The sequence below is a fragment of the Schistocerca piceifrons genome, chromosome 4, assembly GCF_021461385.2.
Source record: "Schistocerca piceifrons isolate TAMUIC-IGC-003096 chromosome 4, iqSchPice1.1, whole genome shotgun sequence".
NCBI lineage: Eukaryota > Metazoa > Arthropoda > Insecta > Orthoptera > Acrididae > Schistocerca > Schistocerca piceifrons.
The window spans coordinates 274,487,335-274,559,423 of NC_060141.1; the positions used below are offsets into that span (position 1 = coordinate 274,487,335).

At 42.1% G+C, this 72,089-nt stretch overlaps 1 pseudogene; it reads right to left on the minus strand.

Annotated features, from left to right (window-relative positions):
• Window positions 1-25,426: 25,426 nt before the first annotated feature.
• LOC124795794 lies at window positions 25,427-54,842 on the minus strand (annotated as a pseudogene).
• Window positions 54,843-72,089: the final 17,247 nt, after the last annotated feature.

Below are 72,089 nucleotides of genomic sequence, written 5' to 3' on the forward strand. Positions count from 1 at the left end.
TTCCTCTGCCTCTTCCTCTCTGTATCACGTTGACGCGAAACCCTTCGCCGTCATTTCTCTCGTCATTATTACGATTATTCCTGTTACCAATATTTTGATAATTGGCACGACTTTCGCGCCAGTGGTCTTCGTCTTCGACCCTTTCGAGAAACGCTTGGAAGCTGCGATGATTGCTTCCCACGTATCTCTTCGAATCTTCTGGAAGCTTTTTATATAACCCCCATATTATTTCAGAATCGGATCTTCTTCCTCTTACATGCGTCAACTTCCGGTACCAATATTCGCAGAAATCTTTTAAAGAATTCCTGCCCCTGTTATCATGAAGTTTGGCCATGATAAACTCGCGCCACAAATTATCCTGTGTTTGTTCGGACCAATATTCTTCCGTAAACTTTTGCTTAAATTCTTCGAACGTCATTCGTTCGGTATTCAAATTAATTCCCCAGCGCTTAGCGTCACCTGCTAAGGCGCTAATTACTACGTTTATCTTTTCCTGATCAGACAAGTGTTCAGGAAATATTCTCTCGCAATTTTTGATGAAATCTAACGGATGCCATCCGTTATGTTTCTTGGCGGGATCGAAGCGTTCCTCACCTTCCAATAGCTTCGTAAGTGGTGTGCCATTACAGACAACACCAGGCCTATCTTTACTTTTACCCTCAAGATCGAAAATTTTGCCTTGAATTTTCGATGTATTTTGTTCACACTTTAGTACACATCCGGTCACCTTTTCGCCTAATTCTCTTTCAGTGTCTGAAACTGCCTTTTTCAACTGTGATATTCCGTGTTGACATTCGTCTACGATCTCAGTTTTAAGACCGAAAACTTTTTCGTCTACTTTCGTTTTAACCAGAGGCTCTACTTTCTCTTGGATGTTGAGAATTTCAACATCAAACCTACTGTTAATATTGTCAATTTCCCCCTGCATAGTATCCATATTTTTGTTAATTGTGTCAGTTTCAAATTTCATAGTATTTACCACAGAACTTAAATTACCCACTTTTTGTTCTACCTGTTCTATTCGTTTACTAATTTTAATTCCTTGTTCTTCGACCTGTGCTTTAATCTGATTACTTTGTGTTTTAAGCTGCTCGTCAACGTGTGTTTTAAGCTGACTAACCTGTGTTTTAAGCTGATCATTCTTTGTTTTGAGCTGCTCTGCAATGTGTGTTTTAAGTTGATCATTCTGTGTTTTCAACTGACTAACCTGATTACTGACTTGTTTTTGAAGCTGATCACTCTGTCCTACAATTTAGTTGGTTAATTGTTCAAATAAATCGTTCATGCTTAAAATTTACATACTGTTTTGTTCTACGGAATCAGTGTGTTCCGATCCTACCTCAAAAGTTTCTTTCGGTTCTTTCTTTATCTGTGGAGAATCAAGCATGTCAGTGGATTCGTTCACGTACCCACTATCGTCTACAAAGTCATCCCCTACTTCTTGTTTTATCTCTTGCTGTGTTCGAGGCAATCTCGGCATTTCAATCTGTTCATTAACATGTTCGTGATATTGTATATACACCAATTGCCTTTGCTAACGCCATCTGTTATCTGGCCGCGTAAACTCCTGCTACTGCCATGCGCCTCTTCCATTACGCTCGGCACATCTACTCTGTCTACTCTCTCGTCCATACTGAATGCAAATTGCACTACACTATCGTATTTGACGTTCACTGCTATTTATTTTACTAAATAATATTGCAATTCGTGCCACTGAACATCCATTGCTCGGTATTCACATTAATTTGTGACCGATAACAATTGGATGTCCTGTCACCTGGGAGCCACTTGTAACGTCTACGCTCGGGCGTACGTTAACTTATTAAAGCCTGTACTATGGTAAGTTGACGGGCTTCACCTTATAAGAAAGGATTTTAGTAAATATGTTGACCGCGTGTACCTGAATGGAGGCAAAATCAGACTTACACCCACTCAGTAACAACAATGATACGTCAAGCTAGTCTAAAGTGCAACTACACTTTAGGACGGGCAAGAAAAATACACAGCAGATGCTACCAATTGTTAATAATACGGTCGCCAGCCTAATTAGGCATTACGTGAGTTTTTTCCTTGTACAAGTGGATGTACGTACAAGCATAACAACACGTAGTAATACTGCATTATATGGTAAATTTTAGAACCAGAAAAATCTACTGAACTAATATTTTCCCTTTCTGTACTAATTTGGACAAGCTATAAATACACAACATTACACTATAATGATTACTACAAACTGCGTTTTGTCTATTGATCCGCCTGAAATCGGGCATAGGTTACCCTAGAAATAGCACTTTTGAAACACACATACAATGTCAATCTTAAGAGGGGTAAAACACTGATAAATTTAGGTTTTATATTGACTTTAACTTTGCTGGTCAAATCAGTTCAGTACACTTCAGAATTTAAATGAATAGAAAAGAAAAGGAGGTTTGGGGGGGGGGGGGGGCTGAAACTGTAATTGTCACTGTATTGAAATTCTTTGACTATTGAACTCGTTAAGCACTCAAGGTTTCCAATATATGAATTACTACTCTCTTTGTCTTATTTCTTGCTAATTTAACTACCATTATTTTTGTCTCAAATTAATTATACTTCATTACTAAACCAATTTCAACATTATCTTCCAACTTTGTCAGACCTATGTTCTTTACTTGTATATTCATTAACAATAAAGTTCCTTAAACATAATTCTAGCATAGATAGGTCTGCAGGCAATTCTTATTAACATAAACTTTAAATCTTCATTTCGGGACACTCAGATTGCACAACATGTGGAAAGGACCCTGTCTAGGTTAGTGATGAGGATAATTAAATGATAGGACAATTCTGGTAAAAGTTAAGTTGTTATTGAACAGTTAGGAACAAAATTAACACTGGTCCACACGAATACAGTATTAAAAGTTTCAACCTGTTCGTGTCGATGCGGCGGGTGGCGGGCGGCGAGATGGCGAGGCGGACAGCACACATACAATCACAGCTATGGCTCTTGATGTATCGGCACTTTGCTTCTTCTTGACGTCGCAACCCTTTTCCATTTAGTGCCTATGGAGTATAGCCATGCTGTATAGTCGTCGGAAACGGCACATCCGAGGCTCAATGAAATCACGTTTTCCAGGAGAGCCTCCTCGATCCAGAGCGTGTTTCTCAGACCGATGCCCAACTCCGACTACTCTGCTGAGCCCGTTATGCCGTGCAGTGCCCGTGTGCATTTTCCCGCGCTCGCCTGCCATCCACCTTTTACCGCTCCCCTACAGACAGGGTATTCACCAAAGGTTTTGCATTCCACATATCCTAATACATTGCCTACGTATGGACCAGGCGCACAATTACAACTTTAAACATGTTACAATAGATTCAACATGGGTTACACTTCAATTCTGTTATAGCATTGCTTGAAATTTGACATAAATATTAATATTCACATCGAAAGTTGCTTACAGTTTCTTTAACATAATGACACGAAAAGAAAAAGAAATGAAATCAAAACATTGCTTACACTAATTTATCGAAAATCAGAAGAAAAAAATTATTATACGTACAGTTGTTGTTACACACGGTGATGTAGGTATCTCAAAAACATGGTTTGGAAGCATTGAGCAGCTTATTAATAAGACGTAAATGGCTGTCTATGTGTTTTCTGTTTGGTATAAAGTACAAAAGGATGTCTGATCCGATGATGAAGTGTCCAACGACTGCGCACCAGTTGTCACTGATGCTTGAAGTTACCGGGCCCGGTTTGTTTACCGATTAATTATCAACTGATATTTCGTAAGGTCAAGCACTCACTGTTTGTGAAAGTAACTTCATCATTAAAGGAAACATTCTGCAGAAAGTTTCTGTCATACTTAGTTCCATGTTCCACAGATCATTAGAACGATTCTTTTATCGAAATGATGTGGAAAGAGTCGATTTATTTGTTTTTCGTTTAACCTGATTCGTTTACGTTCCGTTGGGCCAGCAGCATAATACACATCAGTATAGAACATAATGAAAATAAACGGTCCAAAATTAGCTGCAAGAGGAAAAAATATTTTTAATATTTTACACGACAGGTCTGTTACTGCTTATCGCCATTATCAACGAATTCTAGTTGGAAGTGACGTCCATATTGCATCTATAGTAATTTTTCTGTCATTTCTTGGTAAGTATGACAATTTTTGTTGTTAAAAAACGTAATATATGCATTTTTTCAGATGTTTGGTCAGTTCGACTTCGACAGTTCGTTACTATGATGCTGTACTTCGTAAACATAAAGCATCGTAGTAAAGAAGTGTCAAACTTGAACTGTCAAAATATCTGACGGAACGTGTATTTTACTTTCTGTAACAACAAAAAATACTGTGCTTACCAAGAATGGCAGAAAGAAATAACTACAAGTGCAATATGGTCGTCACTTCCAACTAAACGTCACTTGATAATTACAATATGCCGAAAAAGGCCCTTCGCGTAAAATATATGTTACATTATTGCAGTTAGTTTTGGGATATTCATTTTCATTAACCTGATCTGATTCGGGCCACCAGGTCCTCTTTCACATCGCACCAGTGTTTCACACATACAGTACTTTTCTGCGTCTTACTTACCTCAGAAATAACAATTTTAATATGACAAATGGTATTAAAATGATCTGAGGTCTACAGAGATATTGTGAATAAATAATACTAACTACGAACTAATACAGTTATTAGTGGCAGTATTTCTACTACTACTACTGCTGCTGCTGCTGCCGCTAGTAATGGTAATGATAATAATGGTAATAAAGATAATAATAATAACGACAATAATAAAATACGTTTTCATCTACATCTATACTTTGCAAGCCACCCTGCGGTTTGTGGCGGAGGGTACTTTCTGTACCTATGTTACTTGCCCCTTTTCTTGTTCTGCCACTTTCGGTTCGCGGGAAGAGCAATTTCTGGTAAGCTTCGGTGTGGGCACGAATCTCCCTAATTTTTCTTTACGGTCTTTTCGCGAGATGCTCTTACCAGGAAGCAATATATTGGCTGATTCTTCTAGGAATGTACACTCTAGAAACTTTAATAGCAGACCGTACAATAATGCGGAACGCCTCTCTTGCAACGTCTGCCAGTGGAGTTGGCTGAGCATCTCCGTAAAGCTTTCGGGCTTACTAAATGAACCTGTAACAAAACATGCCGCTCTTCTTTGGATCGCCCTTATTTCCTCTACCAATCCCGTTTGGTATGGGTCCCATGCTGGGGAGCAATATTCAAACATTGGTCGAACGAGTGTTTTGCAAGGAATTCCCTTCGTTGGTAGACTACGGTTCCTGAGAATTCTTCCAATGAACCTGTCTGGGATCCGCTTTACGCGAGATTATTTTCATCTTGTCGTTCCACTTCAGGTCGCACCGCAGGCATACTCCTACAGTTTTCATGGAAGTAACCCTTCTACTTGCTCGTTCTGCATTTTTGTAATCAAACAATAAAGGGTCCTTTTGGCTATGTATACATTTGTTTTTGTTGATTGTCAGCCTCTACTCCCTGCACAAAGCGTCGATTCTCTTCAGGTCTTCCTACATTTCGCCACAACTTTTTATCTGATAGAGCAGCATCATCCGTGAGAAGCCTTATGCTTCTTACAATCGTATTCATTGAATGCTTCACACGTAGCCCTCCTTACGGTAATTTTGGTTTCGTTTAATTTTTATTTATCTGTGAGGCTTTGCCTACGTTTGAATTTGCAGTGAAGCCCTTTGCTTTCGTAGCATCTTCCTAACACGGTTGTCGAACCACTCTGGGTCTTTTCCGTGTCTCACTATTTTGCTCGGAGATACTTGTCTAAGGCGTATTGTACGTTGGCTTTGAGCTCTGTCGATTGGTGCTTAACATTCTCACTGCTGCAGATGAAATTTTCGTGGCAGTTTTTCAGTTAATCTGAAATCTGTCTGTTGTCGCTCTTGCTAAACAGAAAGATCTTTCTGCCATTCTTCGTATTCATGGAACTTCCAGGATTACCTACTAGGTCATTTACAAATATTGTGAAAAGTAATGGTCCTATAACACTCGTCTGTGGTAGTACACTAGAGGAACACGTTGAAAATTTGCGAACTCTTTTTCGAATGTTGTCAGAAGCAGGACTCAAGTGTCGTCTCGAAAAGTATTACTTTTTTCAAAGTGACTTACACTACCTAGGACTTGTGATAAACAGTCAGGGTGTGCACCCCTCTAGTCTCATTTTCTTGCAATCCGTGACCTTCCTGTTCCTTGCAATATGTATTAACTACAGTCAGTACTAGGCAAGATGACATACTACATTCGTTTCATACCAATGCCGCTCTGATCGCATCTCCATTGGATCGCTTGCGTCGCAAATCTGTACCTTTCGTGTGGACTAATGACTGTCAAGACGCCTTTCTGAAACTCAAAAATGCTTTTCTTAGTGACAGATGTTTAGTTCGTTTTGACCCTGCCAAGCTGGTAGTTTTGCAAGTCGACGCTTCTTCCTACGGAATCGGCGCTGCGCTTTCGCACAGAATTCGTGCAAAAGATAGACCCATTGCTTTTGCTTGAAAGTTGTTAACTCGAAGATGTTAGCTTAGACCCATTGCAAATATTCTCAAACAGAAAAAGAATCTCTCCCTATTGTGTATAGCGTGACCAAATTCCATCCCTATTTGTATGTTCGGATGCTCCATTAAATGACAGATCAAAAGCCTTTGCAGTTCTTGTTTCATCCGTCAAAGCTTGTTCCTACACGCACTGCTCAAAACTTGCAGAGTTGGGCTTCGTTGCTTTCAACAGTACGAAATTGTGTACAGACCTACGGCAAAGCACGGCAATGCAGACGCCCTCTCTCGCCTTTCGATTTGCTTAGACTCTGATTTTAATTTGCGGTATCTTGTTGCTACATCGATGCGCAGGACTCTGAATTGCTGGAATCTTTTCCCTTGCACTACAGAAAAATTGCACAGGCCAAGGAAGCAGATCCAGATCTTAAGATCTTGCGTTACATTCGCACGTCTTGGTCTCGTTCATTGAACAGTGTCCAGAACGCATTTGTGCGCAGGACATGGACGCGCATATTGAACAGATGACGTCACAGCGTCGCGCATGTGCGGAAATCTAATCCGCTCCGCCAGAGACATTTTAAGCAAGGCTTAGGACTCAGTCCCCACGGCAACGAGTACACATTGACTTTGAAGGACCTTTTTGGAACACTCGTTGGATCATAGTGGTAGACTCCTTTAGAAGTTTTCCATTTGCGGTGCCTATGGCTTCTGCCACATCACGTAGCACCATTCAAGCGTTGTTCTCCATATTTTGCATAGAAGGTAAATTTGTAGTAAGATGTTAAGGGACCAAACTGTTTAAGTTATCGGTCCCTAAGCTTACAAACTACTGAAACTAACTTACGCTATGGACCACACACACACCCATGCCCGAGGGAGGACTTGAATCTCCGACGGGGGGGGCCGCGCTGACCATGACAAGACGCCCTAGACCGCGTGGCTACCCCGCGCGGCTTGCATAGAAGGTTTGCCGGTAGTACTTGTGTCAGACAACGGACCTCAGTTCACTTCACGTGATTTTTAACAGTTTTGTGAAAGAAATGGGATTCATCATTTAACAAGTGCTCCATTTCACACGCAGTCCAACGAAGAAGCAGAACGCTTCGTACTCACGTTTAAGCAACAGAAGGCCAAGCTTTGCACCACCTACAAACGGGAACAGGCATTGCAACTCTTTCTTGCCTCCTATAGCTCCAGCCCGCGAGACGGACTATCACCGACGGAACTTGTGCATAACCGTCACCATCAGACGCTCCTACACTTGCTACACCCATCGCAGCATACGGCGCCGCCAGTGGCCCGCATGCATCGCTTTGCGCAGCGTGATCTTGTTCTCTTCAGGGTTTATGGTAACCGTGGGCTCTGGGAAAGAGGCATGATCCAGGAATGCATTGCCTCTTTTGTGTACTTGATTGCAGGTCCCGATGATTTGGAGCACCACCACCAAAACCAAATTCGTGCATGTCATTTGCCCCGTGATTCTTCCCCCGGATTCACAGCCTCATTGGCTCGTGCGGTCTTCGCAGCCGCCCGCTGGTGTCACCAGGGCATCCTATGAGGAGCGGATGGACAATGCGCCCTCGCCCCAGCCGGCCCCACACGACGACCTCACGGGCCTTGCGGTCTTTCAATAAATAAAATGATGAAATGATGTGATGGTGGCCCTCGAATACGTACACTCCGACTCAGAGTTGCAATATCAAAAGTTTTGGCTGGTTTTGTTGTCTAGGGGCTGAGATACGTAGTTGCCGCACTACAGGCCAAGTACTGCTAAGTCTACAGTTGTTGTTGTGGTCTTCAGTCCTGAGACTGGTTTGATGCAGCTCTCCATGCTACTCTATCCTGCGCAAGCTTCTTCATCTCCCAGTACCTACTGCAACCTACATCCTTCTGAATCTGTTTAGTGTATTCATCTCTTGGTCTCCCTCTACGATTTTTACCCTCCACGCTGCCCTCCAATACTAAATTGGTGATCCCTTGATGCCTCAGAATATGTCCAACCAACCGATCCCTTCTTTTAGTCAAGTTGTGCCACAAACTTCTCTTCTCCCCAATCCTATTCAATACCTCCTCATTAGTTATACGATCTACCCATCTAATCTTCAGCATTCTTCTGTAGCACCACATTTCGAAAGCTTCTATTCTCTTCTCGTCCAAACTATTTATCGTCCATGTTTCAAATGGTTCAAATGGCTCTGAGCACTATGGGACTTAACATCTGTGGTCATCAGTCCCCTAGAACTTAGAACTACTTAAACCCAACTAAACTAAGGACATCACACACATCCATGCCCGAGGCAGGATTCGAACCTGCGACCGTAGCGGTCGCGCGGTTCCAGATTGAAGCGCCTAGAACCGCTCGGCCACTCCGGCCGTCCACGTTTCACTTCCATACATGGCTACACTCCATACAAATACTTTCTACAGTATAGGATAAGAATACACCCATGAATCGAATGGTCGAATGTTTCTATCACTCGGCAATTGCGAATTATGAAACTAACATATAGACTTATAAAAGAAAGATTGCAGTTAAATAAAATCTGCAGGTACTATCTTAACGACTTTAAATGATGAGTACGATAGTAGAAGTACTTTTGAGAATGCGGTATATTTCTGCAAAACACTAATTGGTGTCGATGGTCCAGCAGTTAAATAAAATATAAGTTGAATAATGGGGAAACAATAGATTCCTACTGCACGTAACTAGTTATGAACGACAACATAGCTCGCGAGATATTCACTTCCAAACGCACACTACGTCTTCACTGTAGAAACCATAGAAATCTCACAAGTTCCCAAGTCGGCACTCCGAAGTATTTCTACCTCTCGCGACCACGCGCAAAACGCTCCCCTCTCCAAGTCCTTCCACCGACCCCGCATCCGTCGCCGTCGCATCCAGCACTCCCCCTGTCCCGTCCGTACTGTCTTCAAGCCAACGCCCACTCACAACACAATGAAACATACGAAATACTGGATTTACATTTAAATAACTTGTAATAAAATAAATATTCCTACCGCTGGACCATAAACACGCTCTAACGCACATTATTAGATACATAAACAAACTAAATAAACATATATCGAGGGAATAGAACAAAAGGTAGGCCAGTAGCCTAATGACTCTGTGCTTTCTACAACACGGTAAATAAACATATATCAAAGGAATAGAACAAAAGGTAGGCCAGTAGCCTAATGACTCTGTGCTTTCTACAGCACGGTAAATATTTAACTAATTTCTTCATGAATAGTATATATAGGATATAAACTAGGACATAGACGAATAAATATATTTATAAGCATGCTGCTAACGTTTGTTCGTGTCACTGTGGACTACTTATGGCCAAACGTGATTAGTAGTAATCGGCCACTTTTACCTGCAATAACTCATGTACTAGTCAAGTTACATGCCTGTAATTCATACCAGTTTGGGTTTACACTAATAGCTTTCTAAAAAAATGTGGATCGACGAAATCAGACGAACCGTTTAGATTTTGTAAATTCGTTGCTGGATGTTTCGTGCATAATTAAGTCAGATACTAAACTTTAATAAAGATACTGAAAATCTGATTACACCATCAAAATCGTGGTGCAAATAATGGTAATGTACATGTTTCTTTTTGAGGTGTCATGATTCATCTGGCTAGTATTAATTTCTATACGAACTGTGAAATGTCTGCCATTAAGGTTTCACAAAGTCCGCCATCTTTGGCACTCCAGAAATCTCCTTCATCGACACACAGCGCCGTCCTCGTCACAGTGTCAACATGGAATTCAGAGCCACGCGCCCCCTGGATCCCTCTTGCTTCGTCCAACGTCCGGCACCACGTCTTCGGCCTGCCGAGAGGCCCGCGCCCGCCGAGCGTCCTGTGCAGTCGCCCCAACTCCGAACATATAATTTTTCCAGGGCACCACAACTCGCCAGTTACCTCCCAAGCGCGCGGTCTTCGCAGCCGCCCGCTGGTGCCACCAGGGCACCCTATGAGGAGCGGATGGACAGTGCGCCCTCACCCCAGCTGTCCCCACACGTTGACCCCATGGGCGTGGACCCGCCACCGTCGTCGCCATCGCCCGTCATCGCCGCAGGACACGCCCTCAGGCCAGGCTGTGTGCCTTGGCAGCCGATTTCCGGAGGATGTTCCTGTTGCTTCGCAATCCAGATGGCAGGCTACAGTCGGGAGTACGCCGTCCTCCACAGTCACGGCTCCCAGCTCAACTCTATGTCCAGCGTCCTACGTCCCTCCCCGTGTCATTTGTAGCCTCCCTACGCGACAACGGTGCGGCATGTCTGGTGGGAGGAATGTGCTCGCGTAAGCTGTCGCCAGAACACAGGTCGGCGAAGAGGTTGCGAGAAGGACGATAGTAGGCGCTGGAGCAAGCGCGCCTATCAGGAGAGAGGCCAAAAGAGAGACTCCAAGTAATGCGCCGCCAACGACCTCTCGACCGCAAGGATTTACATAGCCGCCGTGGACCGGAAGCTCAGTCAGTCACTGACAGTTAGTCAGTCAGTCAGTGCTGCAGTCGCAGTCAATACCTAGCGACTGGAGTAGTGTTCCTAGCGGGACTTTTACTTCACCAGCAGTGAGGCTAACCTGGACTATTATGGGAGAGTTTTTACCACAACACACGGACTAGCTCAAACATAAGTAGCTTTCTGTTCTGGTTAATGAAGAACCTTGTTAACACATGTGTCCTGTTGTGTTATAGAAAGAGGATACCGGCCACCAAGCAACATCCTGTCCCTAGCTTCACCTAGTACAAGACTCTACAGTGACAATGACGACACAAAACAGTCATCAAGGATAAACGAGTGGGCCTTCGGCTCCGTATGCCCATATCAATGATGTTTCGTTGAATGGTTCACACGCTGACACTTGTTGATGGCCAAGCATTGAAATCTGGAGCAATTTACGGAAAGGTTTACGTCGCTGGCGGTCATGGAATGCGCCGTAACGGCTACATGAATGCCATCCTCAGACCGATAGTGCAACCAAATCGGCAGCATATTGGAGAGGCATTCGTCTTCAAGGACAACAGATCGCGCCCCCATCGTGCACATCTTGTGAATGACTTCATTCAGGATAACGACATCGCTCGACTAGAGTGGCCAGCATGTTCTCCAGACATGAACCCTATTGAACATGCCCGGGATAGATTGAAAAGGGCTGTTAATGGACGACGTCACCCACCAACCACTCTGAGGGTTCTACGTCGAATCGCCGTTGAGGAGTGGGACAATCTGGACTAACAGTGCCTTGATGAGTTTGTGGATAGTATGCCACGACGAATACAGGCATGCATCAATGCAAAAGGACGTGCTACTGGGTATTAGAGGTGCCAGTGTCTACAACAATCTGGACCACCACCTCTGAAGGTCTCGCTGTATGGTGGTACAACATGCAATATGTGGTTTTCATGAGCAATAAAGAGTACGGAAATGATGTTTATGTTGATCTCTATTCCAGTTTTCTGTACAGGTTCCGGAACTCTCGGAACCGAGGTGATGCAAACCTTTTTTTGATGTGTGTAGTTTCAATAGTCAGATGTTTTGAAAAGCCAAACTTAACTTCGAATACAACCTCACTATCGAAAAAGTCTGTGTTAGTAATTCACCCAAATCACTACCGCCTGCCTGTCCAGGTCATGTTTCTTTAAAGACATTCAGTTTTTCTTAAATGTTTTCATTTATCAGCCAAAAAGAATTTCGTGTATATTTCAATGTATGACGGCCAGTATTGCACACCACTAAACCTGTAGTTAGTATATCTTATTCTTCTTCGTGAGAGACCAGAATGTAACGCAATCCACCGTTGCTGCTTTAGAGGTAACATAATTTTCTTTATTTGTTATGTGCACAGTGACCAAAGTTAGTTTCGAGCAGGGCCACAAGATTCAGTACCTAAGGGGCTGATTGTATTTTGCAATGATCGTATTTCTTTATTCGTATTGTTGGTTGCGTTGCCCAATCAGTGCGAATGAAGTTTTGTTAACAGTAACGCAGCGTAAGCATACCATCTGCAATTGCAACACACAGCACGATAACTCTAGTTTTGTATGCATTCCCGGTTCAGGCGTTTCAGAAAATTATAAAGAGCGTTACACTTTCATAAAAGAACGTTAAAATAATAAAAAAAAAGAAACTGGAAACAAAATTCAGTGTCATTTACATGATACTGAATCCGATATTAATAGATGTTGTTCTTAGAATAGGATAAGTGCCAAAGGTTGGAACGTGTTTAATTTTAATTTTTGAACTTAAGCACGTCTGCTCTAAGCTTTGACCATTGCCTTCTTACATTGTAACTTTACGATTTCCTAAAATTTCACTCTGATGAAGACATCCTTATACGTGTCGAAACCTACGTCAATGTACCAAACAATTATTTGCAAATGGTTGACTGTGTGAGTCCTATGTTGAAAGGTTAGTAGAAGAAGTCACCAAATGAAAAGCGCAATCTTCTATCTGAACACTAGCTCACTAAACACAAGCGCGCAGCAAGCAGACAGACAATAATCTGAGTGTACCGACTAGCTGCTCTGCAACGTTCCAACTATTCGACTGTAGCGCTGCAATTGGCGTAAATATACACTGCAAAAACTGTGATATACACAAGAATGAAACAACATAAGCAAGTTATGTTGCATTTTAGACGGTACTGATGGCGATATTAATAAACAAGGTCAGAAAATGAGAAGCTTAAGCTGCTATGTGAGTGCTTGTCCAATGAAGTCAAGTGCACAGCACACAGACACACAATGAACAACAGTGATCGAGGCAGGTATAAAAAGAATTTGTTTCACGCTGTGATGCTTGTCTCTTAGTACTGCCCTCGGTAGTTAAGTGAAGGCCGTTGGCCACTGAGTTGTCCAAAAATTCTTGACTCTGTGGCTCTAGGAATACTGATTTCTCTAACGATTTCCGAAACGGAACGTCCTGTCGTCCACCTCCAACTACCATTCCACGTTCAAACTCTGTTAATTTCCATCGTGCGGCTGTAATCACATCTGATACTTTTTCTTATGAATCACCTGTGCTCATGTGACAGCTCCGTTAATGCTCTGCCCTTTTATATCTCGTGTACCGCCACCTGTATATGTGCATATTGCTACCTCATGACTTTCGTCACCTCACTGTGTACCACTAAGTATGTTACTTATTAAGCTGGAACAACAAAAATGAACTGGCTGCTGGGTATCACCTTCACGTTACTCCTGCTGCAGAATGAACTGATACGGACGGCATTTCTGTGGTTGTGGTATCCGCAGCACACATACACTCCTGGAAATGGAAAAAAGAACACATTGACACCGGTGTGTCAGACCAACCATACTTGCTCCGGACACTGCGAGAGGGCTGTACAAGCAATGATCACACGCACGGCACAGCGGACACACCAGGAACCGCGGTGTTGGCCGTCGAATGGCGCTAGCTGCGCAGCATTTGTGCACCGCCGCCGTCAGTGTCAGCCAGTTTGCCGTGGCATACGGAGCTCCATCGCAGTCTTTAACACTGGTAGCATGCCGCGACAGCGTGGACGTGAACCGTATGTGCAGTTGACGGACTTTGAGCGAGGGCGTATAGTGGGCATGCGGGAGGCCGGGTGGACGTACCGCCGAATTGCTCAACACGTGGGGCGTGAGGTCTCCACAGTACATCGATGTTGTCGCCAGTGGTCGGCGGAAGGTGCACGTGCCCGTCGACCTGGGACCGGACCGCAGCGACGCACGGATGCACGCCAAGACCGTAGGATCCTACGCAGTGCCGTAGGGGACCGCACCGCCACTTCCCAGCAAATTAGGGACACTGTTGCTCCTGGGGTATCGGCGAGGACCATTCGCAACCGTCTCCATGAAGCTGGGCTACGGTCCCGCACACCGTTAGGCCGTCTTCCGCTCACACCCCATCATCGTGCAGCCCGCCTCCAGTGGTGTCGCGACAGGCGTGAATGGAGGGACGAATGGAGACGTGTCGTCTTCAGCGATGAGAGTCGCTTCTGCCTTGGTGCCAATGATGGTCGTATGCGTGTTTGCCGCCGTGCAGGTGAGCGCCACAATCAGGACTGCATACGACCGAGGCACACAGGGCCAACACCCGGCATCATGGTGTGGGGAGCGATCTCCTACACTGGCCGTACACCACTGGTGATCATCGAGGGGACACTGAATAGTGCACGGTACATCCAAACCGTCATCGAACCCATCGTTCTACCATTCCTAGACCGGCAAGGGAACTTGCTGTTCCAACAGGAAAATGCACATCCGCATGTATCCCGTGCCACCCAACGTGCTCTAGAAGGTGTAAGTCAACTACCCTGGCCAGCAAGATCTCCGGATCTGTCCCCCATTGAGCATGTTTGGGACTGGATGAAGCGTCGTCTCACGCGGTCTGCACGTCCAGCTCGAACGCTGGTCCAACTGAGGCGCCAGGTGGAAATGGCATGGCAAGCCGTTCCACAGGACTACATCCAGCATCTCTACGATCGTCTCCATGGGAGAATAGCAGCCTGCATTGCTGCGAAAGGTGGATATACACTGTACTAGTGCCGACATTGTGCATGCTCTGTTGCCTGTGTCTATGTGCCTGTGGTTCTGTCAGTGTGATCATGTGATGTATCTGACCCCAGGAATGTGTCAATAAAGTTTCCCCTTCCTGGGACAATGAATTCACGGTGTTCTTATTTCAATTTCCAGGAGTGTATTTACTGACGCCGCCGTCGCTGAAGTATTCTCGCGAAGCTGTGCTTGTCTCTTTCGTCTTGGCACGAGTGGCCACATACCGCTTCAGCGTATCACATCAGCGGCCATTTCTCGAACTCCCGTTCTGGGAGTCCATCAAGTTCTCTACGTGGGATGTTTGAGAGTGTGATAAGTATCCAAATTTTTTTGTCAATAAGGGATACAAAAGTAAGAATGCAGAGTCCTACGGCGGAAGTATTACACAAAATGTTCTCGGGCTTCCAGCCACGTCGGGTGGTTAAAATGTCACGAGCTTTCGACTACGCATGCCTTGTCCATGGCTCGAGTAGTATGAGTGCCAGCGGGCTGCTGGTTCATCTTTACATTTACTATATGTCAGCTGTGACATCTCTGATCCTTATGGTATTGCCATACATGGGAATGCGATGACTTTGTATTTGATAATACTGCTTCAACTTCGTGATCGCTGCATCCCACGCCGTCTGGAGCTGCAGGACGTCGTTTATCTTAAAATTTTGTCGGCGATTTTTATACGATACAAATATCCGTGCGCTACTGGAGCTACCGGAAGCTTCCAAGCGACAGTACATTGAAAATAATAAGACGGGCATCTTAGCTTCTCGAGGGCTCTCCGTTGGAAGACAGTGTGGTCAAGAATCTTCTCACTCTGTCACCTAGACCACCTGCTGATTGCGCTCTACCGAAGATCCACTCTTGGGACGCCTTTCAACCACCTCGTATCCACCACTGGTTCACGGACATACATACTGGCGAAGTACTTGGCCAATCTCCTTGTTACACCTGTGGGTGACTGTGAACATCCTATGAAAACTCCGCTGGTTTTATCAGCCGAATTAACGGTTTTAGAATCAGTGATAGTGAGAATTAGTTCCGATGTGGCGGCACTATTCACGGATTTCCCCATCAAAAATTCTTTGGATCTAGCATCCCAGTTCTCTGTGACGTGGTGGAGCTATTTAGCCACACCCTTGCGTCTTCTTATCTTCTGTACAACGGCCAGAGTACGATCACAGGTAAGGTGTTGCGATGAGAAAGTCGTTAGCTCCAGGTGTTGCAAATCTTTTTACGGAGAACTTCGAGGATATTGCCTCAGAAACGGCGCCATTAAATCTTAGTTGTTCCTTTCCACACATTGACGACGCGTAAGTCATTTAGTCCCGCGGACGTGTAAATCTTGAGTCTTGGAACATCTCAACAGCATTAACAGTAACATCCATTTCACAATGCAAGTAGTGACAGACATACGAGGTCCTTACCCGACGTCTTCGTCCGCCACAAAAGAAATGATTTCTTGGTCATAGTATCTACAGAAAAGCTGCTCACACCCATCCGTACGTGCACAACGAGATGACTGAGTGTTTTGTGTTGTTCTCATCATTTCATCATCATTAATGACAGTGGCGAGATTGAGCTGAGCAAAGGCTGGGAATTTGTATGGGCGCTGATAACCGCGCAGTTGACCGCCCAACAAACCAAACATCATCATCATCATCGTACTTGCAAGCCATCAGCAATTATCACCCGGCACAGGTGCACACTGCTTTAGAAACATTGGCAAAGCGTGCAAGAACGGCATCAATCACCGATAACCTGCCTCGTGATCTGAACCACATACGCAAGGTCTTTAGAAACAACGGCTACAACTGTCACGAAGTAAATGAAGTGTTTTCAAGCAAACCTCACAATAGGACCACCGCTGATGAGCAAGAAAGAAACATCGAAAATAAACTTGCTTTCTGGCAGTTCTGCAGCTCCGTGTCGTGCAAAGTAGCCCGCCTGCTGAAAAGACACAAAATCAAATTGATCTTCAGGCCTCAGACAGAAATATCAGGTACTGAGACACTACGAAAATATGGCAGGTCCCAGAACATCCAGGGACTACAAGCTACCTTGCGACTGCGGCCAGTCTTACATCTCAAAATGGTTGAAATGGCTCTGAGCACTATGGGAGGTCATCAGTCCCTTAGAACTTACAGCTCCTTAAACTTAACTAACCTAAGGACATCACACACATCCATGCCCGAGGCAGGATTCGAACCTGCGACCGTCGCGATCACGCGGTTCCAGACTGAAGCGCCTAGAACAGCTCGGCCACACCGGCCGGCTCTTACGTCTCACAAACAGTGCCCACTCTAGAGTAACTCAGGAACGAGCGTGAGACGTTTTATCGCCAACGCTATACCGCTAAACGAGCTTTCTCTGAGCATTCTCTAGAAAATGATCACCTGTTCCAATTTGACGAAACCTCTACCGTCGCTCGCACTAACAACTTTTGGGACTTTGTGATTAAACCAGACACTGAAATAAAAACCATATTAGTAGAGATGACGACCTGCAGTTCATCACTGCCTGGGATCCAAAGATCGGGAGGATGAAGCGAGTACATCGAACCCCGGTTCAACATATGCCCATACGTGGAGACGCCATGTGCACCAGTGACCTCACAGCCGAAAGCTATTGTGTAAACGACATACCAGCAGCCCACTGGTAGACATTTCTTTTGGAAATGGCAAAATGGTGCTTCGTCAAAAGCTCATGGCGTTTTAGTCTTGTGACGCTGCTGGAAGCCTGAGAACATTATATCAAGGGTATTAAAGTGTTCGTAAATAGATACTGTGTACAGAGTTTTTGAACTTGAATCAGTTTCTGATAAAGAATTAATGACGGCGTAACGCTGTATCGCATGTGGAAACGCAAAGTGATATAGACAAAACGTTATATTAATAAGTATCAGTGATCATAATACTGTGATAGCATCTATGACTATAGGTGTTACAAGCCAGGAAAATATTTATTGACGCTTCAAACTGCAGAGTATCTGAGTAGACAACATAAAATATTCAGTGCGGGGGCAAAGATGTGGAGCAAAACGGAAAAATTGAAAAGCATCGTTCAATATGCCTTGGACAATATTGTTCCGAGCATGGTCTTATGGAATGAGAAAGACCCAAGACCCACTGTGGATTAATAGCCGTGTAAGAAAACTGCTACGTAAACAAAGAGAGCTTCATCACAGATTCAAGAGAAGTCAAAACCTAGCCGACGAACAAAAGCTGAACGAAGGAGAGCAATGAGAGAACCATTCAATGACTTTGAAATTAAAATTTTGTCAACTGATTTGACATTAAGCTCTAAGAGATTTTGGTCTTGGCTGAAATCAGGAAGCGGTTAGAAATAACGTACGCAATTATGTCGCAATTGGAGAAATAATGTAGTCTGTCACTCATTAAGTATAATGGCACCAAAACGGAAATTAGCAGAAGCCCGAAATACTGAATTCCAAAAATGCTTCACCGCTGAAGATCGTAACACGGTCCCTCCTTTAACTCATCCTACGAATATTCGAAATTGCAGATATTGAGACAGCTAAGAGGGTAATAGAAAAACAACTACAATCGATTTGAAGCGAAAAGACTTGAGGACCAGATGAGATACCCAATAATATTTTACAGAGAAAGAACTTGTCCCCTTCTAGCAGCAGTTTATCGTAAATTGCTTGAGTAACGAAAGGTACGTAGCGACTGGAAAAAAGGCCATTCTCGTTTTTAAGAAGGGTCGTGGAGTGATGTACATAATTATAGACCTACATCGTTGACTTCAATCTGTTGCACAATTATGGAAGACGTTTGATGCTCATTTATTATGACAGTTTTGGAGACGAAAATCTCCTCTATTAAAATCAACATGTGATCCACAACAGAGATTTTTCGAAACTCAGACGGTCGGTTCCTCCATGACATCCACAGCGCTGTAGATGTCGGCGCTCGGTTTGATGCCGCGTTCCTCAACTTGAGTATGGTACTTGACCTTGCCCCAAACTTCCGTTTGGTGAAACAAATAAGAGCTTGCCGAGTATGAGACCAGGTCTGTGACTGGACTGAAGACTTCCTTGCAAATAGAACTCAGTATGTCCCCCTTTAACGGAACAAAATCAACAGATATAAAGGTAATATCGGGGTACCCCAAGAAACTGAGATACGATCGTTACTGTTTACAATGTATTTAAATTGTCTAGTAGAGTTCGTCGGAAGCTCTTTAAGATTGTTTGCAGATGATGCAGTCACTCGTAAGAAGATAACAACGCTAAAAGACAGTAAAAATTTACAGAAGGATCTAAAGAGGATTGATAAGTGGTCCAGGGACTGTCAGTCGACCATATATGCATAAAGAAATCTGCAACGGTAAAACTATACTACTGATGAAAAATGGCTGGAAACAGTAAGCACCATAAAATATACAGGCATATCTATCTGGAGAGACCTTAATTGGAATCATCAAATAAAACAAACAAAAAGCAGACGCAAGACTGAAATTCATTTGGAAAATCTTAAGGAAATGTCATTCATTTACTAAATAAGTGGTTTACAGGACGCTTGTTGGGCCAATTCTTGAGTATTTTTCACCAGTCTGGGACGCTTACGAGTTAGAACTGATAGAAGAGATAGAGAAAATCGAACGAAGGGCGGTGTATTTCGTCATGAGCTCGTATAGTCGGTGCGAGGTATTCAAGAAACTCCAGTGGCAGACGCTACAACAGAGGCGTTGTGTGTCACTGAGAGGTTTACTGTTGAAATTTCGAGATAGCACTTTCCGGATAGAGTCGGACAACGCACTACAAACATCTCGTGAAATGACCACAATGAGAAAATTTGAGAAATTAGGACTAATGCAGAGGCTCATCGAAGATCATTCTTCCCACACGCCATTCGTGAATGGAATACACGTCCAGCAACCAAAGACGTGACGTATCAATGGGATGGTGGTGCTGTGTTTTACAGGCATACGTAATAACATTCCAATGAACAAACTTTCATGCTTTTATCTCACACATTTATTTAAACAGAAAACTCAGTCATCCAGACAAGAGAATCGATAAAACTATTTTATCATACAATTTCTTAAACACAACGTTTAAGATCAATGAGTATCGAGAATTTGAATTTGTGCTTTAATTCCTCTTTTAACATTTAAGAAACAACTAATATTACGACAGCAGCTAATGAACCAGGATGACATAAACGTACTTGGTTCAAAAATGGTTCAAATGGCTCTAAGGACTATGGGACTTAACGTCTGAAGTCATCAGTCCCCTAGAACTTAGAACTGCTTAAACCTAACTAACCTAAGGACATCGCACACATCCATGCCCGAAGCAGGATTCGAACCTGCGAACGTAGCAGCCGCGTGGGTCCAGACTGAAGCGACTAGAACCACTCGACCACAGCGGCCGGCAACGTACTTGGAATCAGCCAAAACAATTTTCAATTTATGTCACGCGTTCACCTTCCTGTGTTTAGAATGAACAATTTTAAAAGGGCCCACTTATAAGCTTTACATTAAAATAAATCCCATCAACTAACATGGCAGACAGAAATGGTACAAATTTCGCCAGCAGTTGACAAGAAACCAGGAAGGTATAAGGGTACATGGAATTAACCAAAACAACTTTCAAATTATGTTCTGGGTTCACCTTCCTGCTTTTAAAATAAACAATTTTAAAGCCACTACAGATAATGTTTACATAAATAACAAATCCCATTAACTAACATGGTAGATAGAAGTCGCACGGATATCACTAGCAATTAACAAGAAAGATTACAACTTACGCACTGAGTTCACCGTCCAACATTTCAGAATATATAATATTAAAATGACCACAGGCAATACTCACGCGATAGAAAAGTCCATTACAACATTGAATTGATATCTCGCACGTTAACATTACCCATATACACCCATCCCTCAAAAATGTGAACACGTTTTTCAACAATAGTCAAATAAATAACAGTATACACAGTACTCAACATAACGTAATAAACATGATTCTTCTTAAGACAACCACGAGCATCTAAAACCATGCGGACTCAGTATAGTAATCAAGATGCGCACCAATAACGTACTTCATTACAACCAAGTCACTCAGTCGTCTGAACAGCGAACATGCCTTTAGAAGCTGTAACGGCCACACCAGTGCATATAGGCTAACAACTGCAAACGGCCATCTCGACCAACATAACTTTTTCATGTGGCTGTTTAACGTCGTTCAGAGTCCATAATTCGACGATGGCGGTATGTCGATCCAACAACGGGCTTGGAACCTCCTGTTGATCGACCAGTCCAACGCATCGCCAAGCAAAAGACAGCAGTTAGGCTAACAACTGCAAAAGGCCATCTCGACCAACATAACTTTTTCATGTGACTGTTTAACGTCGTTCAGAGTCCATAATTCGGCGATGGCGGTGTGTCGATCCAACAACGGGCTTGGAACCTCCTGTTGATCGACCATGTGCTCCGACCAGTCCAACGCATCACCAAGCAAAAGACAGCAGTGACTCAACAGACGTCTCTGTGGCAGTGAGAAGTTTCCATCATCGTCCTCCGGAAGGTTCTTCCCGAAAGCTGCCAGAAGCACGGGCACGACCGACCACGGAGCACCCTCTCAGTCACTGCGGCCCGCTCAAGGCGCCACCTGGCGGAATTCAAAGAGGTGGCTGCTGGCGCTGGAATCGAACCGTCACAAAAATGACTTCGGAAAATTTGAGGTGAACATTCGAACTGAATCTCTCTCTCGCCAAATTAATCGAATTTCCTGTCTCGACAAAGTATGCAAGGAGTAAATTTCGTCAAACACTTACGTTTAAAAGAAAACAGAAGGGAAGTAAGCATTTTACGAACAATTCAGAGAAAAACAATGCAGGCATATGGGAAGTCGAATAGTAGGTCTGGTTGCATTTTAGTAAGGCAACTTATAGGAATAAAAATTAGTTGAATGGTTTAAGAATATTTCTGAAGGACATGTGATTTCTGTCACAAGATATTGTTAAGTAATAGTAAAGTGTTTTATGTACATTTGAGGGGAAATAAATGCAGATCCACAGGAAGTCAAACATTATTTTCTATTGTATGTTAATCACAAGCTCTACAGGAGTAGCCGACAGTGTAAAAACTACGTGAGAAAAACATATGGTTACTGACACAATATGCAGTTGAACGAGACAAGAAATATTAGGTCCGTCTGTAACAGCGTATAGTCTACCACGAATACGGTATTCGGCAGCCGAAACACGCCAATGTAATTTCATCGTAGCACAGGAGACAACTTAAAATAATGTCCATGATACCGTACTGAATGTACCATGGTAGATCAGCCACATATATGTGGAAACTTCGCTAATAAGACGAATTATTAGAAGACGAGCGAGTGCAATGCTCGTAGCTGCCACAAGATACTCAGCCCAAACCGTAATAACGCAAGACGAGTTAGTACAATGCACGTTGATTTCACGAAATAAAAAGTGAATTATCATTGTTGTTGGCTACTGTGGGCAGGGACAACTCCAACACTGTGAAGTAAACAAGTTAGGTAAACAACAGGTCATACTTATGTTTTAACCTGTCACCAAATCGGGTCAAGTTCAAGGCTCCGGAAGTCAAATTCGAGGCCTAGATTAATTGATGTAAACAACTGTGAAATTATGTTTTACAGAATTCAAATCAAATTACAAAATAATGATAACACAGTGGAGAGGTGCCAAAAATTGTGGAAGACTGTATGAAGTAAGCGCAAAAAGATCTGCTTATCTGGACACTTCGCGAAATCAAAGCTAACGTCGCAAAAATAAGCTACAAATTGTGACCAAATTAAGCAACACAAGTCACGTGGCACTGCACAGAATATGGATCGCATTACCTCAATTGTTGTTGTGGTCTTAAGTCCAGAGACTGGTTTGATTCAGCTCTCCATGCTACTCTATCCTGTGCTAGCTTCTTCATCTCCCAGTACCTACTGCAACCTACATCCTTCTGAATCTGTTTAGTGTATTCATCTCTTGGTCTCCCTCTACGATTTTTACCCTCCACGCTGCCCTCCAATACTAAATTGGTGATCCCTTGATGCCTCAGAATATGTTCTACAAATTTCTCTTCTCTCCAATTCTATTCAATTCCTCCTCATTAGTTATGTGATTTACCATCTAATCTTCAGCATTTTTCTGTAGCACCACATTTCGAAAGCTTCTACTCTCTTCTTGTCTAAACTATATCACTTCCATACATGGCTACACTCCAAACAAATACTTTCAGAAACAACTTCCTGACACTAAAATCTATACTCGATGCTAACAAATTTCTCTTCTTCAGATACGATTTCCTTGCCATTGCCAGTCTACATTTTATATCCTATCTTCTTCAGAAACGATTTCCTTGCCATTGCCAGTCTACATTTTATACCCTCTCTACTTCGACCATTAGCAGTTATTTTGCTCCCCAAATAGCAAAACTCATTAACTATTTTAAGCGTTTCATTTCCTAATCTAATTCCTGCAGCATCACCCGATTTAATTCGACTACATTCCATTATCCTCGTTTTGCTTTTTTTTTCAAAAAAACTGCTAGCATTTGCCGATCAGCACCAGATGGAGCTCACATTCTCCTCCCCCCCCCCCTGCCCTCCCCCTTTCTCTACGACAGCCAGAATCTAAGTTCACAGCCCGCAACTCTCTACTTTCAAAAAGCTCTACCTGGAGCGGCTGACTCAGGGTTGATGCCATTGCCATGGACGAAAATTGTTGCTAAATTCGTTCAAAAGCAGGGGAAAGGAGACATAACTTCCCTGATTTTGCTTACAATATGCGCAGTTTTAAACATGAAGTTGGCACTGAGCCGAAGCGGTGTCTTCATGATTGGTCACTCTTACTCCCCAGGAACGCTGTCGAGAGTGAGGCAATGCTATTGGCTGAACAAAAGTTTTCGAGCAAAGGCAATGGACTACTATGGTAGTCGGGTGGTTGATCTTTGAAGCACAAACAGAAAGGCAAAAAATTTTGTGCTCAGTTACTCTCTGGGGACTGTGGAATGGCCGCAGTGATCGCTCACCACACGGTGTGCTGGCGCCTGCCCGGCATTCAGTAACCGTGGAATGAGTCGCTTCCCGTTGTTGGCAAAACTGGCTGTGTCCCCTGAGGATTCACAGACTGCCTTCAGCTGAAAAAACAGGCCATAGAGAGGTTTCTAGAGTCACACCACCTCAGCGCGATGAGCGCAAGGCTGCCTTTCCAAACACACTACTACAGTATTCTCAACAAAAAAACGCGAAGTAGCAATATGTGATGGTAATGTCACATCAATACACTAACGTCTCAGTGTGAAGAGGTATCTACATCTACCTTACATTGCTTTTTCCAGATGATTTCCAACAATTTCTGTCCCTTGAAATGAAGTTTGAAATGCCTTAACTTTCCCTTCAGTAACTGAATTGTTTCAGTACCTATCCAATTTTCCTGTTTTCAGAGTTTCCCACAGTTTTTAAAAACATATATCAAAATTTGAAATATTGAAATTCAGGCATTCGAATGTAAAGAATAAGACGCGTTCACACAATGTTCTTCGTAAAAAATATGAACTTTATTAAAAAATATATATATAAGTTCAAAGTTCATGTCTGCCATTATGGTCATAATCACTTGTGCAACTTCTGTGGCACAAAATAAAGAGCAAGCGCAATAATCCATGTCATATTTTCTCTTTGATCGCCACTACGAAAGCATATGGGCTTCCTAAAGAAAACTGAGTTGCAATGAAATACTCACCTGACAGATTGATACCAAAGGGAGAAAGACACACAAAATACATTATATTAATGATTGATTACATAAAGGTAATTATAACTTTAGAAATGTCAGAACTGTAACGTAGTGATAAATGTGGAAATACTACATACGGAATCATATAATATTTCCATTTTAAATTCTGTTATATGGCGACGATATTTGTATACAAATTCTCAGTACCGATGTTACACATGACACAGAAATGCTACCTTCGCTACAGCCCGAACGTGTGAATTAGTCAACAGTTTTTCTTCAATAACGACACTACAATTAGTAAGTACAGACTTCACAATAATTTCATTATTAAAACGTGCTTTCAATAACAATTTTCAATACAAAAACTGTGTAAAGAAACAGCTGATAAACCTCTGAATGTAAGTACACATTTTCACGAATATACGCATAAAAAATTGTGTAAAGTCAACTGAACACACTTTGAGTCACTGAAGTACAACCAAGGAAGCTCAAGAGAATTTGATTTTTTCCGTACATCAAGATAAGGTAGAAAGGTATACATTTTGTCTACTACAAGGACAGTTTGAACGGCATACATTCCTTTGTCAGCCTTCATTCAGTAACGGCTGTTGCTGTGGTTCATCTGGGTACAGACGGTAGCAGCAGCAGCACTGGTTGTAGCATTCTGAACATGTTCATTGTGTCTGAACACCGAAGTGAACTCTCAAAACCAATAGCAACAAGTAATAATATCACACCCACTGCAACACCTGCTCCACCACTACTAAGCTGCTGCATAGCAAGGAGGATCCCACAACTACCTGATCCACGGATGCCAATTGCTTGTATTACAGTTACAGTAAATTGAAAAAAGAAAACGAAGAAAAATACCGTGAAGCTGAAAGAGTTATCACTCCTGAAGCGCTTATAAGTTGGTCTGCACCAGCATAGGAGTGAGAATGGTGTGAACAGAAATAGATACAGCAGTCCTAGACCAAATGTTGTGAAGTCAACCACACTAAACATTAGCAGCAGGCCACCAAACACATTCATCAGCATTATACATGCGTGAAACATACAAAGATAATACAGGTAACGAACAATCTTCTGGAACTCAGTGGTATGTCAGCAATAATATATTGGTGGAAACATAGTTGGAAACAGCACTTCTCTGGTAGAGGTGGCCAATTGTTACGACGAGCGTTATTTGGTGCATTCTTCAACACCTCTTCTCTGCGGGCCAAGTCCTGGGCTCTTCTTTCAAGTTGTTCTTGTCTACCCTGGAATTTTGGTGTTGTTATCTATGGATATTGTTGCTGATTTCGCTGACCAATTCGAGTATATATTGGGGGTGGATCCTCATGTGTTGGCTGCATGATGGTTGACTGCTGGTTGTGTTACACTGGCATTTAGGTATGGCGGAGGGTTCGCTGCACCTCGTACTGCAGGAAATCTCTGATCTCTCTCTGGTCGGCGAATGGATTATAATCTTCAACAAGACCTCTCTGTACACTGCTTGTATTACTGGTCACTTGTTGAAATGCTGGGTCCGCAAAAGGTTTTGTTTGCTACCCGAAGGGATTTTTCATGAAAACCAGCAGACATTTTTAATTTTCTTTACCTGCCCCTACACTTAATGTGGCGTTCACTACAAATAACGCTGTAATACTTTATAGTTATCCTGTTTTAATCCACCGTCAGATGATGTCGAGACACCACTGCGCAAGATTATGTCGTCACAACGACACTCCAATCACGTATCAGTATTAATATTGCAGTAAAGTGGCAATCAATGTTTAACTTTAACTATTACTAATGATAAGAAACTATATTGTAGCGAAAGTCCGTTGTGGAATCTTACACTACATATTATGCTAACATTTTCAAGCGACAGTCTAAAAATGTATATATTTAAAGAAATGCGTATTAACTTTTCTGTATTGAATTTTACACATTTATTTTGATCGGTTTCGGTTTTTAACCATAATCCAGGGACTATAACAAATAGACAGAAAGGAATAGACAGAAAGGAACAATGCAAATCATTGATGAAAAAGACACAATCCATAGTCGTTAAGTACTGAAACATCATACATGAAGGCAATCGTAAATGAGGACTTACAAATCAAGAAACAGTAGGACTTTTACGTTTCGTATATCACTGTACTGTCGAATATCAAATTGCAGGACATATTATGATACTCATCAACAGCTATCAGTGAAATATTATGACTCATTTAACCGAAATACAGAGACGGCGTCAAGGTTACTTGTAGAACCACAGTAAACATATGGTGCCACAGTAAAGTTATTACAATCCAAGGAAAAAAACATGATTTACAATCGATCATTATGAAAACATCTAACGTATAATATAACTTTTTAAAAATACAATATACTGACAAATTCACATCTGCTTATTACCAGGGTGTCAAAATACATGACAGGACTGTAGTTCAGGCTCATGTAAGTACCCATTAGGCGAGGCAATTACCCCCTATACGTGTGAAATACTTCATTGCATTGAGTACAACATGAAGCAAAAGTTTGAAAATTACAATATTACGCATAAGAACAAAGTAAACCAGTTTGGTATGAAACACAATTGTTTGTCATGTATACAATGCAATATCCAAAATCAATTAACAAGGAAATATGCCACAATCACATGAATAAAATTATTGTTGAGAAGTAAAAAGCGTAAACATTCACATATCACATAAAATCCATAGATGTGTATATTGAATGTTTATTACATTACTAATGAAGTGACATAGAAAGAAGGAGTGTAGTTCAGTGCATGATGGAGAAACATGGAATGTCTGGAAAAATCACCAGTACAAAAATGTTTCCGAAAATTTTAGAATGATGAAAGACACTCATATAAAATACACCAGGAACTTCATAATTGCACCGATGTTCTAACGTGTGTAATATCTAAATCATATATTCTCATAATAGAGTAAGCCGCAAGATACGCGTATCCAAGGGGGAAACATGAAATAATATGAAGGAAGTAGACGTATTTCTGGGAATGACCATTATAGGATAATCTATCCATGAGTCACGTAGCCGGCCGAGGTGGCCGAGCGGTTCTAGGCGTTACAGTCTGGAACCGCGCGGCCTCTACGGTCGCAGGTTCGAATCCTGCCTCGGGCATGGATGTGTGTGATGTCCTTAGGTTAGTTAGGTTTAAGTAGTTCTAAGTTCTAGGAGACTGATGACCTTAGAAGTTAAGTCCCATAGTGCTCAGGGCCGAGCCATGAGTCACGTAAGTGCAGAACACCAGGAAGAGGCAGTAACTTCACCTCTTGGTGATGTTCAGCGTCATCATGTATGGATTACAGATATAAGACAATCATTTAGCAAAAGTATACTGCTTGGAAATCATCAGGAAGACCCACCAGTGTAGAGGCAGTAAAGACATTAGCACTTGATGAACCAGTACAGTAACTGGCCAACATTAATAAGTTCTTAGCAATCAGGAAAAATAGAGCAATTAGTGAAAACCAGATTTAGAGCTCTATAAGATATCGTATTTATAGCCCCTTACGGTTGAACACTGGGAGGGGGGGGGGGGCACCAGCATCCAAAAAATACGGCCTTAGGCTGTCCATAGGGAGCAATAAACATAAGCTATGAAGTATGTGCGCTAATCAGGAATAAGAACTATGTCATACCACAGAAACAATTTTTATTTTTATTTTTCCTTCCAGATCCTATTAGAAGTTGCCAGTTTTATTATCTTTCCCTAGTGGTAAAACTTTCAATTATTTCGAGAGGGACTAAAAGACTGGCTTTACCATTTGTAAGAAGCACTGCTATGACTAGCACATGGAGTGTCCTTAAAGCAAGTAGAATTACTTTTATAAACCAGTCAAGTACACTACAGTCACTCAAAGTTACCCTACATGTACCACAGGTCTTTTTTTATATTCTGTAAATAAGTAAAGGCTTTCAACCATAATGTAGAAAGCCACAAAGTAGAAACGTAAGTAAACTAAGAAGACCCAATGTGAAGAAAAGTAAACAGAGTACACTGCAGACCTCAGAATATGATGTACCAATGCTTTTCCCTTGGGTTCCGCACATCGACCTTGAAATTCTATGTAACCACATATATCGCGGTCTTGATGCTATACTATGTTGTCTGTAAATCTGATGTGTTCCACTTGTGTAGTTGAATTACGAGAATCTGGAAGTTCCCTGTGCGATATTACGGAAGGTCCTAGCAGGAATGTGGCCACTGTACATGACTGCTGGCAGCAGTAGTCACGAGAATGTACAGTCCCATGAAGACCGGGCTCTGGTCGGTCACGTGGAAATACCATGATGAAAGACCATGGTGTTCGGTGTGTGGCTCTGACGCATCGTACTGCATCTGCAGTAGTAATTTGAGCAGCAGTCAGCACCGCAATGACGCAATGAGATGTTACAAGTCGCTTGCTTCAAGGACAGTTCCGAGCCAGACGCCCTGTAGCGTGCATTCCAAAAACCTGACAACGCCGAATTTTGCGACTTCAATGGCGTCAAGCGAGAGCCTATTCGAGGGAGGGTGAAGGTCTGTTGTGTTTTCTGATGAAAACTAGTTCTGGCTGGGTACCAGTGGTGGTCTTGTGTTTTTAGAAGGAGGCCAGTTAAGGGCCTACAAAAAACCTGTCAGTGACCTAGACACACTGGACCTGCACCTGGAGTTGCAGTATGGTGTGCGATTTCGTATGACAGCAGGAACACTTTTGTGCACCCTGACTGCAAGTTTGTACATAAATCCGGTTATTCGACCCGTTGTGCTGCCATTCATAAATAGCATTCCAGTGGGGTTTTCCAACATGATAAGACTCACCCACATAGCACTGTTGTAACCCAACAGGCTCTACAGAGTGATGACACGTTGCCTTGGGCTGCTCGATCACCAGATCTGTCTCCAATCGAGCTCATATGGGACATATTCAGATGAAAACTCCAGCGTCATCTACAAACGTTACTAACCGAGTCACTGTTTACCGACAAAGTGCAACCGGCATGGAACTCCATTCCATAGACTGACAACCGGCACCAGTACAACACAATATACATGCATGTTTGCATGCTTGAATTCAAAATTCCAGTGGTTACACCAGTTGCCAATGTATCAGAATTTCACATTTGCATTGGCTTTTCTTGCGTTTACATTAACTTGTAATCTTGCAGTCTTAATGACATAAATATATTACCCAGACAAATGTATTTCCCTAAATTATCTTTTGGTGTTGCGATTTTTTTCCGTCAGTGTACGAAGCACGAAGTGTTTACTGCTTGTGTATCCGGCCGTTTTCCTAAGTTCTCATGGTGACTAAGACTCCGGAGACACCAGGAAATTTGATGTCAGTTCTCGGAAAAAAACTTGTGTGAAATTTCATTGAAGTCCAAGAGCGTCAATTATCACCCTTACCTCGTTCATAAAAGGTATGTGCGACTTCACCAGTAAGAGGTCTCCGTAAGGCTGGAAAAACCTTAATGTTTGACTGAAAATGCAGTCACCTTTTGACCTTTTGACGATAAAAAAACCAACATTCCACCCCCCCCCCCCTGCGTAAACATAAGAAAGCAATCCATTCATCACAATGACCGCTTACTACAACGACATCCTCTGTTGTTTTCTTTCTCGTTGTCCTAAACTCCTGTGTGAAATTTGTAAACTACATGTCCTATGGACAATTCAGGTTACGTGCAGGCAGACTTCGTAATAACTATACGATGTGCTTACCATGTGCTTAACATGTGTACTCAGTAGTTATGCGATAACTATACGCATACGTTGCATCCCTGTGTGTGCTCAGGGGACTGTCAGTCCATATGTTGTAAATTATGTTTAATTCCTCTTCATACAATGAGCGTCTACGTCGTCTTCCCGCGTTGAAAACATTCTAACATGTAATATCTTGCATCAGAGTAGAACGTGTCTGAAATGTCCTGCTAAACCTGCAGGACAGGACAGGTAGTTGGAACTGTGGAAAGGGGCCAAAATGAGCGGCTGTCATTTACATTCGAACACGCATAACTTTATTTATTTGACCAAACATTACAGTACAAATTCTTTAACTTAGTTATCGGCTGAATACGCCACACTATCTTATCCCTTAAGGTCACAACCACTTTAAAGAATATTTAGAAAGCAGAAGGCCTCACGTTAAGTAAGTTCTATAATTTGGCTGAAGGCCCAAAAATCTAACACTTGAAAAGCAAGAACCTTAATTTAAAGATGGCTGAAGGCCCATGGTTTAAGACTCAAGTTAAAATTAAATTAAAAAACACAAGGCAGAAGGCCTTATCTTCAATTACGCTGAAGGCCCCAAACAGTCTGATGCTCGAAAGACAAAGAGCCTTGATTTAAAAACGGCTGAAGGCCTCGTGACTTAAATCTCAAGGTAAAATAAATTTAAACAACAAAGCCTGATCTTAAATTAGGCTGAAGACCCCAAACAATCTAGCACTTGAGAAGCAAGGAACTTTAATTTTAAAACAGCTGAAGGTCCATGGCTTGAAACACAACTAAAATAATTTTTATCAGGCAGAAGGTCCAAGGCTTTATCTTTAAACAATATATTAATCAGGCTGAAGGCCCAAACAATCTATCACCTGACAAGCAAGAAACCTTTAATTTTAAAATTGCTGAAGGCCCATGACTCAAAACACAACAAAAACAATTTTTAGTAGGGAGAAGGCCCAAGGCTTTATCTTTAAACAATGAGATGTGAGAGGTGGCATGAGCCCCCTCTCATATTTCTATCTAACGATTTTCCTCTCCGATTGCATGCGGTGTAAAGTTGCTATTCCTTCAGACACGAACTTCCCACGCAGCGTCTCTCGTCACCCGGGTGGTCCGGTGACAGGGGGGCTCTGCTAATCTTGAAAGGGTAAGCCAACGGGTGTGAGGGAGTCGAGTGAAAGCTTTCCAGACGCCGACATGGTAGAATAGTGGAGGAGACACGCTCGGAGGGGCCTGAAGTAGCGGCTGGGCTAGAGGTCCCGTTATTCGCAGAAACTTAGCGAAAAAACTTTCTGGTGGGCTACCAGCGAGGTGTGGGAATGACTTGTGTACCCAGGCAGTTTTGGCGGGAAAATTCCCGCGCTTTCTGCAAAATCGTAACTGTGATTGGCTTGGTCAGGGCATAGCTCCATGAAGTAGCAAAATCGGCGCAGAAATTGGCGCCAAGAATCTCCATTGGTGGAATGGTATTGCTCCGGCAGTAGAGTGGAATTTTCCGCCGGTTTTCGAGTTGCTGATTGGAACGGTTAACCACGGCCACTGTCGTGGGGGCGGGAACGTTCTGTGTTCGGTTTGTACGGGTGCTCTTGTGGGTAGTCGGCTCTCGCCTTTTGGTCGGAGTAGGTTACAAGACTGAGCTCTCGCTGCTCTGGTCAGCCTGCTTCCGTTGGCTGTCTAATATATGTTTATTTAATTGTAACTGCTTGACGAAGTTGCTGAAGTTTCGACTTCAACGTAACTTTCCGAGTACAGTTGGCAATTGTGCGTTCTGTGTACAAGAGGCCTATGTTGTCTGTCTTGAGCAGTTTTGGCTAAAGTTGACTGTATCGGAGTTACTGTGTGACTTCGCTTGTTAAAATCAATCACTGTACCGTCAGTGATTGTGTGGAGAGACTTCTTCGTCTCCCTCAGAGGCGCATTTGTATTGCTAGGAAGTCTTTAGTCTGGAACAACCAGACCAGGACAATTTGTTTCGGGCTGTACTCGCGACATTATCATCACCACGACGGGACGTCGAAGCAACCAGCCATCGCTTCCAGTACGCCAGATCGTGTCCTTGCAGCTAAGAAGACAGCTTGGTAATGTACGTCCGCAGCACCGGCAAAGCAGGCATTTTTGCTAGGCCATAATCAGAGCTCAGCAGAGCGCGCCTGTTCGTCTTTTCTAACTTTGTTCTATCTTGGGTGTTCATTGTCTGAGTTCTCACTAATGTAGCAGCAATTAATGTTGGGTTAGCTATGTGTCTCTCTTAAGATTTGAGTTGCTAGGAATTGGCTTCACATACCACTTTGTCATAAACGTCACAATCTAGTTTAGGGACAACTTCACCTCCACAGCGTTTATTTGAGTATCCAATTTGAGCCAATTTGATGTATTGTGAATGTTTCATGTGTTTTTGTTTATTATTTTGTGTTTAGTCTTAATAAATCACATTGTTATTTTGGACAGAACTTTCATTCTGTTAATCGGTAGAGCAACCCTATCATTTCTCACTACGTTAATGAAACCTTCCTTTATTTAACTTATTTATCAAATTAAATTATTGCAGGTGCCAAACTCTTTTTCTACTCCACTTGCAGGGTTTGTTACAGTCAGTTCGCGTATCTTTTTAATCCATGTGCAGCAGCAAAAGTCGGAGTTAGAATAGTGGGGCTTAGAGCTTCATTTACATTTGTAGATTCTAGAAGAATTTAGTGTTAAATACACTGCTAGCCCCGGCACCTAGCAGACGTACAAATACACACAACAGAAAATAAGAAAAGGCAGTGCAGCTAACGGCTCACAGAAGTTTCGGGGGTCGGCCAGAACTTGAAATACTAATGTTAACTTAGGTGAGACAAGCAGTCGGCCCAACCATTCTAGATCCGACGACAACCCAACCAACAGTCTATGGACCCACCGACAACGTATATTGCGCTCCACTCGACCTGTACACAACTGGGACTTCAATGCAAACGTAAAATGCATGGACGCCCACAACGAGGCATACATTAAGCTGTCGAACTATACACCGCGCTGGGCAGCGACAACAGGGTGAGGAAAGGACACTGCCTAAATTTACGTCAACGGACAGGGCAGGTAGCCAGAACGTTAACGGCCACACGGCACTGGTGCACTTCAATTGCAAATAACCAAATACAGTTAGACTCCACTGTACGGTGGCTAAACCTTCGCCAACTCGAACACACACGTTGTTACTCTCGGGAATGTCCGAACAGCCAACAACGAGAACCAAATGGCACAATGTCAACAATCTTGACTTGCTGGTAAATTAAACCCAAACTCAACTTTCGAGTCCAGGGTCGGTGAGCCACAAACCTCGTAGCAATGGGAACAGCCCCATACACTTCGACACTGCGTAGAGACCGCCAGCGGGCCAGGCCAAATACCCCCCGCGGAGATTTCCTCGTTGCTCCACGCCAACCGACCGACTGCTACACATCAGCACGGAGACAGCACTAAAATAACTGAGCAGTCGACATCACAAGCTACACTTGCACGAAGGACTAGACAATATTAATGGCAACGACTGTGCAATAACAAGGGCGAATCACGAGTCGGCACACGCAGGCAACCCATAAGCGATCGCTGGCCAACATACACGTCGTCCGACAAGACGACCGACCGACGACCAACCAAGGTGGTCCGCAATCAAGTGATATATATCGGCAACCGTAGGGCGAGTCATGGTTGTCCGGACCTCACTGCAGCCGCGCCCCGACTGAACTTCTGCCGCGTCCTAAGTCAAACACTGCCAGGTCCGAAATGCACTGCTAGCGCCTCTCAACTCACTGGCAGATCCTAACTAACTCCGAACACACGATAACCGGGAAGTAATAGCAGTCAGCAGGACTTATATCAAACTTTCTGGCAGATTAAAACTGTGTGCCGAACCGAGACTCGAATTCGGGACCTTTGGCTTTTGCGGGCAAGTGCTCTACCACCTGAGCTACCCAAGCACGACTCACACCCCGCTCTCACAGCTTTACTTCTGCCAGTACCTCGTCTCCTACCTTCCAGACTTAACAGAAGCTCTCCTGCTAACCTTGCAGAACTAGCACTCCTGAAAAAAAGGATATTGCGGAGACATGGCTGAGCCACAGCCTGGGGGATGTTTCCAGAATGAGATGTTCACTCTGCAGCGGAGTGTGCGCTGAAATGAAACTTCCTGGCAGATTAAAACTGTGTGCTGAACCGAGACTCGAACTCGGGACCTTTGCCTTTCGGGGGCACTTGCGAGCACTTGCCCGCGAAAGGCAAAGGTCCCGAGTTCGAGTCTCGGTCCAGCACACAGTTTTAATCTGCCAGGAAGTTTCATATCAGGGCACACTCCGCTGCAGAGTGAAAATCTCATTCAGAACTTATATCGATAAGCACCGCTGCTGCCGCTCACGGCCAGGCAAGGCGGCAGCTCAGTGAAGCCAGTAACTGAAATTAACATAACGAGGTGGTAGTACAGTAAAAACAGGACGTCAAAAGAGATATGGCAGGAACACGAGCCACGCACGGCTCAGTGTCGTACTTCCCATCATTTAATAATTAATACGTTATACTCTGAAGTGACAGAATTCATGGGATAGCTGTATGTACATGTACAGATGGCGGTAGTATCGGGTAGACAAGATATAAAAGAGCAGTCCATTGACGGAGCTGTCATTTATACTCAGCTGATACGTGAAGTGTTGGGAATTCATATTCTGAGATCCACAGTGTCAAGTGTGTGTCTAGAATACCAAATTTCAGACATTACCTCTCATCACGGCCGATGCCGTGGCCTACCGTCTTCACTCAGCAACCGAGAGCCATCGCGTTTGTGTTAGAGTTTTCTGGGCTAACGGAAATAACACTGCGTGAAATAACCACAGAAATCAATGTAGGACGTGCGACGATCGTATCGGTTAGGACAACGCAGCGAAATTTGGCGGTTTTAGAATCAAGTACAACATTTCCTCTTTTTAACACACTGAAACCTCCAGACGAAACACTTTTGATGGATTATTGGCAGTATACAAAAGTTTGGAACTTTGATCACACTCATCGCATTTTCAGTTAAATCGCAAAATACAAAATGCTCTCTACTAGAATGTGGTATTCAGTTATTTGTACACCCCAAGAACCATGGAGCAGGAGATTCACTTGCAGGAAATCAGGTTTTACATAAATCTATCATTTCTACCATTTATAGCCACTTCCTTCACTATCCCTTCCAAGACTATCTACCACTACGAATGTAATTTCTGCAATAGCGACACTGGACGTCTTTTACAGCCCTCCAACGCAACCCACATCAACCCCTACTATCCATATTTCTTTACTTGCTACGCATTCATTTACACAAACACCCGTGGTTGTAGACGTACCTGCTCATTTACGAGTAGGGCACAGCCGTCGCACTACGAACGTTACGTGATTCAGTCTTTCTTTTAATGTTCCTTAATATCGAAGGTGGAATTTTAACATTAAATTACACATTATTATGGCAGTCTAAGTAATTGTTATTGAATACTGCACAAACTTCAAATGGACGCAGATACGTGACACCGTTTTCTAATATAGTCATTCTAAAAAAATTGTCGGAACATTCTGGCAGTGATTCAGTTCCTCAAAGATAGCACTGCTCTCTTTTGTCACGAGACTCGCTATGTGTACGCCAATGTTCTTTCGCTTTCCCGTAAAAGTGGAAATCGCCTGGCGGAAAATCTTTCTTCCTCCCCGATGAGTATCCCCCATATCCTTCGTCAAATTTTTGGCGCCATTACACTACGGCTAGACGAGAAATTGCGTTTGGTTCATAAACCGCCAGAATTTCACCGCGAATCTGTGTGAAATTTAACTGTTTTGCACACAAGAGTCCTACTATACCGCGTATTTCGACTTTTGAGTACGTTTCTAGTTCCTGCGCCGTTTCATTCCGAAACTGTTTGCATCTGTCAGGAGTACTGCAACAGAAGTGTGTCTGCAAGACACCCGGTACATGTACTGTCTACTGACGATCCACTCTCGATGCGTAATGGTCTTACAGCGGAACGATACGTGTTACATTCTTTTTTTTTTCCTACGTTGGTACTGAAAATGTTATGGTAAATTTTTAAAATTTATGGAAGATAAAGAGGACATTTTAATCGTCTCGTCCTTAAAGTATCGGCGATTAATTGAGTTGCTGCTGAAATTCATGGGATATACTTGCCACAGAAATTCCACTTTTTCAATGTTCTTAATAATTTTCATTCTTACTTTTCCTGTGACATCCATCAACAATGTGCGTCCAATTGTTACAGTACTTGCAGTTTGACTACTGTTTTAGATTTCGGGATAATGATATTTTTCGTGACATCTATTGATTATTGTGTTAGTGATGCGGTACGAATGTAATTTAAATCACTCAAAAAGAAAACATGGTCCGTTGTAAGATGAAATGTAAACGATATTTATTTAAACCGTACTATTAACTAATTTCCACCATAAGTCATTTTCATACATCTGAGTACCATCTTCTTTTGCATACACCGTATACTTTACTTCAGCGTCTTTCCACAAATATAAAGGTATTTAATTACGTTTTTCCGTGTTGTTAAAAGGAAGTCTTTAAAATTTTGTTTATGTGCGGATCCACAGCCTCTAAATACTTTATAAAAGAAATCATGCCCCGTTGTGGGCTAGAATGTAAACGTTCTTTGTTTAAATCGTGCGATAGCTAATTTCGACAGTAAGTCTTTTTCAGGCACCTTAGTACCGTCATCTTTTCCAGTTATCTTTTATTGAGCGGTATACATTCATTCAACTTCAGCATCTTTCTCCAAATACTTCGGTTCTTAATTACGTTACCCTGTGGCACTTAATGCAATGAGACAATGTAATTAAGTCTCAGAATATTAGGATCAAAATGCTGAAGTTGAATGCATGTATACGATTCAGTAAGCTGTGTCTGCAAAATATGAGAACAAATTGCTTGTAAATGTTTTGTAGTCGAAGTCAGGTAGGTAACTGCACGATTTAAATAAAAACTTTTACATTGTAGCCAACAAACCACTATCGTTTATAAAGTGTTTAGAGGTTGTGGATTCACGCACAAAAATTTTTCTTCAGAAATTTAGATCAATAAGTTGTTTAGTAATTTCAACTTTGTACTCTTCATACCTGAAACTAGTGTACTGAAATAAACTTGTCATTATCTATTGTTCCTATGAGGTGGAGAGCTGGTTGTGGCCGAGCAGTTCTAGGCGCTTCATTCCGGAACTTCGCTGCTGCTACGGTCGCAGGTTCGAATCCTGCCTCGGGCATGGATGTGTTTGATGTCCTTACGTTAGTTAGGTTTAAGTAGTTCTATGTCTAGGGGATTGATGACCTCAGATGTTATGTCCCATAGTGCTTAGAGCCATTTTTTTATGATGTAGAGATAGAAAATAAATTCGAGGGACGTTTGGTAGTAAACCAACACATTTCTTTTTCTCGGTCAGTTTCGTTTGAAAAAATACGGAATTTATTGTGGGACATCGTGCAATATTTCCGCTTCGGGACTTATGGGTTGGTGAAGTTCCGCTATACGTAGCCTTCAAAATGGCGGTTACATTGCGAGCAGAGAGCTATCATTGAGTTCCTTTTTGCGGAAGACCAGAGCGTCGCAAATATCAACAGGCGCTTGCAGAATGACTGTGGAGATCTGACAGTGAACACAGATCTCGGACGTGCCAGCCAGCCGTAGACGGCTGTGACTCCTGCTATGTTAGAACGTGCGGACCCTCTCATTCGAGGCGCTCGACAGATCCCAATCAGACACCTTGCTGCACAAATGGACATCTCTGTTGGTAGTGCTGACACACTCGTTCACCAGTTGTGGAACTCAAAGGTGTGTGTCTGCTGGGTTCCTCGCGGCTTAACAGAAGACCATAAAGAGCAACGAAGGACCGTTTGTGTTGAGCTGCTTTGCGCTACGAAGCTGTTCGTGACAGCTATTGAGATTATTCGTGCAGGGAGACGTTGGCTACGACGTCGTCTAGTAGAGTGGTGCAATGCGGGGGTACAGGTCCTCCCAGTAACGCGGTGTAACGGCTGTATCATTGAACAGAGATTGTGTTGAAAAATAGTGTTTTGCAGCCAAAAGAGTGGGGAATAATATGGCGTATTGGAATCCAGGAACCAGTCTACTTTCAGAAAAAAGTGCGTTGCTTTAATTACGGAATACCACTCGTTTATTGAAAAAAAGTGACTCATTTTCGGCTGAGTGTCGGGTGTAGTTGAGACGAGCCGTCATCAGAGTGGTAGTGAGGTTGATAACCCCTCCACGGCTCCTTGGCGCGGGCAGTCCTGCCCCCTCGCCGCCGCCGCGGTGGTATTCCTGTTGGCGACCCTGTCTCCCTTGTCCCCCTCCCTCGCCGCCACTCCCGCCTGACTGAGTTATGGCCCGCCCAGTGCCAATAACACGACACATGATTTACTGCCACACTAAATTACCTTCTTCGGAGGGCGAGCGAGATCTAGCGGCCGGCGACCCGCAGACAGAAACAAACCACTCGGTCGCCAGTGGCATTGTTGTACAGGTGTCCCTACCGTCACCCCTCGCTGTTATTGGACGGCCTGCGTCACTGCCGCACTCTCGTAGTACCCTCAACTTTATCCACTTATCGTGCACTGTAGTCAGCTCCCCAACTCGCTTCCTCCCACACCAGTGTCGCACCGAGTTATCATCGCCACCTATGCGCCCTACCTCACACCTCCGTGCCGCAGTAATATACGGTTCTAATATTTCTGCATTTGTATTGTCACGTAACGAACAAATGAAAGGGGCCAACTGTATAATATTTCATCCAGCTGCGGTTGTGAGCTCTTCACACTCTTTTTTTTATAGTCTCTCAGCTTCTACACCTAGTCTCTATTCCTCATTCCCTCCTCCCTCCCCTAGCCTTCTCCCTTTCCCTTCTCCCTCATTCTTCCCCCCCCCACCCCCCTCCCCCACCCCCCGCTCCCACCCATCTCTCCCTCATTTTTTCTCTGCAGTACTCCATAAAATATTTTTCGCTCAATAATGGAGTAGGGGGATATATAAAAAGAAAGTTATGCAACTGAACTGAAAATGGCAATGAACGTATGCTCATGCATATTTCTGCTATGCATCACGTGGCAGTCCGTGCCGTGGCTACAAATGTGGCGCAGGATTTCAAATAAACTATCTGAAGTAGATGGCGCCATAATAAACCCAAGTTTACACTATTACATCAGAGTTACAGGCTGCTTACTTATAATAACATTTTGTAGAAATTAATTCATTTCACAAGATCATCCTCAGATGTTGGACACGGTGACGGCAAAACTACAGCAATATTTGCTACGTTTATTCTTCTTCTCCATGTTTTTTGTTAGTTTTCACATACACACAAGATATATTTAGGTCTTGATTTCATTTATTTGCCATCTGCTGACTATTCTTCGTAGTTCCTAAATGATTCAGGAAAAACTTCTGAAAGTCATGTGCAGCGTTTGGTTAATTTCGATTATTAGTTATTTAAAACGATCATGACGACGAGTATATCAACATAACACGGGAGGTTGGTTTGTGGCATAGGAAGTGCAGGCAGAACACAGGAGTCCACCGACATTCATCGTAAAGAAATTTTTATGGCGAGGAACTATTCTTCCAAGTGATTCCAATAATATTTCTCGATCTAAATGTGGTTCCATCCCGAAACCACTCTACAAGAATAAGAATTATTAATGTTACAGCTTTTGGCGATTGTTATACTGAAGTACACTTAAATTTATATTGAGTAAGGTGAAGTAATGGTAAAAAATGGTACAAACTGAGAACAGTACGTAAAGCTGTTTTTATGCAGATTGGTTCAGTTGTATTACAGTTATGCCACAATATTTCTGAACGACTCCTTCAAGATTGCCACTATCGATATCCTCCCACATCATTATGTGAAGTGGCCGTGCGGTTCTAGATGCTTCAGTTTGGAACCGTGTGACCGCTATGGTCGCAGGTTCGAATCCTGCCTCGGGCATGGATGTGTGTGATGTCCTTAGGTTAGTTAGGTTTAAGTAGTTCTAAGTTCTAGGGGACTGATGACCACAGATGTTAAGTCCCATGTGCTCAAAGCCATTTGAACCATTATGTGAAGTAAGAAACCATCAAAGATTTCGATGTTGATGTTAAACCACAGATTTAAATTAAACCACAGATTTGTTAAACCATAGATTTAAGTTACGTAGTGATTCTCCTAACTAGTATATATTTACTGTGCTGTATACTAAACGTCACCTATTTCATATAACGTAAGTGTTCCACTTTAGTGTAAGCAAAGAAATTAAACTTTTCTTTGAACGCAATGATACGGACTGAGGTGACAGCTTGTACGAGCGGACACTTGGTTTGTGTCTCAAACGTGCAAGTGCATCAGAAATAACGCAGGTTATTTAATGGTAACATTTTATTCCGCATCAAACTCCAAAAGACCAAAAGTTGTCAATCTATATCTCTGGTGATTCAGGGGACTACTAAGCATCCCCTCTCGTATTAGTCTATTTCTTCAAAATTCGCGTTCTTAGATTACAGTAAAAGTACTTGTATTTCATGTTTCTGTGGGGAAATAACAATCTATTAGCTGCCGTATTTTACGGGATACAAACGCTACGAACTATATGACGCACCTTAATTTTTAACCATTTTTAAACAACATTTTTACCACTTTTATTATTAAATCGCAAAGCCAGACTAAAAATATTTGTTTATAGGAGGAAACTGACCTTTAAAATTCTTGAAAATACTCATCTGAACTTTCTTCATCCTCCTCCTCTTCCTCTGACACGATTTTTCGATTAGAGGTCGTTTTCAAGTTCCCTTCGGCGTGAATCCATGTCGAGTTTCATCCATCATCCGTTTCTTTCATTCCTCTGTCATACACACTTTAAATGGATTATTTATCGATACATCAGGAAGTTGCAATTGTGAAGTAAGTCCTCCGGGAGTATAAGCAAGCTCTGTATTTCGCTGCCTCAATTTCACATTCACAGTATTTTTCAAATGACTACTAAACTGATCCAGCACAAGGAGAGAACTCTTCTTCAGTAACGAACCTTTCCTTCTCTCCCGCACTCTGTTAATCCACAATATCAGTAACACCCTCATTGGTTCAAATGGTTCAAATGACTCTGAGCACTATGGGACTTAACATCTGAGGTCATCAGTCCCCTAGAACTTAGATCTACTTAAACCTAACTAACCTAAGGACATCACATACATCCATGCCTGAGGCAGGATTCGAACCTGCGATCGTAGCGGCCGCGCGGTTCCAGACTGAAGCGCCTAGAACCACTCGCCACACCAGCCGGCACACCCACATTCACCAAGCCTTATGATGTACGCGAACACTAACACCTCGCGGTATTTCAGAACGTCTTGGCATTGTTTTGCGCTTGAAAGTGATCATTGGATTAAGTTTAGTACTGTCATAATAACATGAAAGGACAACCGTTTAGTGCAGCTTTCATGTCCACTTGTTGTTAGAGTTACAGTTTTAGAACCTTTCATGGCAAGAATTCTGCTACTCGGCCCATCAAATGTCAGAGGAGTTTCGTCCATGTTCGCTACTTGGCTTAGTTCAGCATTGGTTTGCTCTCGATGTTGAATAATAAAGCGATTGAAAGTTAAGGTTTTCTCTTCATACTCTTGTGGTATTTTCTGAGATATGTTTTTTTTAGTCCGAATGCTAAGTTCATGACGCTTCATAAACCTGTAGCATCAACCAACTCCACTTTTAAATTCTTTAGGTTCCAATGTAGCCATAGCTTACGAGCGGGTATTTGAATCATTTTTGTATTAATTCCAATGCCATTTTGACTGTGTCTTTGAATCCATTTCAGTGCAACATCTCCCAGTTTTGGCCATTTCGCTTTCAGCTCTCTATTTGAACATTTAGTCTTTCATTTGTCAGTTCTTAAAATTTCCTGTTGATGGAAGGCGGAAATGCCATATATATATATATATATATATATATATATATATATATATATATATATATATATATATATATACTTTCCCTTTTGAAACTGGCTATTAGCAAAAGTATTGTACTGTTACCGATTGCACAAATCACTTTCAGTTCAAGCCCACTGGCACCGTAGACTGCGATGATGCATCATAGGCTAGAAAGTGTTCTGGGTTTGTAATGGCGGGGTAGGAGGGAGACAGTGTTAGCAAGCTTGTGAGTTCCCGCAAATTCGTCGTATCGGTGAACTGCAGCTGCCGGTTGAACACCATGTTGCCAGACAGGGACAGCGTCAAACTAACATTCGATCTGATGACAGCTCTGTTTCACAAAATCTCATGTAACTATTAGCATTGCCCTGTGACAGATGATGTTTACAACCGTTCGCGAATGTAGACCGCATTGACATCAAACTTTTTTCTACAACTCAATAAACGTTTCCCAAATGGATTTTTAATGATTTTTAGAAAGAATTGTTTAAGCGATACTTTATCTCTTGCGGTGCATAAGAAACAGAGTCTATCTGGTTTCAGAACACTTAGCATATATCACCGCTTTGTGCTTATCAAGCAGTGGTAGTTCTGCTAGATAACCAGTTGGAAGTCTCCCTGCTGCTTCAGTCGCACTGAAGTTGCAATCACGCAATTACAGAGAACATCAATATTAAAGTTCTGTAGCCTGTATTGAATTTATTATCTGGAAAAAGTGAAAAGAAAACCACACACAGGTAGTGCGTTGTAGTGTGTGTTTTCATGAATTGCTTCTGCATCGTATCTGATTTGAGACATATGACAAACTTAGCAATAATTTGAGTTTAATAAATGGTTTAATGTGATCCATTGATGTTGGAACAAATGTTTGTTCAAGAGTGATAGTTGTCTTTTTCTTCTGGTGTCCGTCTACCTGCATACCCCATCTCTATTAACCTTCACGTCATTATTAGACTTTCCCCTCTTACTCAACTCATCTGTAACACTTTTGTAAAGTTCATATACTTCCCATCTTGTAGCCTTAACCTTCTTCGCCTTGCGAACACGTGCTCTCAGCAGATCAGCATTGTGTTACCAACCTGTCGAGCCTACTGCCCAGAGATTACATCAATTCTCTTACTGTATATTTTGGACTCTTTCCTCTGCGATATTGTCTGCAATTTATTGTGAGAGTGTTCCCACTGTCTTTAGTTCTGTGTCTGTATGTAATTTCCTGTTATTCTCACTTCTACAGTCTGATCGAGTAACTTTATGTAGCGATTGCGGCATTACAATAGCATTCGTGAGGAATATGGTTCCCCAGTCTCACCGTCCACGCAGACTTGGATTTTCCTTGATTTCTACAAACAGACTAAGGTAAATCGTCAAGGGGACGTGAGATATCACAAGTTTTCATTTCCTGATTCTTCACGAAACTAGTGGATAAGATTCCATATTGTGCAATGATGTATTATATAAAACAATCTCACACATCTTGCCGCGTCAGTTTAGGATAAATTCTCGAGCTTTCGACCATTACCTCCAACGTCTTCGTCAGGAGCAACTGACTGTCAAAACTGCTGCTTATGTAGCCCACAGAATGCTTCTTACTGGTCACTAATTACATAAAGCTGTCGTAGGTGGTGTCAACGTCTGTGGTGGTGGCGCCACCACTCCCGCCGTAGCGTTAACATCGCTGCGAATGTATTTGGTTCTCCGCATCGAGAGCTCGCTTCCACGCACCGCTAAGACTGTATCCGCTACATTTTCTTACACATTCTTGTTTCAACAGCCCCCCCCCCTCCCTAATCCGCAGTATGCAGGAGCCTGGGACCAAACTTTTGTCTCGTCGAACAGAATTTTATATTGTTTGTGAGGCTGTGCTCAGCAACCGCAGATTTTAGATTTCTCCAGTTTAATTTTAATGTCTCTGACATCCTGCACAGCGATCGGCAAATGCGCATATGGCCTGACCGATGTAAAGGCTTCCACACTCACAAGGGAAGTTATAAATCCCAGGGATCCTGAGACCGAGAAGAAGGTGCAGATGGGCTGACCGATGTAATTGCTTCCAAACTCACAAGTGGTGTTGTAATTCCCGGGGATCCTGGGGCGGAGACTTTCCTTAATGGGGTGAAGCATCTCCTTTATCTTCTTAGGAGGTCGCAAAATAGGGCTCTGCCTGTTTTGCTGGAATAAGCACCGCAGAAAAGAAGAAATGCAATCGTTGGTTCATCGCTTAATATTCAACGTTTTCACGTTTCCTTTTCTTCGAGAAGGTTGACTACATATCATGTGACCCATAGCAGTTCTTTCGGAACATAGAATTTAGATGATTATTTTCAGAATCCAAGTGGTCCAGGAATAGTTTTTGCTCTGTAAACCAATGTATTTAAGGATGCTCTATTCTGCAATGATGGGCAATAAAATGTAAATCATGTGCGTCGGCTTGCGATACACTCAGTGGCCGAGACGTCCATCCGACTTTCGCTGCTCCAAAACATCTAAAAAAATGGCAGCCTCCCCTCTTTCTCTGTAACTATGGTGAACTGGATGTTTGGATGCAGAGCGATGTTCATCGAAGTGCTCGAGAGCTTCTACGCCACAAACGTGTCGTCAAGAAAGGGGAGCCAAATTTAATGCACGTGTTACCAAATGTTTCATAAAACAGTTCGCCACTTCTGGAGACAACGGGGAACCTGTAGCTGTTCCGTCCGTCATTCCGTAAAATTTACCGCCATACTAGAAGTAGGTGGTTGTCATAACATATCGGTATAACTTTATCATTTCAGGAGGAAAATGATCTGCCAACAGTTTCAGTGTTTCCTCCACAGGAACGTTTCTAAATAGTGAGACCACAACCAGGCCGACTAGAATACAGTTTGTGTCAACTATAGTCTGTTGTCAATTAATGACTGAAAGTTGTAAGAGGTCCGAGCTGCCTGCGATATGTAAAGTATAAGAGAATCTCAGACCAGAGAGCAGTGCTGACTGCAGTAGGAACTGTGTAGCTGTAGGAGTAAGTTGTTGCTAGCGAGCTGTCTAGTCTGGTGTATCGTGTTGGCTGGGCCGGTCGTGGTGCAGCGATGCCGGAGCCTGAGCATTATTGTATAAGGTAAAAGCAGCCTCGCGCATATGTAGTATTGTTATCTGAAGTCCCATGTAAATGTTTTAAAAATGTCCTAATAATAATCTTTCCCATAAAAAGTAACTTTTAACAACCATTTATTTCAATTTAAAGAATTTACTAATTTCTCCAATCCATGATCATCCCGATTATTGCAAAAGAAAAATCAGTTGTTTCTTTTCATAAATAACAAATCTATCGGCCAGCATTGCACAGGGCTGTGCTAGAAAAATTTATTGTAAGAGCAGATATGTATGCGTTATCCGGCGACTTCAATTGAGGTAAGAATTTTTCTTTTTTATTCAGAATGATCTTTCAGGGCCATGACGCAGCACTACTGACGTCGAAAATTTACCAGGTTAAATTCACAGTCAATTATTGGAAAGTTATAAGTGAGCGACAATTTTATTGAGAGGTTAATCACATTGTATTATTGGTAGGTTTCGGAACTTTTACTGTTTTGAGGTTACACTAAACGTGAATATTATTCATAATAATATTTTTTAGTGCTGTTGGGAGGCTACAAAGTTTCTGATGTAATGTTCACACCAGAAACAATCGGAGTCATCAACTTAGTTTAATGTTTGGCCAACCAGTAGGTAGGAGAAACAATAGCGTCAACAATTGGCCTGAACGAAATACTTTCCTTGTAGACTTTAGGTAATCCGTACAGCCTGCGAGGTCAAGGAGATCATGCTCAAGATTCTTGAAGACATCCTCTGGTAGATCAGAATTCTTTCGGAGCTTCACAGTGTTCCTGCAGTATGGCAGATTTGGATCCCGTTTTAAGCTTTTGTACATGCTATCTTCCAACAATGACGCCACTTTGCTGCGATATTCACTGGTATTAAGAACAACAGTGGTATTTCCGTTGTCAATAGGAAGTACCACAAGAACTTCATCTTTCCCTAGTGCACGGAGCCCCTTCTCTGCACCGCTGATGATAGTTTGGGGCAGCTCGGCTGAGGCTTAAAGGCGACTTATGGTAACTCTTACTCTCAATCATACACTATTTTATTCAAAAAAGTTGGAAACGACCAGGGAGCTTAATTAAACTACTACATAATGAAAAAAAGGGTTGAGAAAAATAAAAAAAAGGAAAGAAAGAAAGAAATACAGTTTTTGTTCAGAAGATAACGTAAGGCACAAGCGTAGCAAATGTTAAGCCATACGACGGAAATTGTTTGGATAGCCGTAAGCGAAGCGCTCGATGGGAACAACATACTACACTGAGAAACAACTGGAAACTGCATGAAATTGGTGGCTGCAAGACGTGGTTCCGTCATATCACTAATTTTTACCTTTCAACGAGGAAGTATTGCCGGCAGAGTGGAATATGCAGTGTTGTCAATCTATGTGGCAGTCAATAGCCTATAATCCGTAGAGAGTACAATCACATTTGAGTAGGCCCAAGTTGAGAATACGACTTCTGAACAGTCTTCTGTCTGTAAACACATAAAAATGCAATCTGTGTCTTTCTTGAATAGTTATTTATTATTTAATGAACCGGTTATCAAACCTTTTCGGGTTCAGCTTCAGATGGTTTCCTGGAAGTTACATCACTATTTCTAGCATACTGTTGGGTGCTGGCTCTGTGACAAGAAGATGGAACTTCTTCCTGTCACAGAGCCAGGGCCCAGCATTGTGCCAGAAATAATGATGTAACCCTGCAGAAAACCATCTTAAGATGAACCTGAAAATGTTCGCTAACCGGTTCATTGAATAATAAATAACTATTCGAATAGTGACTGGTTTCAGTTTTATGCATTTACGTTCAGTTAACAGTCAAGATTTCTAAAATATCCGTAATGGGTAATCTTCGTCTTCTGTCTACATATGTCGCTATGCATTTCTGGTATTAAAATTCTTGCACGATACTGAAGCACTCTACTGCCACTCATAAAACTTGGGTCAATACTGAGTTCTATTCAGTCTCTATCGCCACATAGAAAAACTTTCTTTTTGTAATTTATGTTTATTCACTTGTATTCATACTGAAAGATTACATGCCGTACTAATGAAACAGAAATGCCGTTTGCAGAAGACAGAACGATCCACAATACTAAAAACGGCATAAAAAACTGTGAAGCCTAGAGGTATCTTTATAGCGTTTAGGAAAACATTTGTACATATTGAAGGAAATGAACAGCTATTCGTTACTCCAATGTGCCTACCAAGATAATCACGTCACATCCACAAAGAGGCAACTTCTGCCAATTCCATTAGTTTCAAAGTTGCTATTCTTCCTGTCAATGCAGGAGCACATGCAGCGCAATTTTGCGAATGCAAAGGGAAATGTCTCTCAGCTGTGTATTTAAAGGTGTTAGGCCCTCTGTATAATAACTGTATTTCACTTAAATAGAGACTGTATTCCAGAATTCATTTAATTTGGGAAGGTCTGACAACTGAGAAACTGTGAAGGTTACTTTTAGGAGGAATCCTCCCTTTGGGGTTTGTTCACAATTTCGTGGAACGACAAGAGCTGAAGAAATCTGCCTCTAATGGTGTCAGATACCGGTAAGCGACAGCTGTATCCCATCGGCCGCCAGCCGCATTTCGCAGCTTTTCATCTTCACTTATGTGCAGTCATAAAGCATCAACTGCAAAACGTACAGCGCAGCGCCGCGAAACGGCATCAGAAGGCGCTTAACCTCGCGCGAATAGAAATAGCGACAGCACCACACCTCCAGGAAGAGTTCAGCGCCCTCTGTCTATGCTGACTTAACCAGCCGCCCATCGCTCGTCGGCCCCAGTTCGGTCGCAGACTTCGAGAGCATGAGTACTAAGTAATAGTTAGCCTGCATTATGCGAGTAGTACTAGAGAAAAGTAACTGCATGTAGGAGGGACAGGATGCCAATTCATAACGAGAAGTCAAGTCATGTTTCTTTCATTTTTATAAGTAAAGAATTCTGTTAATCTTCAAGTGTATGTACAGATCATTCTGGATTCCTACCACTGGAGCCGGCCGATATGGCCGAGCGGTTCTAGGCGCTTCAGTTTGCAACCACGTGACCGCTACGGTCGCAGGTTCGAATCCTGCCTCGGGCATGGATGTGTGTGATGTCCTTAGGTTAGTTAGGTTTAAGTAGTTCTAAGTTCTAGGGGACTGATCACCCCAGATTTTAAGTCCCATAGTGCTCAGAGCCATTTGAACCATTTCCTACCACTGGCCATCACAACTTCAATCCTTCCTTGTTTATGTCGGTGATGCCTCCCACAGTAGCCGACACACCACGTGCACTGTTTGGCCTATGAGATTCGTGGAAGAGTACAGATTGCTATTTTTATGGTTTCCTGGCTCAGTCTGTAAAAATGGAATCCTTATATTGTATAGTCACTTTGTTGCCCTCCTCTCTGTCTGTCGGACTGTTAAAAACCCTACTTCTCAGGAATAGGTAGACATATTAGTTTCAAATTTATGTCACATATTAAGGTTTATAGACCCCTAATAAAGTAAAACCTTTAAGCTTTTAAATCAATTCATTCGAAAGATACGGTTATTTATGTTACATATTTTTGCTACAAGAAAACTCACTGATCAAAATCTATAGGGTACTCCCGTCAACCTAGAATCACTAATTTTCAAAGATGCACAGTTTCACACTGAAAGTAAAGGAAAAAATTGGAAATATTTTATTTGCTATTATATAATACGAAAAAAATATTTTTTATCATTTTTCATCCATTTGGCTCTCTGTCCGAGTGTTAAGAGCCCTTTTTTTTCTCTGCAACAGGTAGGTGTATCAAATTCAAATTCATGTCAGTACTAAATTCTATGACCCACTGGTGACGTAAGACGTTTAAGCTTCGAAGTCAATTGACTCAAAAGTGTCGACCATTTATGTCCCACATTTTAAAACTCGCAATCCACTCATCAAAACCTATAGGGTATTTACCGTTGAGCCAGAATCATGAAATTCGGCAAGAAGCAACGTTTCATAATAGAGGCAAATGAAAAAATCAGAAAATTGTTAATTTGTAATGATATAACATGAACAAATACTTTTTGGTCATTTTTCATCCATCTGCATGGTTTCACAGTGCAAGTAAAGATCTGAAAATAGTTAATTTGTAGTTACATCACATAAAAAATATCGTGTCTCCATTAGATCATACATTGCATTTATCATCCGTCACACTCGCAATAGACGAATATTACTGCATGCAAACATAAAATGCAAGTTGTACTCATATTTTGGTAAACAAATAAAAATATTATGTTAAATCATCCCCATCTACGTACATAAATTGAAATCCACTGCTCGTTGCACGTCTAGGGTAATCTGAGGAACTACTGCAGAGATTTTTGATATGATCTTGGAATTCCAGGGACCGATTTCTTGACAGTATCTACATCTAAAACTGGTGAAAAAATCATTGACATTTTCGACTCACAGGATGGGTGAACTACATCTGTACAGAACTCACAGCGCCCGTGTCCTCCACGCACTTTGCCAGTTTTTTGTTCACTGACTAGCATCATCGTATAGATACATTGTGTTTGTGATGAGGGAACAAACAAATATACTTCTCTTGAAACAACGTGTCGGTAATTAATTTAGAGATGTCATAAAAAAAGCAACTACTTTGTAATATATATATATATATATATATATATATATATATATATATATATATAAATATAGGTCTTACTCTAGTTACGATGGAATTCCCGCTCATGTTGTAACAGGGGGACGGAGATAGTGACAGTATTGATTGCAATGATGGTATAAATCTCAAATTTTTCCGGGTATTCAGTAGGATGGCGTCGTCTGAATGGTGCGGTGTTTCGGCAAGCTGACTTGTTGCCATCCGCAGACGATATCGATCAAGACTGTCTGGCATCAAGTCGGGTCTCCGAGATGTCGCATCCTTTGGTGACGAAGTCACGCGCCTGAATACCCGAGAATACTTCAAATTCATGATACCCCGGGAAGCCTAAAATCACGCAACACGACATTTATGCAGGCAGTGTAAGGATTTATACTCAACGAAAGGTGGTTACATATTGTCAGTATTGTTTATATTCTAATGAAAACACTACATCCACTGCAACGAATGACGAATGCAGTATGGCGTCTACTGCTGATTCTTTCGTTTCATTTCATATTTACGAAATTTGAAATGCAAACAATCTTTGTATTACTGAAATCTCTTATAGCTATACTGTCTTGATCGTCATGAATTGTGGGAAAGTGTGGTGAAAAAATAAACAGCTTAAAGTAATCCCAAACGTTGGTTTAGACTACAGTTTTTACAGTTGTGCTTCTTTTAGAAATTCTTCATTTGGCCATGACGAAAGGCACTTGTACTGAATTCACAGACATTCAGTGGTAATTGTAGAAATTTGCACTCAATGTTATTAGCAAATACATACGAGGCAGAGTTATTAGCAAATACACACGAGGCAGATTTCCGCATCTGAAACACAGGCTCTTCCAAAAGTGAATCGCCCAGGTTTCTCGAGGAGTGAAAGGCATGCCAAAGGCTAATGGAGCTGACTGCTCAGCAGCTGCGTAGAAAGAGAACAAGGGAAAAAAAATCACAGTCTTGTGCCACAGACTAGGAAGCAGTAGTAACCATTCAGCTTGTGGTGACAATATATTGAGCTTCCTAGTAGCACAGATTTGTACAATATCTCCTCTTTATCATCATCGTTGTACGGTGATCTTATTTAGGCACTTTAGGTACTTTAGCACGCGCAGTCCACGTGAGGAGTTCACTAATATACACCAACATTTCATTTTGGCTGAATATCGGGCGGAAATGAGGGGAAAATGGACTGCTTTTGTATGCAGTCACATTATGTGGTGACAGCAAACAGCAAAATGCTTCAGTAAAGAGAATATGGAACCACAGTTCTTTGAAGCATCTTGTGAAAACTCAAAACAGTCTGGCAGCTGATAGAAACGGGGTCTTCCCATGTTTTGTTGTAGGTATTAACATTCTTTCTCTAAGATAATGAACATCTGTCTTTACAGCTACTAAAAACACGTGCTTATATTGTCATATGCGTTTAGTTTTGTTTCCTGAAAACATCATCATTGGTAACGCTATTGTTTGATTTCCACTTACTTCTGGAAATATCATTTCCACATGTTCCTGCTCTCCAAACTGACGGTTTTGGCTTAAGTTTACGTTGGATTACAGCAACAGATGTCTCTTCACATGAAATCCCACAAAATATTGCATTACTAGTGTTAACTGACGTTCCACTGCCCAACGCAGGATCACATGGAAAATGTTCAAAGGTGTTTTTTAAATGTCTGTAATAACTGAAAAGTGAATACGTGCAGCAAGGCCACACAACTGAATAATTTATGATCTTAAACATGGCTGCGAAACAGAAACTGTGTAAATCTGAAGAGGTTGAATAATCAGCCAACCAGTTTCAAACAAGGGTTTATTAATCCTTGACCTAGGTTTCGATATTTGTAAAAATATCTTCATCATAAGTAGTGGGCCTTGTTACATCACGTCTAATGTACCATGTGATGTAGCAACGCCCACTACTTCTGAAGAAGATATTTCTATAAATACTGAAACCTAGGTCAAGGGCTCATAAACTTTTGTTTGCAAATAGTTGGATGATTTTTCAACCTCTTCCGAATCATTTATTCTAAGAAGTCGAGGAAAATGGAACAGTGAAACGAACCTTCGCTAGCCTCGGCATTTACTTGATTATCTGATGGTTCTTCTTCTAATTACCAATTGCCGTTGAGGATAATATTATCATTTCACATCTTTAAGTTCAGAACGGACGTCCGAGGCTCTATTTCGGGAACAAAACATACCGGTGGTTATATATAATTAAAGTTCAGCTACTCGCAGAGGTCCAGTGTGGGCTGTATTATTATATGGCAGAGAAACGTGGTACATTTTCTCCTTTATTAATACGGAACCGGTTTACGCTGAAAAAAATTAGTTCCTGTTTTGACCACCCGGTGCAAATCTGCCGCTGAGTTCTAGAAATACATTTCGAAACGTTTCCACATGTAATGGATTAGGAACAGTACGTGTGTGGGAAAGGTGAGAAAAGCTTATTGTTAATTTATTACTGACTGCCACTTTCAGAGTTGTTCAATATAAGCACCTGATACGTCGAGGAGATGCAGTACGGCGCCAGATTTATACCTGGTAGCTAAAATTGGAACTAACTTTTTTCCAGCGTAAATCGATTCCACATTAACGCATTACCACATCTACAAATTTTGCTGCCATACGGTAATTACAGCCCAAACTTCACCTCCGTGCCCAGCTACACTTTAATTAGCCAATTAAACCATCCAGAACTTTAGCCTCGCAACCACACCTGGATGTGTACAGTATTATGGCTAACGATCGACTCGTCCTTTAGACTCAGAGCGTTGTCTTCTTGCGCTCCACTTTTTCATTTGTTCTGGTATTGCCTTACTAACGAAGAGGGACTTTCCTCCAGGTTTTGCTATTCTATCGTTATAAGTATATCGAACTTTACATGGAGTAGCAAACTACAAAAATTTTCAGTTTAAAATACCCACATAGAAAAATCCATATGGAGTACAAAATGACAAGTTAACTTAAATATCAACAAAGTATGCACAAAATACAGGTAAAACATTATTTATAAAAAAGTAAAAATTACGAATGACATGAGGTGTTGGTGTGACAATTTCTTTTTATTTAATTCTACTTCGGCTTTCATTTTACGTCATCTATTTCACCACCAGATTGGACGACAAGTGATTGTATTACTTAAGCTCTCTTAGCGACTTTACTTAGGACCAGAATTTTCTAGGGTACTCAGAAACCTATTTCACTAATCATGTTCGACTCCATGGGAATGGTTGTGCCCACTCCCGTGATGGAATCCAAGACATAAAGGTAGTCAGCACCTGTCGTAATATCATCTGCAATTAAGTTAAGAATGTTAAAGTCAAATTTAACATCGACTTGTTCAAACAGTCCGCCGTTTTACAGAAACAAAGTTTAATGTTTCGATGTACTTCAAGGTAAGTCGTACTTGTAATGTTTTTGAATTAATATGCTTGCAGACGAAACTGTTATTTGGATTCACTGCATCTTTTGAATATAAACAAATTATGTTATCCCATTCTTTTACATATAGGGACTAAATAAAAAGGGCGTTGGTTGTCCAGTATGACGTAATGTAATTTTTGACATAACGATTTTTTTGAGTTTATATGCATTCAGACGAAATGTGTTTTATTGTAATTACTAACTGAATAACCTGTACTTTTATTTTATCTGAATACAAATTGGCTTGACCCATTCCATTACATATGGGGAATAAAAGTAGAGGGTGTTGGCTATCTAGTATGAGGTAACGTAACACTTCTCATAATGATTTTTTGAATTGAGCACCTCCGGACAGCGTTGTATTTTAATATAAGTTTTATTTAAAATCCCTGTATTTTTATGTATCTTTTTTTAACTTAAGCCATTCTTTTACAAATGGGTAAGAGACAGTGGGCGTTCGATATCCAGCGTGAGGCAAACCGAGGTTATCTGTGTGGATTTGTAAACAGCTGACTCAGGTGGACCTGTGTTTGTACATGTCTCAGTGAGATCGAAGTATGTGTTGTTATAACAATGTTCAATCTACTCGACTACTTATATTGCATACAACTGTGACATTGAGTCTGATTCTTGTACTATTTGTATTTATAACACTGTCAGCTGAAACGTAAATCTGCAATGAAAGAAAAAGACAGACGATACTACGACTGACCTTGACGTTTCTGTCCTGGATTCCACTAACGTATGACACCAAGTAAAAATAATACGTGCTGAGATCCACATAACTGATTCGACTTAAATCCTTGCTGATGCTCGGAAGCTTTCCTCCGCCACCACTGTACAACAGCTTCGTTTAGAGGAGGCAGGCTGTTACTACCGTAATAAACCCCTGACCTCCAGCCCAGCCAGAGCAAGCCGGAGCCTGGCGGCAGTTCCTGTGCGGGGCGGTTACGAATGGACTCCTCGGAACAAAATAGCCGGCCGGCGCGCAGCTGGAGTGCGTCGCGTGACCGAATTGGGGATTCCCCGGGGCGGGCGCTGGATGGATGAGTCCTGGCGGAGTCAGAGGCGAGAGGCGAGTATCGGCAGGGGGTGGCCGTGAGCGCCGTGGGCGGGGGCGGGGGTGGGGGCGGTGCAGCGCAGCGCAGGGCAGACCGGATGGTGACTCGGGTAGCGGCAGGCGCATGCCGACAGGTGCTGCGTGTAGAGGCGGCAGCTGCTCATACGTCTCACTGCGGGACGCAGCTTCAAAGGTGCCATCAATCAGGCGGGAGCAACAAGCCGAGGAAGGGCCGCGAACTGTAATGGAAGCTCAACAAGTTGACAGGGACAAGTGGTGGCTTAATGCGGAGGTAAATGCAACTGCAGCTTCTTGGTGCCCGCTGTTACGGGCCTGCTGCCAAATGTCCTAGTTCTTTAAAGTAAAATCAGTCTGACCAAATGTCATTACTTTGGCTCGTCATTAAGATTGCCAGAGACGTCCCGAGGAGACTTTGCGCCCCTGAGAGAAATGACAAAGTTTCGCCCCCGTAATTGCCCCTCCCCCCCCCCCCCCCCAGGGTAATCTGCTCTTCTGAAACGTTTTTTACATGGTTTCGGAAATTTGAAAGGTGAGTTTAACAAAATGATGCGTCATTATATAATATTGCTTAAATGACCTGTATAGATGAAAGATATTGCACACATCAAATTAAATGTATCATTGCACTAAATAAATTACAAATTGTGTAAGTACGCTACAAAATTGAAAGTAAAACAAAATCAATGTCCTATTGTTCCTGAAAACAGTTGATTTCTAATAAGGAATAGATTTTATTTGTTCCTCGTAAGTTATTTTTGTGCATTATTTGCTATTTGGAAATAAAAGAAGAAGCGCTATATTTAAGTGCTGAGAAAACGTGCCTTACCATGAACTGTGTTTTTGTTATAATTGCACTTTGCATTCCCTGCTTTGAGTGAAGCAGACCTATTGCTTATGTCACTGAAATGAAGTTTTGTATCTGTGTTGTATCCTATCGACAAGATAACTGAATTAAACAGTTTGCTTCATCTAGGCTCGACCTTAACAAGACTTGGATCACCTTTAATTTGCTGAAATTGCGCTGACAGGTGCTGCAGTCACTGGAATTCTCACAAATATACTCAAATTTATTTCGATGTTTGGATAAGTATCGTGTAACCCACAGTTTAAGGGGAGTTAGAACGGAAATAATTTTTTTTAACATTTTCAGATTTTTATGTCATTATAAAATTTGCAATTTTCCGAATAAAATGACATATATATCACTTATAAACTCACATGTGAAGTATTTTAGTTTTTTTTTCTTTAATATAGTCTACACTGGTTGAATGTTATAATTTTTACTTGCATTACTTCAAGGTCTGATAAAATCGGTAATTTTTTATATGCAAGGCTGTGGATTTCTGTGTTATATAGGTTAAATTACGTGTTTGTATTGGTAGCACTGTCAAAAACAGTATCATATCGTTTCATAGTATAAACACGTATGCCGAAGTGCTAACGTTTATCCGAGGGAAAGTGACTAATAGATTGGTAAACGTCTCAAAAAGTAAAGTAAGAAGGCAAAACGAAGCGTTTTTAAGAAACGTGGGTTTCATGGGAATATGTTTTGGAATAAAGGGAAACATTGTGTTCGACATTTTGCATGTGTAGTTACAGACAATGAAATACAGGCAGACTTGTCAGAATCTAGAGAGACACCCATTAGTGCTTCGAAGATTAAAATAAAATATTGTGATTCTGTTTTCTCAAATAGAAAGTGATGTAGATAGTAGGTTAGGTTATATTCTGATAGATTAACACATCTTACCAGGGGTGTTAGGTGCATGTGTGTGTTGTAAAATACGCGGAGGGCCAGTTAATTTACAAGAAGACAGTGAAGTATCAAATGAACTAGCTGGGAAACTTGTCATTAATTGTGCCAGTTGTAAATATACTCATCCAGTTTCGAATTCTGATAAGTGTAAGGATAACTACTTTGAAGTAAATGTTAGGTGGTTTTACGGATTGAGAGCTATTGGCAAAGGACACACTGCATCGTAAATAATGTGTGCCGTGATGAATATATCACACCCACCTTGTAAAATGGACAAGTATGCAGGATTTATTGGAGCAGGTGTGGAATCTGTTACAAATTAGTCAATGCTGCAAACGATGCTGTTGAAGTAAATGATGGTATGACTGACATACCAGTAGCTTTTAATTGCACTTGGCAGAAGTATGTTTACATCTCATCTCAAACAAACGATGTCAGTAAATCATTATGTGGTGATCAACAGCGTACCAGTGGACGGATGAGATGGAAAAGAGACTGTCATTGTACTGTAATAATAAGCATCACAATTGACAGTACGAACAATTTTACCGTTTTTACAGTAATTTCAACACCGACCAATGATGCGACAGCATCTTTCCCAATTTCAGTATCATCGCTAAGCCGCCCGTTCTCTACTTTACGAGTATCATTGCGAATGTAGATAGATTACTGTACAGTACGTCCATTTACTGTTAATTCTTGAACATATACATCATCAAAGTATACCAGACAGCGCTCTATACATTTCTAGCACCTCGAGCATAGTGCATAATTTACGATTTATCTCTGTGTGGATGGAAGTCACATATCATTCTCGCTGTCTTAGGATAAAATTAGACACAGAAAGACCCACCCTGTAGTACCATTATCGATTTAATCTGCAGCTGACCAGAGATAGACCGCTAGATACTGCGTCTCGTGAATGAATGGGCCATACCTAGTTCTCACCCATCCAAGTGCACAATATGTCTCCATATGCGCCCATGTGGATGAGGTTAGCACTTCTTATCCACGTATAGTAATAGATTTGTAAGTGTTCTAATAGCAGACGATTAAGAAGAACAAGAAATGGGTGGTTTTTCTGCATGATGGAGTTCCAAACGGATGGTGTTCGAAGCATTTTACGCAAATCAACTATGTTATCAATTTTAAGGCATTGTTCTAGTGTCTGTGATCATTACCAGGAGGGTACTGGTAAGAGAGAACATAAACACAAGCACTCCTAAAGCTACACGGATCTGCACTTAAAACAGGCTATAATGTTAGATCGCTTCAGTTTCTGACCTATCAGTCGTGTGGAATGCAGCTCTGTTAATATCCCACTGTAAGAAATATATTTCCAGCTCATGACATACACCCTTATTGTAGGTTTCTCTACGATAAACTATGGTAACAACCAGTAAAATGAAAGAACTACTTCCTTAAAACAGCGACTCTGTGTGATAAATGCGCAATATAGCTTCCCTGAGATGTATAGCGTCCACTGCTCACATCCGATCACGGTTCAGAAATTATACTATGCCCGAATCAGTCCTATATAAAACGATCGTTAGTAACGGAGAATACCTCTTAAAAGGAAACAGATAAACTCGTAGCAGCGGCGTCCGGCATGTGAAATTACACGTCATGCTGCAACTAACTCTGTAAACACACATCTATCAAGCAGATGTATACACGGTGATTGCAGTGTCTCACAAACACCTATGCTAACTTAGAATCATCTTAGTTATGAAACTGAAGTCTCGATTGCATACCCAACATGCGACTGGGGAATGGAGCACATCGCATAAATGTTCGTTTGTTTAGAGGAATGTGTCGAAACAGGAGGGTCACGTTTGATCACACATGAGATGGAAGTCCTCTGATGACGGAGAGGTTTGCTGTTATCGATTGCGAGCAGGCAGCGCTCTAAGTCACATACAGGACACGTGGTTGTATACGAGTCGAACGCAGGCTATGTCACGCGACCGTTGCATCCAGACAGAACAGCGGAAAAAATGACCTGCAGCAACATTTCCCCCTGTAGAACGCATCATCAGTCTGCCATTAAATCCTATCTCGTTACAGCTCCATCTCAATCGATCACTCCGTCTTCTCTCTCTCTCTCTCTGTTATCCATTAATGCAAATGCATGTAAGTTTAGAGGGAGCTAGTTCTCTGTTTTCTTGAAAAGCGTTAAATGCAGTAGTCAACTCGCTTGTATCACCTCTATAGACATACAGTATAATACTGCCTCGACGGAAAAAAGTGACTGTTTCCCTGGTTCCGTTCGCTTCCATGTCGACGATTTCTTGGATTCCTCTTGCAGTCTCATACTTGCCTGCACCTACATGAATTCTTCTGTGCCAACCAGAAGACACGCTAGTGCTTCCTCAATTTCCCCACATTTCAGTGTACTTTCCCTTAATTTATACGTTTTTTCTGTCATTTTTCGCAATTCTATCGATTTTCTTATGTCACTTCTACCCATGCGATAATGACATCACCTCTCGTTCGTCCTCTAAAATTCCTTGTAAGTGTAATACAGCTGCCAATACCTAGCGCAAACGCACTATTGCGATTCCTGGGAGCCATCCGTGACATACACAGACATACAGAAAAGAGAGCAAACGCGTTCTAAATGTGGAATATGTGGGTGTAGGCGACTGGATGCAATTGAGTACAGTGCTATACTACGCCTACCGATCAGAAAAGTAGCTGACTAACTGTGATAACGCCAGTGATGAACATGTTAGTTATGTAGGCGGCAGCGCTACGGACAAAGCGCAATTTTGATCAGAAGCCATATGGCGTCTGTTTGTAACGCCGGAAATGCATATCCTCCTATTTCCATCTATTGTACTATAAATTTTTTTCCTCATTTTGTTACCTGAAGATATGACATTTCTGTGTCTTTATATATTGTAATTGTTTTACTGTTTGTATTGTATATATTTATGCATTTATGTTGGTTTGTTTTGTGAACATTGTTTGTATTATACGCTGGGTCTGGCCTAGGGAAAACTATGCTATCGAACGAATACATCGATAGGTCGTGTGGAGAACCAAAGTGTTTAGGATCTTTGGTAGTGTGAACTCTGTCGCGTGGAGCGCGGGCAGAGGGAGGGTCTGGCTGGGGTGGTGCAGTGGAGCAGGTGTGTTGTGTGACGCTCCCGCGAGTTGGCGCGCTTTCGGGGTTGGGCAGCATGTAATTGCGCTCGACTTGCTATGATAATTTCTGACACGGTGTCGCGGACGGAAAGCATTAGCTGGCGCACATCAAGAGCCCGTTTCGCCTGCTGACCGTGTCGAGAAGAAGGCGCGCCAACATCCAGCTTCTACAACAGCGACGGCCGACAATGAGTGACTGTCGCCACCTCCTCGATCGACGGCTTCAAACCTTCAATCAACCAACAAGGAAGACTGGATGCACGTAAAGTTTTAGAACTGTATGGCAGACCTCAGCTTTTCAAACTGTTCCATTTTCATAACTAAATTACAGCAACGTAGCATGAACCTTTGTTGCTCATCGTCCCAATTGCAATACCGAGCAAATGGGTCAAATGGCTCTGAGCACTATAGGACTCAACTGCTGTGGTCATAAGTCCCCTAGAACTTAGAACTACTTAAACCTAACTAACCTAAGGACATCACACACATCCATGCCCAAGGCAGGATTCGAACCTGCGACCGTAGCGGTCGTGCGGTTCCAGACTGTAGCGCCTTTAACCGCTCGGCCACTCCGGCCGGCAATACCGAGCAGGGTCCCTCCCTTTTCCGGAATGAACCCGAGTGTCGTTGAAATTCAAACGCCAGCATCATTCGATTTCACTGCTTTAATTTCAAACTTCAGTTAAGGTATTCATATCTGGCTACAATATTTAGATTACACAAGCACAAATTAAGAGTGCGAGTTTTGTTACCGTATTTTAGCTTACCTGTGACTGCAGCTCAGCTTGGTACGTACTAAATTTTACTGTTGTTAATTGTTCAGAATCATTTAATTCAAGTGCAAAGTTAAATCTCTTATTTCTAAATTGCGTAGATTCAAGTAGCTTTTGAAATGATTGTTGCGGTAGTCCAAAACTAACCGTATTTTACTGAATTTCGATGTGCTTCAGAAAGAAAGCTCACTATTAACTTCAGTCACTAAATTAACTTTCGATTTTCCGGTTGTATTAATTCTTTTGCTAAATAAAGTCAGAGTGTAGCGAAATTTATTACTTCTGACAAACTTTCAGTTTTCACACTACACGTGTCAACCTTCAGTTGCCACGCTTCTAGTGCTAATTATATGTGTAATAACCTTTCTTTTTCAGTTACTATAGTAATTGTCCTTAGGACTGGCGACCGTAATTTCCCCCAAATCTCAAATATCTAATTACCGCTAGTTAATTGTTAACGTAACGGCCGCACATTTACTTTCTTTATTAACTTTACCCCTTTTCAAAATTAATTTCCACCAGTTTCATTTGCATTTTTCCTTTCGTTTTGATGTAACCCTTTCCTCCCTCTTTACCGACAAATTAACTTCGGTGACGATTGCTTTTCCCAAATTTCCATTAGGTACACGCGGTTTAATATTTCACTGTCATTAAGGTCGATAATTGAGGGGGAGGTTACATGTTGCTATAGTAATTTCTTTGTGAAGCTACTTGGACGAAATGACACTGTGACGACAATGTGCGTTTACAGTCTCGAGTCAGGGGAAAGACTTATTCTCACAGGCAAAAGACAGGAATACATGAGAGAGGAAAATTCACGTACCTGTCCCGATTAATTGTTAAATCACCTTTTTGCTTTTTTTTTTCGATAGTGTTTGCACCCCCTCTGTGCCAGCACTGTTGGTGAGTATCTGTCTCGCAATGGCCTCAGTACTCTGCGATCCAGACAGCTGTGTTGATAACTAAGACAGCGACGAAACCATGTAGCTTCTCGTTCACCTACAGTTATTGTTTTAAACGAGGACAGCATTTCAAAATCCCGTCAGAATCTGATTCCAATGGCTGTTGCTGATTCCAATGAATGATCGGCATTGTTTAACCATACAATAACGGGTCTTTCCACCTACTTATAGAAGTTACATTAATTTGTGAATGTTGAAGGTCAACTGCCAATCCTTCCACCAAATGTCGATTCTCTGTATTTTTTCCATCATTTTGCTAAAATGTTCTAACATTGCAACTTCTCTGTATACATTTGCAATTCGGCTCATGTAGCTTCCGGCGATATCTGCTGCGTAATTGTTATATTCAGGGCGTCTCAAATCTATTGTGTCAAACTGATACAGGTAATACGTGGTCCACAACCGAAATGGTCGCAAAGGCATATTTACTATTTTACGGACATACACGGCCGACACCGCATAACAACATTGTCCATAGAGACAACCGCCAGTCTCAATGCATGTATGGTAACGCTGCATGAAGTTGTGCTGCATGCTCTCACAGGTGCTCGTAGACACTAACATGGAAGTGGGCTACTGCATCACCTTATTGAAACCACGTCTTTTCGTGGACAACAAAGGGTCGAGTCTCCAAGAACTGTGGCAGCACATCTCGCAGAAACACCAGGTCATGTGGATCAGTCAAACGAGGAGGTAGAAAATAAAGTTCTATTAGGTGATATTGGACAATGCCCACCAACCGATTGCAGAGAATCGTTGCTGGTGGCCACTGATGTGGGTGGTGTGCGGACTGTCCTCACTTCAGCTATGGTTGTTGAAACCACTATCACGGGTGACCGAGGCCTCATCCGTGAACAATACAAATCGCCCCAAGTTCGGCACTATAGCACTGCAGTGGATAATCCATTGACAGAAGTGAATGCGGGGCTCAAATTCGTTGGCACACATTCTTTATGGAAGCGGTGTAATACCTATTCCACCAGAACTATCCACGCTGTAACCTTCGAAGTGAGCGCTTCATGGGTAAGTTGAAGATGCATATTACATGATGGTCTGCCACCCTATCCAACACCTTTTCCTCAACCTTGACCGACTCTCTGTGGCGTGAACGACTATGTCACGCTTAATTTGGTCCCCACGGAGATAAACGTCTTCCAGTTAGTAGAACTCCTGTTGGGAGAACGTTTTCTGTACATTTGTGCTGCTTTACGGGCGCTGCATCCTGCCGCACTGCTGATTAAAAGCACATCTGCAAACTCTCGTGACGAGTAATTTTCCATCTTTGATTACTGTGCACAGTACCACACCTCGTCGTGGACACGTCACAAGCTGTCTGACGCAATGGACGACTGAGACCAGGGATAGTAGTGTGTAGGCGGCACAGGTTAATTCGCCGGTCTTGCGCATGCGGTCATCGCATGACACACGTGCTGTGTACTCAGTTGTATACAGTATGTTTTCTGGTGGTCAGGGGTCTATGCTCTTTGTCAGCCACAGCCTGTTCCAAGGCGCAACAGACACCCAGGGTCTTTGCGAGAGTGCGACAGAGCTGCGTACGGTGTTTCAACATATTCACTGGGACTAGCGGTCGTCACTTTGAACAATTACTTTCAGCTATGTTTTTGTTATACTGTGAACGCTCTGTACGTCCATATCACAATAAATATGCATTTCCGACAACTTCTTTCCTATACTAGTATAATCGTTTGTTGACGCGCTACCACCTGTTTCAGTTTGACCCAAAAGGTTTGAGAAATCCTGTATATGTACAGGGCGTCTCAGAAATATTGCAACAAACTTCAGGGGAGGTGGGACACATCATAAAGACTGAGAATTGTAGTGCAACCCATGACCGCGAACGTCGTCGTACACTTATAGGTTGGGCTGTACAGGAAGAGTACTGGAGGAGAACACTCCTAGGTTCTTATCAGCTATATCAAAGATATTCCAGCATATGTGCGGTGAGGATTGGAACTTTAATAGTGGCAGCTATTTATTTACAGCTCGTACAAAATAGATACGTGTTTCAAAGTTTTACTGACCTTCTAAGCTGTCTCCAGCATTGTGTATAATCCGTTGCCAGCGATGTGGAAGTCGTTGGATACTCTTAGTAGTGCCAGTTGTGTAGAGAGTTCGAGCAGCGAGGTCTATTGCCTGATAAATTTGTGGCAGTTCTGGAGCGAATGCCGTGAAGTTTAGAAATCGAGTTGACCTTACGAGGGCTTAAGTCAGGGGAGTGCAGTAGGTGGTATAGCACTTAGCAGCCCCATCAGTCAAACAAATCAGTAACAGCTTGCACTGCACGTGCTTGAGGGTTGTCCTGCAAAATGATGGTCAGGTCCTGCAGAAAGTGTCATCACTTCTATCTCTAAGCTGGTCGTAGGTTTTGTTCCAAAAATGAACAGCATAGGGACAGAAGTGATGACACTTTCTGCAGGACCTGACCATCAGTTTGCACGACAACTATTAAAGTTCTAATCCTCGTAGTTCGAAAATGATGGGGCGCCTGCTCAATTTCCACTGGCTTTTCGTAGGTATCTGAATAGCTCATTCCTGCATCGATGGATTACGTGCTGTGGGATGGCTCCCTGACCCCCACGCTCATCGGATTTATCAGGCCTTGATTTCTTTCTGAGGGTATCGATGAGATCCTTCAGATACCGCTATCATGTGTGTAATAAATGGAGAATCCGCGCATCTGTTACAATCAAAGAAACTCCCTGTGTGTTCAAGCGTGTACGGCAGTCAGTGCTCCGTCAGTGTCAGGCATGCGTAGCATCAAGTATTCATGTCGTACACCGTGTGTACTCATTATCTCAATAAATATTTCTGATTTTTCTGTTCTGATCTATGACCTCTGCTACCACTCACCCCTATCGTTTGTGGCCATGGGTTGCTATGATATTCTCAGTGCTTATGAGGTGTTCCACCTCCCATAGCAGTTTGTCGCAACATTTCTGGGACACCCTCTATATACAGAGTAAGTCACGTAAGAGGTAACACCCCTGTTATGTCATGAACGGTTATACAAATTGAAATGTGGTTTTCGACAAATGTTAGAGCGTCGATTGGCCTGTATATTTTTTATAACGGCATATGATAGCTCTCGAGAAGACAAGTGAAATGATACAGCGTTTGTTAATGTTGACGTTGAAAGCTGACTTAAAATAGTTCGAGAAATGTCCTAGAACATGAGAGCACAGTGGTCGGAAACGGCATTTGCACTGCAACCACGGCCAAGCAGGCGTCTCGGACCTGACTGCGTAGTTATACACCGTAAGGTAGGCCTGTTACACGAGACTAAAGCTTTATTTGCCCCTCTGTGACCTAGATGCAGGTTCGCGTACGAATTTTGTGTATGGAAATAGGATATAGGTTAGAATCTAGCGTAATACAAAGCCCTTAGGGAAACAGAAATCAACTGTTCAGTCTTCAGAAATAAATATGTCGTGTACGCTGCAAAAAGCAACTACTGTTTTAAATATCAAAATGCTAGAAGGAAGATGTGACCTCTCTTTTTTGTACTTGGCAATGTGCTTTGTATAGGTAAAATACATGCTGACGAACAATCGTCTCTAGCTTCGCTGCTCTAAATTATAACGGATGGGATACATTCATTGAACTAAACATTTTATTAAAAATACTTTGGTGTCCACGTGTACACCGCAGAATAAATATTCTTCTTAACGGAACGTCCTTTCATGCTGAACGTTTGCGCATAGTGACATTGTTACCAGCTACGTGCAGTACACTCTGTCGATTTATTTCACACTTTAGTTTCCCGCACCCATAAATACGAGGGTTGGAACTCAAATAGTGGCAACTATTTATTCACAACCGATACAAAAGAGTTACATGTTTGTACCTGTTACTGTCCTTCAAAGTAGTCACCAGCGTTGTGTAGAACTCGTTGCCAGCGATGTGGATGGCGTAGTAGACCATTAGCAGAGCCTGTTCTGCTGATGGTGCAAATGGAGCGGTCTAAAGTTATGGTGATTCTCGTGTACGACAGTGATGGTGTTATCCTAACGCATTACGTTCCTCCACGGCAGACCGTCAACGCACAGTATTATTGTTCGTTTTTGGAGCATCACCTGCTAGCAGCTTTGAGAAGGAAGCGGCGAAACTTTCTGTGCAACCCACCCGTCATATCGCCCAGCAATGCGCGGGCGCATACAGGGCAATCTGTGGCTGCTCTTTTCGGTCGATGGGACTGGGAAGTACCGTACCATCCACCATACTCCCTAGACCTAAGTCCTTGTGGCTTTGATTTGATTACGAAGATCAACGAAACACTTCGTGGCACTCGATTCAGAACTGTTCCAGAGGTTCGACAGGCAGTAGACCGCTCCATTGAAACAGGCTCTGCTAACGGTATACTTGAGAGGTGGCCATTGTCTTTGGCAATGACAACTCTCATTTCTACTTCTAACAATGTAACAATACTTAATGCAATTGATCGTCGTGTTCCTCTGAGTACAAGAGTTTGATCGAAATAACATCATTTTTGATCGTGATAATATCATTTAATTTACTATGTACAGACTTACTGTCGGTGTCTGCAAACGAACACCAAGTTATAAAACAATGACCAGAGGAATCGAACTGTTTTTATTGATTGAATAAGTTAAGAATGCCTACTGTTTCCTGTATTTCCTTATCCTATTGAGTTCACAGCAGGAGGTAGAAAGAAGTGAATGTATGAAAATAATTGCAGGATGAATGTTTGGGGAGAGAATAAGGATTGAACGATATTTAGCGATTGTGGGTGTACGATAGGGAACAACTAGTCGATAGGCAGCGATTATGGAAGCTCTGAAACTTCAGCCTTTGGCTGTAGAGAGGTGTAGGAAGGTTGGATAGTCTGCAAAACTTATGTTTCAGTCTTTGGGAAGCAAAGCGCGGGATCTTTCACATTATGTGGAAGGGAGGATTGACCGGCAACTTTAAACCGGGGAATTTCTGAACTGATGATTGGTTGGGAGCCGCCCCCACTATGAGTGGTCAGGCGAGCAGAACGGAGGCGTGGGTCCGAGTCCGGACTGCTGCTGACGACTTGGACGAGAGAGGACGCTTTTCTGAGATGGGTCGAGCCATGCTCGATTTAAGTGTTGGAAATGTGCTATATTTATGATTAATGCTTTCACTTTAGGTGAACAACCTTTTTTTTGCAGTTAGACATAAAGTAATATTAATATTTTGGGGGAACGAAATTTACTCAGGTAGGTAATGTTTAATTGTTGCTTTCCCTTGAGATGGTAATTTGCAACTTTGTGGTTTTATAACAATTTCGCGGTGAATAATTTAATCTCATTTGTTTGAGCATGCAAGTTCATTAGGAAAAATGAAATATTTAAGTGCGTGTGGCAATTTATTTAGTTTTACACCTGGCACTCACCACGTGGGGTTGATCAAGAATTTTATAACTAGTGGATGCACGAGCGCTGGGGACCTATAGCATGTAAGTAGGAAGTGTGCTATTACATGAAATATGCGTGTGAAATTAAGTACTGTTATAAATTTTCAATTTTCTTACATATCTACAATCTTGAAAGATTTTGTAACGTGTTAAGGACACGTCATATCCCACGTGAAAGCGTGTGTCGAATTTTAGCAAAACAAATGAAGATAATGTTCGCTTACTCATGTTTATTGGAATGTAGAGTCACGTGGGGAGATTTTATGAATATTTAAAATTGCAAAGCAAGGAAAGAGATTAGTAAACTGACAACGTAGTCATGAATTTTGGCTGCAACAAAGTAAGTAGTTCATCCTGAGTGTGTGTATTTTGCATGTGTAATTTTGGAAGGGTTTGCATATTTCAGTGGGAGAATTTCTGTCGGGAGTAGGCAGCAGTACAATAGTGGGTATTAAAGTGAATAATCAAATAGGTGCGGAAGTTATAAGTAATAATTTTGGTTTTCGGTGGAATAGTTTTGAGTGGAAATAGTTAGTGAATGGTGAATATCGGAACTGCTAACGGCTCGATCCTTACGTTTCTCCTGTACATATGTTGGTGCAGTAATTGTGTGTGCATGTTGATTAATGGATACAGTTGTGAAACATTCTTGTCTTCCGATCCAAAAGTGGGCACTTGTGGTAATAAGAGATACCATTCTGTAGGAGACCATAGTTTTAGTAAGAAAGTCAGATGCGTTAACGATAAATAAAGATACGAAGGCAGATGCGTTAAATTTTACATTGTTAATAAGAAAGTCAGATGCATTTAAATTACATTGTGGAATCTGATGCAAATTTCATGCTGTGTAAAGATCAGCCTCGTTAATATTTGTTTAAAGAAGTGAATTTTTTTGTTCTTATAATTATCTGAAATGCATAATGAATAAACCAATTTGTTATATAAAAAATTCAAGGTTAAGTCGGAACATTCTTTGTATAAGTATAGACAAACCTTTCATTATTTTGTTTTATTATCAGTTGAAAAAGAAATTTTATTTAATAATTTTACTAAATGTTTGAATGTCAATCATTGGGCCAAGCAGAATTTACATAGCTTTTATGTTAGGGCATTTATGCAAAGGTCCCGCAAATAAATCCGTTGCGCATAGTGATAAACTGAAGCAGTAGTGGGTACTTTGCATACTACGTCTTCCACATCGCTGGTATCTACTTTGAAGGACAGTAACTGGTGCTAACATGTAACTCTTTTGTATCGGTTGTGAATAAATAGTTGCCACTATTAAAGTTCCAACCCTCGTAAAATGAACGATTTACAAACAATGATTTGGTAACCACCCAAACCACATAACAGAAATTTTGTTTTAAAAAGATACCTTTATCGTTTATTTCAACATGTGTTCGAACTGGTGACCATGTAGTGAAAGGCACATTTGCAAATCGCTGTTCGAAAGAACGATGAAGAGATGTAATTACAGTGGATGATATGGTAGCGCATGCACTGGCGATTCAATAACACATATCGTCTGGGGTAATATGGGCTTCGTCATTGACTGTATCTTCGTGTGCTCCCCAAACAAAGAAATAAAGAGGAGTCGAATTGGCCGACCTCTCAGGCCATTTGACAAAAGAATTTCGTCCTGTCCAGCGTCCAAGTAAGTTCTCATTCTGTGCTTACGTTGCAACACGGGACGAGTGAGCTGAACAGCCGTCGTGTTGCAGCTACATACCGTGTCGAACATCCAGTGGTACCTCTTCTAGAAGAACCGGCAGAATGTTCGTCAGGAAATGTGCTTATGAATGTCCATATAGAACTCCTGAGATGAAGTAAGGTTCCACAATGTAATTTCCAACAGCGACGTGCCATACGTTTACGCCCCACGGCCGTTGATGTTGCACCTGAGGAAGATAGTATTTTCGGCTGGCCAGTAGTGAACGTTATGCAATTTTACATTGTGTGGTTAGTACAAATTGCTTCATCGGTAAAGAACAAACCTTGGAAAAGCGTAGGTAGCCTCTCAGTTGCTGAGAGGCCAACCGACAAAATTCTGTACAACATTCGAAATCACGGTCGTCGAGTGACCGATGTGGTGACAAATGATAGGAATGGAAATTCTGTCGACGCAGGATGTGAATTACGCTGGTCTTACTGACTCCGCATTATTTGGAAAATCTGTCTCGCACCACTGTGCGGATTCGTTAGCGTCATAACCAGAACAGTCTTTTCGGGTTCTCTGTCAGTTGCAGTTTTTTTTGCTGTCCTTTTTTTGACGTTCAGTCAGTCTGTCGGCACTAGCGTCTTAATAATTCTTGCAAGTGCATGCACAACGAAGAGGTTTTGATTACGGTTCAGGGCGTATTTGTTTTACTTGCCAATTTCATGCTGCCATATAATACTGTGGTATAAACTGTTTCTTGCCACATGTATCCGACGTTACATAGTGCAGTGTTCTGTAACAGTGAACATAACAAAAACATGGTCAGACGAGTCAGGAACACAGCTGGAACAAATGACTTGTCATAGCATGGAATTACTAAAAAAAGAATTTCAATTTCGAGATGCTAAAGACGACGGCACAGTTAAATAGCTGAACATCTACTCGTCATTTATACTACATGCATTACGATCGCTCAGATGTAACACAACAGCAACCAGTGAATACCTTGACCTCAGAGCAGATGCTCAGACCGATGCCCCCCCCCCTTTCCTCCCGCGACACAGCCTCGCAACATGCCTTCATCCACAGATACAAGGGCAACATGAACACGCGCTGTCAGTTCTTCCACAAGTGTCGACGGGGTGGAATACACGTGCACCTTCAAGTGTCCTCACGGGATGACATTGAGAGGATTTACCTCAGGAGAACGTGGAGGTCATACAGCTGGACCTTCTCGTCCGAAGCATTTCCATAAACATGTGTTTGTCTAAATACCGCTGCACATTAATTCCAAAGTGCCGAGATGTACGATCATGTTGGATCCATAACCTTTGCCGAACACGAAGTGGAACATCTTTCAGGGTGTCAGGCAAATCGTCTGCAAACGTTATACACTGCACCATCCGCACAGCGCTATGAGTGTTTACTGACGGAGGTAGTTACCAATATGTGATTACATTGTTGCCAGATTGCCAATCTTGAACATCCATTTACTGCCGGAAATACGCGGGGGACGAAATTCTGTGAGGCACATTTTTTTATTGTTACTGTGTGAGGAATGGCGCTGTGAAACGCGAGTGCTCGAATTTTTCTTCCCCCTGTATATAGAAAATAACAATCGTCCTATTACACTTCCAAGGTGTACGCCCAAGGTTACTGTTACGTCTGAGGATTCCTTTCTGTTGCTTGGATCATCATTCTTCTGTTTAGTTCGATGCCGTCCACCCCAATTTCCTCTCCTCGTTCAAATGGCTCAGAGCACTATGGGACTTAACTTCTGAGGTCATTAGTCCCCTAGAACGTAGAGCTACTTGAACCTAACTAATCTAAGGACATCACACACATCCATGCCCGAGGCAGGATTCGAACCTGCAACCGTAGCGGTCGCGCGGTTCCAGACTGTAACGCCTAGAACCGCTCGGCCACTTCGGCCGGCCTTCCTGACCTGTGTCAACGACATCACACCTACGTCCACGTCTTTAATTTGTTGTAAAATGTTCCACTATGTCTTCTCCTACTGGCCTACACCACTGATGTCGGTCTGCTGCAGCATTATGGAATGCATTTTATGCTCACGTATTATCACGGTTTTGGAGAGCGAATATCTCCTCCATAAATGTTAACATCGATTGTGCAGACAGAGATCTTTCGAAAATCATAGTTCTCTGTTGCTCCATGAGGTCCACAGTGCTATAGACATCATCGCTCACACTGATGCCATGTTGCTACATTTTAGTAAGGCATGTGACACCGTCTCACATTGCATTTTGTGATTTAAATACGAGCTTACTGTGTATCGGAGTAGATTTGCTAATGGATTCAAGACTTCCTTGAAGAGAGATCTCAACTCATCGCTCTTAACCGAACAGAATCGACAGATGTGAAGGTAATTGTCAGAGTACTCCAAGAAAGTATGAGAGAACCGTTACTGATTTCACTGAATATAACTGATCTAGTAGAAAGCATAGGTAGCTCTTTAAGACTACTTGCAGGTTATGCATTTGTCTATAAGAAAGTAGCAGCGCCAAAAGACAGTATCGATTTGCAGAATTACCTACAGAGGATTGATGAATGGTGCAGACTCTGGCAGTTGACGGTAAACGTTAATAGAGGTAACATATTGCGCGTACGTGGGAAAAGAAATCCACTACTGTACAAGTAAACTGTCAATAACAAATTGCTGGGAACAATGTCCGCCGTAAAATATCTAGGAGTAATTATCAGAGCGACGTTACATAGAATAACCATAGAAAACAAAAAGCAAGAAAAGTAGGTGCCGGGCTGATATTCGTAGGAGGAATTTTAAGGAAATGTAATTAATCCCCGAAAGAAGTGGTTTACAAAACACATGTATTGCTCAGCACTCTACTATCCTTACTAGGATAACGAGAAGAGACAGAGAAGATCAAACGAAGAGCGGCCCATTTCGCCACAGGGTCAATTAGTCGGCCTGAGAACGTTACTGAGATTCCCAATAAGATCTCCGGCGTCACGGAGAGATTTAATGCTGAAATTTCGAGAAAGTAAGTTCTGAGAAGAGATCGACAACGTGTTACTTCGTCCCACACACGTTTCACGAAATGACCACAATGGGAAAATTTGAGAAATTAGAGCTAATAAAGGGGTTTACAGGCAATCATTCTTCCCACGCGCCATTCGCGGAATCAGATAGTGGCTCCAGAAGTATGCTCCGCCTCAAACCGTCAGGTGACTTGCCGAGTATCGATGTACACGTAGAATGTCAATGTAGCCTGGATATCTGTTCCAACATAGTTCTTTCATTCACGAATGCTTGAACACCGCTCACATTGCCTTTCTCCCTTCGCAATTTTAATACTTTCCCAGACAATGAACTTCGACCCGAGATTTACCACTCATACTAGATATATTCCAATCGCTGTTCTCCCACACATTACGGATTCCTCTCCCATTCTCATCCTCCTATAAAATAAATAAAATAAATAAAAAAAAATATATTCTTATTTAAATATTAATTATTCTATCTGTATGATGGTGATTGTGATTGCAATTGTAATTAATATTTTGCTTATCTGGATCGTGGACGTTTAATTATTCGGTATCAGACGCTTGACAATGGCTTTTTCGTAAAGGCAATGTTACTCGTAGTTGACCGT